The sequence below is a fragment of the Limanda limanda genome, chromosome 3 (genome assembly GCF_963576545.1).
Source record: "Limanda limanda chromosome 3, fLimLim1.1, whole genome shotgun sequence".
NCBI classification, from domain to species: domain Eukaryota; kingdom Metazoa; phylum Chordata; class Actinopteri; order Pleuronectiformes; family Pleuronectidae; genus Limanda; species Limanda limanda.
Window position 1 is genome coordinate 30,810,387 of NC_083638.1, and position 71,522 is coordinate 30,881,908.

At 40.9% G+C, this 71,522-nt stretch overlaps 3 protein-coding genes across 3 annotated transcripts; 1 reads left to right on the forward strand and 2 right to left on the reverse strand.

The window, feature by feature from the left end:
* Positions 1-1,313: 1,313 nt before the first annotated feature.
* Positions 1,314-11,496, forward strand: tollip (toll interacting protein). The gene is made up of 6 exons (XM_061067908.1): positions 1,314-1,443; positions 5,250-5,399; positions 7,648-7,830; positions 8,785-8,937; positions 9,350-9,434; positions 9,965-11,496. Exons 1-6 carry the CDS (start codon positions 1,411-1,413, stop codon positions 10,198-10,200), a joined length of 840 nt encoding a protein of 279 aa, XP_060923891.1. The 5' UTR covers positions 1,314-1,410; the 3' UTR covers positions 10,201-11,496.
* A 486-nt stretch (positions 11,497-11,982) lies between these two features.
* Positions 11,983-59,432, reverse strand: LOC132998173 (mucin-5B-like). Its single transcript, XM_061067671.1, has 48 exons — positions 59,357-59,432; positions 58,540-58,798; positions 57,425-57,539; positions 55,888-55,973; positions 55,414-55,519; positions 54,884-55,094; positions 54,673-54,798; positions 54,437-54,554; positions 53,597-53,735; positions 53,308-53,418; positions 52,270-52,339; positions 51,924-52,061; positions 51,161-51,325; positions 50,907-51,001; positions 50,690-50,816; positions 50,215-50,470; positions 49,584-49,630; positions 49,187-49,290; positions 48,930-49,081; positions 46,997-47,135; positions 46,552-46,662; positions 44,466-44,642; positions 43,675-43,914; positions 43,031-43,187; positions 42,731-42,859; positions 41,394-41,541; positions 39,926-39,969; positions 39,633-39,833; positions 38,819-39,061; positions 37,682-37,900; positions 30,833-31,093; positions 30,246-30,496; positions 21,775-21,946; positions 20,274-20,521; positions 19,931-20,114; positions 18,769-18,976; positions 17,971-18,143; positions 17,812-17,881; positions 17,442-17,563; positions 17,324-17,355; positions 17,073-17,238; positions 16,541-16,636; positions 14,510-15,742; positions 13,825-13,841; positions 13,544-13,672; positions 13,416-13,455; positions 13,182-13,302; positions 11,983-12,184 (listed from the first exon to the last, which is right to left on the reverse strand). The coding sequence occupies exons 1-48, from the start codon at positions 59,430-59,432 to the stop codon at positions 11,983-11,985; spliced, it is 8,034 nt and encodes a 2,677-aa protein (XP_060923654.1).
* Positions 59,433-66,019: 6,587 nt separating this feature from the next.
* On the reverse strand, positions 66,020-70,894 carry LOC132998174 (mucin-2-like). The gene is made up of 8 exons (XM_061067672.1): positions 70,649-70,894; positions 70,243-70,426; positions 69,845-70,028; positions 69,369-69,547; positions 69,177-69,246; positions 68,944-69,074; positions 66,985-67,108; positions 66,020-66,191 (listed from the first exon to the last, which is right to left on the reverse strand). The coding sequence occupies exons 1-8, from the start codon at positions 70,892-70,894 to the stop codon at positions 66,020-66,022; spliced, it is 1,290 nt and encodes a 429-aa protein (XP_060923655.1).
* Between the last annotated feature and the right edge of the window lie 628 nt (positions 70,895-71,522).

A 71,522-nucleotide genomic window follows, 5' to 3' on the forward strand; every position in this document is an offset into this window, starting at 1 on the left:
GCTAGACGGAAAGTTGATGTGATGAATTGAAGTCTTGACTGTGTTAAGGTGAATACAATAATGATGATGATGATGATGAACAACATGAACAGTGTTGTGAAGAAAATAAATGGGTCAAAGTTAATCAAAGATATACCACGTATTGGACATGGTTTATTATTGGAGCCCACAAGAACAGAGGCTTCCTCCGAGCAGGTTCTCCCATTAAACTCCTCAGTGCCTCAGATGTATTAACTTTAATTAGGAGACACTACAAGTCCATTGTTGAGGTTGGAATGAGAGACATTGCAGATTCATGATAACACACCTCTGTCTGTGTTTTTTTCCTTTAGGGTTGGTTCCTCAGTTGGTTTGTTTTCTATCCAAATAAAATGTTTCAGGAACCTTTTGTTTTCTCTGTTTTGTGCCTCCACATTTTAATTTGTAAAGTGCCTCTGAGAATTCATCTGTCAGACGGCAGAGGGCACTATGGTGCTAGTGCATTCATAATCCCCAGATAACCACAGTAAAGGTAAAAAATATGCTTTTCTGGATGAAAAGAGGCAAGATTTTATCCCCTAACTAAGAAATCCATCTCCTTATTACAAGACAGATTTAACTTCGATGTAAACAACTGTCATTTCGGTTAATCTGATATTTATTTGAGATAAAATTGTTATACGTATTAAGAATCAGGCATTGTAATGGCAGCCTCAACACAGTTTGAACCCCATTCTCAAATGTGTAAAAACTAGTTTGTATTCATGAAGGTAAGAACGGGAGATTTCACTGTTTCGTCACATTCAGATCACATTAGGTCGAGTTTAAAAATCCCTTACAGTTACAACAGTTAAATAAAAGGGAGTTAAAATGTTGATAGTTGAAGCTACACATGTATCTTCTGGTGAGAAAGTAAAGAATTTTAATAAAAATAAAAATAAATGTATGAACGGCAAACTTGACATAACTACAAATAAATAAATGGTGAAGCAATCAAATAAATGTCTAAATACAAACATGGTTAAATACATACGGAAATAAATTGATACATTAGGAATAAATAATCAAGGAAACTGTAGGTGTATTTTTCATTAATTAATGTATTTACTTATCTGTTTTATTTTATTTAAAATAACGTCATTTGATAATAACAATATAAAGTCAGCTCTACATAAATGTGACCATGAATTTGTTGAAATCAATTTTAAGATTAAACGCTTTCAAATTCCACAATATAACTTGCATTGAGGAAAATAAAGATCCCCCCCCCCCCCCCCAACAAAAAAAAAACACACAACGGTACACTTCCGGGTTGAGTCTGTCCTGAGCGGTGTGTGTGTGTGTGTGTGTGTGTTGTTGTTATTACATTTGCTGACTCTACACATCTGTCAGAGAAGAAGAGTTGAATTCTCCAGACACGGAAGAGACAACATGGCGACAACCATCAGCACCCAACGGGGACAGGTACACACTCTGCGCGCTGTGCTGACACACAGACACACACACACACAGCGACACACAGTGAGGCGGAACTAGCCAGTCTGTAGTTGAACAACATCTGTGATAGTTAGCTAACTTCAGTCATTGAACAGCACAGCGGCCTGTAGCACTGTAGTTAGCCTCCTCTGTCAGTGGCGATATGAAACGAGCTAATGGAGTTAGCTGCGGATTAAAGCTGTTGTAACGCTTTGTTGACGTTTAACACCCGAGCCTCATTCTTAAGAAAGGCTTCCTGACATGATCTCAGCCACTGTGTCTCACTTGTGTGAGGGTAGAAGTGGAGAACAAACACTGGAGTATATATGGTTCGCCAGGTCTCTAAAGATTCTGAAACCAAACTGCAATATTAATGTTCAATCTCTTATCAAGGCACAGGACGCCTGAACTGCAACACCTCCACTCGCTGCCATCACTGTGTGGAACTTCAGTGTCTAGCCTAGAGCTGGGCAATTATAACATATCAATAATTGGTGCCGTGTAGTTTTCATCAATAGCAATATAACGATAGTCCAATATTGATATAGTGCTTATGCATTGTACAAGTACAGCAAGGAGGTATAACGCATAATTGGTCTAAGTTAGATTCATAAAATGCCTTTTTTATCAGCTGTGTGTCATTCTCTGCTCATAAAGAAGATTTTAAAACTGCAACCTTTACTCGGGAGCTAAAATTAGACAATTATCCATATTGATTGATTCATTTTTAAAATCTGTGCAGGGAGGGGTTTTGGTGACGTTCACAGCTGAAGTTGTCTGTGTGCAGTGTTTCTTCGGCCTGTTGTTCAGGGTCCTTGAGGTTTCCCTGATGAAGTGTTCCTCACAGCGGTCACATGATGTCCTGTCTCGGAGATAAAGCACTGATCTTGTGTTAAATGTTTGAGGCAAACGTTGATTCCTTGCGACTTGAGGACCCGGCCATGTAACAGCTGAGATATACTTGTAAAGAACAACAAGCTTGTATGATATGTCGTGTGATAAATCAGTTGTCATTAGTATGGTTGCAAAGGGGTGGAAACTTTCCGGAAACTTTCCAAGGGAATATTAAGCACGGGAATTTTGGGAATTTTGAAAAAAAAAAAAACTATGCAAATTAAACGCTGAGCAATAAAAACATCATTCAAAACTCTATTTTAAAGATGAATGGAATGCAGCACAAGCTGCACGTTGAGTTTCAACCCTCCACTGTGCATTCTTCCATCACATATCACACGGTCAGTCCAAAGGTCCCTCAGATCCTCTAGCAAAGGTTTTCTGCACGTGCCACGATCACGGCTCAAGCAGAAAGGTGATAGGGCCTTTGCTGTCGCCGCCACGTCTGTGGAACCTGCTCCCTCAGGACATTAGATCCGCCCCCTCCATTTCTGCCCTCAAGTCTGGGCTAAAAACCCACTTTTACTCCCTGGCCTTCCTTTCCCCCTAACTGTTATTGAATGTTATTGCACTTTGTATTGGATTTTAGGACTTATGGTCAATTTGTATTGTTATATTGCATTATTTGCCTTTTATTGTCATTGTATAGCACCGTATTGTTATATTGTATTATTTGCCTTTTATTGTCATTGTACAGCACTTTGGTCAGTTTTATGCTGTATTTAAATGTGCTCTATAAATAAAACTTACTTACTAACTTACTTACTTACTTACATACACAGATAACTCCCAGCATGCTTCACTCTACAGCAGGGCTATTGAGGCCTGCTGTAGAGTGCAGGACTAGTCAGGTAAGTTTCAATGATATTACTGGGGAAAATATATTAGCATGCTGATTGAGGATTGTTCATCTAGCCTATTTCCATGATAATTTATCCATCAATTGTAAAATATTTTTACAGACTATTCCAATTGTTTGGCTAACTATTTATATCTCTGGCATTGCATGAGTATTTTTTTACAAACTTTTTTCTCATCTTATTCTAAAGAACAATGCCACGTGCACTATCTCATGTGTGGAGACATTTCACCCCATCCAATGTAGAAGGAAAGGCTGTGTACATTTGCAAATACTGTGCAAAGACCTATGTTAAGAATGACACAACGATGCCGAAGCATATAGTCAAGTGTCCAAAGTTTCCTCAGGGCTCAAATCAGCCTATGACACAACAAAATGTTTATATTTATGTCTGTATATGACAAGGTAAATACAGTTAGTATAAATTACCCACAACATTTCCAGTTTATTCCCATTAATTCCCGTTAATTCCCGTTAATTCCCTTATATTCCCGTATATTCCCGTTAATTCCCGTTAATTCCCATGGAAAGTTTCCAACTTTGAAAATTCCCGGAATTTTGCAACCCTAGTCATTAGTCTACTTTGCTTTCAGGGGGAACTGAACATTTGAAAACACTGTTTTGTTTGCTATCTTCATCATTATCATAATATTCTGCAATGAAGGAAGGAAAGACGGCTCTAGCGAGCCAGTTGATGTGTTAACATTTTGACATGGTTTAATCTGGTGCTATATTATTTTAAGTTCTAGATATATAACAGTTTTTTTTTGAACATTTGGTAATACTTTGAGTCCTCACCACTGATCTAATTCATCTGTCAGTTAAAGGTTCAGTGTGTACGTTTTAGTTGAAAGGGATCTTTTGGCAGAAATTGAATAAAACATTTTTCTAGTGATGTTTTCACTAGTGTGTTTAATCTAAATTGTATGAATTTACATCGGGAGCGGGTCCTCTCTACGGAGGCGGCCATGTTTTGTACTGGAGCCCAAACTGGACGAACTAAACACCTTTTGAACTAAAGGCAGCCACACATTCTCCTTCATGTTTAGAAAGGGAGGGTGAGGTGAGGGGTATTCAGCTGCAACATGCGATTTCATCACTAGATGTCACTAGATCCAACACACTGACCCATTCAAACTAATGCAGTCTACTACAACATCACTACCTTTTATAAGGGTTATAATATATATAATATTATATATATAGGGTTTTAAATCTGTTTTACAGGATGGAGATTGTTGTGCTGATGAAACTACATTGCATTATATAATCAAGGGTTTCTGTTATTTAGCTGAAACTCATAATGAACATGTATTACACAAACTGCTGTCTCACAACTGACCCTAAAGTAGAGTCGACAGTTTAAACACAACTTGAACGATGGAGTCATTAGGGTTGTTGTATCAGTGCAATAATGTAAGTTAAGAATTCACTGGCAACTGAGTGTCTGTTGGCATCCAACTAGATAATGAAGATGTATTAAGGGCCATACTATTCAGGAATGCAGTCCTTTTGAACACTGATGTGCTGCAGAGACACAGGTCACACACTCACACTCCTCCCTCTGTGCAGTACGTCACAGCAGCAGCCACAAAATGCTCACTGTATATTAAACCGTGTTAGTTGATCTATTCCAGACCAGTTTTTCATGAATAAATCCAGACATCTAAGAGCATCCAGTGATTCAGTCAACAAGCCTTGATGACATTCACATGACTTCAAGAGGGCGACTATTAGCCATGACATAAGATGAATATTAGATCCTCATGATGATCACAAGATTTTAATGATTTGTGTTATTTATGATTTCGACAGTCAGTTTCCTCAGGATTTTAGCTCTTTGTTACTTTTTAAGATTAAAACTACAATCACACATAGTAGTGAACATATCTGTCGATAAAATAGAAAAATAGGTTCACCAAATTCTAAAAAACAATAATTAATTTTATTGGAAATAATCTGTTGTTTTACTGTCCTTGTGCTCACATTCTCACTCTGAATGCCGGTATGTTAACAAGTGTGTATGGATGTATGTGTTCAGGTGTATATTGGGGAGCTTCCCCAGGATTTCCTGCGCATCACTCCTACCCAGCAGCAGCAGCAGGTCCAGCTGGACGCCCAGGCAGCCAGACAGTTGCAGTATGGAGGGTCAATAGGCACCGTGGGGAGACTCAGCATCACTGTGGTTCAGGTAAATACAGCTTGGCTCGACTGTTCGGAATTCAACTGGACATCATTTGAATATTTGTTTCAGTGTGGATAATATACAGTATTTAAATGATTTTACTGCATATTATGAATGACACTACTTTTTATTCTCATTCTGTCCAATCATCACACTTTTTGGCCGCACCATTTGAAAATCATTTGACTTTGCAAGCATCAAGGGTTAGTTTTTGGTTGCATATGATAACACCTGGTGGCTGGGGTGTGTTGAAGACACTCTGCCCAGCACTGGAGCATTCTCCTGGACCCTGATAGACTTGGGATGCACCAACTAATTATTTGAGGTTCATTACCACTGCAGTTATGTAAGTGTAGTTTTGCAATGCTTACGCAACAACTAACACATTCATCTTGTGTGTTATCATTGCCTCATGCTTTTTTTTAGCTTTTGAACATTTTTAATAATGTAGTCGCACTCCGTTATATAAACTAACCTCAACCAAGATTAGCAAAAAGATTTCCCAGCTGTGTTACGTCGATGAGAATAACTAGCATAATTTTAGCTGGCTGTCAACAAGTCAACCTGGAGAAATTAAGTAAGGGATGATGATACCCAAAAAAGTTGTACATTGTTCTTGATGTGGAAGACAATTAAGCTCTTTAAGAGGCTCTAAGTAGGCTACAGCCTCAGTGCATCTGCAAAGTCCTTAAAGTTGCATTGTGTAGAATTAGTTTTTTCCAGTCTGGGCGACTACAAGAAACATGGTGGCCTCCATAGAGAGGACCACCCTGATGTCATTATAAAGTTGTTAAATATAAGGGGCCCATTCTAGAGTAAAGAAAACAACAATTTGCATAATTTAGATCAAACACACTTGTGAAAATATCACTAGGATTATTCAATACCCCTTTCACTTAATTCTTACACACTGGACCTTTAAATATTAAAGCACATTATGACATTATGCATGTCTCTTGATGAAAAGCTGGTGGCCAAATAAATTCAGCTCCATGATCTTATGCCAAGGCCCAATCCCATTTCACCCCTTGGCCCTACCCCTACCTCTTTTCGAGGGTTATCTTGCCCCATGAAACGGTGTCACAAGGGTTATTGGTCGAAATCTTACCCTAAGAATTGGGACAGCCCTTCAAGAAGCCATTACATCATCAGTAGTCGTCGCGAAAACCCGACATGTCATCATCAGTTGTCATCAATGTAAACAGACGAGACAGTTTTACCGGGGATGTCATTGCAATAACATTGTTTAGATCTTAACTAAACCAATTTTATTGTCTGCAGTTACTAAAGTGACAAACCTATAATAGCCAAATAACTTCTATGCTAATGTAGGTGATCAATGACATTTGAAATTGAAAAGCTTGGATGCTCGGCATTATTTCACCTATAAATCAAAAGCTCACAGCTTCAGGCTACTAGCGGTGGTCTGTACTTGCAAACCTTTTTTTAAAGATTTTTTTGAAAAAATGATCATAATACATAGAAATTATATTATACTAAGATATTAAATTCATTATTTTAATTTTTAAATCCTTAGTAATGGAGAAATTGCTACATTTGCGGGTCTCGCTCCCAGCTTGCCGGTGATTCGCATTTCATTTTGGGTACCCCTTGGTTTGAAGTGTTGGTCTGAACAATCTTTGTCTGGGGGCTGTACGGCCCTAGCATTTTGCCCTAGCGTCCGTCCAAACAGTTATTGGGACAGCCTACCCTTACACGTGAATGTGCAAAATGGGGAAGGGCTAGGGCCAAGTGCTGAACTGGGAACTTGATGTTCCTGTCCTTACTTGCAGTCATCAGCATCTGCATTTATTTTATAATTGCAAACGAACATCTGTGTAACAAGTGTAAGGTCATGAAAGAAGTTTTGAATCAGTAGGTTACTGGACTGGTTGTAGTTTACTTCTTAGATAACCATGAACCATGTGTGAAAGACTGAGAACCTTCACAGACATCTTTCAAGTTATTAAGGGTTTATCTACACTTTTCAGCCAATTAGAATAAGGAGTTATCAGTAGCCATCATGTAAGCCATGTTAAGAAATATATATATATTTTTAGTTATTCTTTTTTTCTAAGTACAAGTAAATTAAGTAAATCAGAACTGAAACCATGTACAATTGCAAAGTAATGCACAAACTCTCCATTACAAATTTGTGCCACTATCTACTGAATCTGTGAGAAAACCCGGCTGAGCTGTGACTGTAGCCACCTTCATCACTAATTGAAGCCACAATGTTTGTTTTGCTGCACAGGCCAAACTTGCTAAGAACTATGGTATGACACGGATGGATCCGTACTGCCGGGTCCGACTGGGATATGCAGTCTATGAAACACCAACCGCTCACAACGGAGCCAAGAACCCACGCTGGAACAAGGTGATCCAGTGCACAGTGCCACCTGGGGTGGACTCCTTCTATCTGGAGATCTTCGATGAGGTGAGGAGATGGGGAGGATGATCTGAACTGCTAAACACAAAATACGACACCACTGAGTAGACCCATGTGCAATATCACAAAAATGTGAATTGATTCAAACAGTTGTATTACTTTGTGAAAGTGGGAAAATACAACCTTTGTGCAGCACCAGTGATCACTCATCTAACTTCAAATTAAAGCTAATTGCATGCATTACATAATTCTTTTATGGATACAATTTTATATATATATATAATATTTTTATATATAAAATAAAACCTCACCAAAGAAAACCACAGCATCCTCAGGTTTGGCCTGGATTGTGTACAATGCATTGTGCTAGGGAACAAGAAACCAGATTGTAAGGCTTCATAAAGATTGAAAAGATATAAAGCCCTGAACATGACATTAAACAAAGCTGCAGCAGTGGGCTGAACTACGGCTGCACGATTTATTGAATATTTATCGTCATCGTAGGGCTGGGCCATATGGGAAAAAATCGTATCACGATAAATTTCTTCATATCAGTCGATATATATATATATATATATATATATATATATATATATATATATATATATATATATATATATATATAGCGATATAAATCAAACAACCAGAAAAAACCTTTTTTGCACATTTGGGTTTATGTACAGTGTTTTTTTAATGCGCAAAAAACAGATTATGACCTTCTTGCACAATCATCCTGTGCCACTGCACTATACTTATAACATTTAATACAAAGCACTACAATGGAAAGGTGTTTTTGATTCTTAGCATTTTTCAAATTTCCCCGCTGTGTTTTATAAAATAAAGTTTGATCTTATCTGATCTTAAATCAGCACCATTGCTCTGAGGCCCATTACTCCACTGGTCAACAACAGATTCTGCTTCTCTGATTTCAGATTTTTTCTGTCAGTGATCTGATGTAGTTTCTAGTCTGTGGTAACGTGTTATTGCTGATGTTTTGTCCAGAGAGCATTCTCCATGGATGACAGGATAGCATGGACTCATGTCACCATCCCTGAAGGCCTAAGGGAGGGCAACGTGGTGGATGAGTGGTTCAGCCTCAGTGGCAGGCAGGGCGACGACAAGGAGGGCATGATCAACCTCGTGATGTCTTTTGCTGTGAGTGTTTTTACACACACCCCATGAAACAGTCTGAAAAGTGTTTGATATGATCTTGATTTTGGGGTTCTCTCTCTCTCTCTCTCTCTCTCTCTCTCTCTCTCTCTCTCTCTCTCTCTCTCTCTCTCTCTCTCTCTCTCTCTCTCTCTCTCTCTCTCTCTCTTCCCCCCCCATAAGGTAAACTGGTTCACAATAATGTTTCAAAGAATCTTCACTTTAGGTTAAACTGAACTAATAACATATATCTAATTGCAAAAATAATGTGAATTTCAGCTTGTTGCACACTAAGTCTATGTGAAGGAAAACCTGCTTTATGTCTATGATCTATTGACCATCATTCAGATGTATGAGATCTTAGAGGTTTTGATGGTGTTGGATATCATGTGGTAACACAATGTTATGTCTGTGCCAGTCGTTACCAGCAGGGATGATGACTCAGCCTGTTGTCCTGATGCCCTCTGTGTATCAGCAAGGAGTGGGATATGTGCCCATCGCAGGTCAGACACACACACATACACCGGGTCACATGCATTCCCCCGTTGTTGACACAGGTTTTGACGCACGCACACATACACACGCACACACACACACATGTTTGTGCTTCTATCTTATTGAGGAAACTCATTGTCATAATGCATTCCCTAGCCCCTTAGGCAAACTAAATGCCTTACCCTAACCCTTAACCTTGCCTTAACCTAATTTTAACCCTAAAACCAAGTCTTAACCCCCAAACAGTCCATTAAAGGGGGGGGGGGCACAAAGTGAGGACCAGAGCGCACACACACACCCACACCCACACATCCACACTGAAATGTCATCTGTGGAGGAGCTTTGTCTTGTTTGAGAAAACCCTAATGATGCCACAGTGATAGCATCAACATCAGGCCGAAAGACCATGTTACAATACTTCTTCTTAGTTCATTAATTACACTAACATAAAATAATAATATAATACAATTTATAAATGATTTCTAAACCTTTCATCTGTAACACTCTTAAACCTGCAGTGTGTGTCCTGTGTTGCTAGGAGTGCCTACAGTCTACAACCAGGGTATGGTGCCCATGGCAATGCCAGGGGCCATGCCAGGGGCCATGCCAGCCATTGGGGGCCAGGGGCCGGTTTGCAGTGAGGAGGACCTGAAGGCTCTGCAGGACATGTTTCCCAACCTGGATAAGGAGGTGGTTCGCACAGTGCTTGACGCACAGCAGGGCAACAAGGACGCTGCCATCAACTCCCTGCTGCAGATGGCTGAGGAACTCTAACAGTAGAACACAGGCTCAAGACGGACATCCCACACACACATACACGTATATATGCATGCAGCCCTCACACACAAGTAAACACACACAAACACACACACACAAACACACCACATAGGCTCACCCACAAACCGCAGCCATATCTGAATTCCCACCAGCTGATAGCCACAGAGATCTGTTTCTCCCTCCGTCGACTCCTTCTAGACCTGAGAGTACATGAAGCCTGGGCTGTCTCTGCTAACACACCGCTGAGTCACTGGATCCTCAAACCATCTGGACTGTTTTCACCTTTACTTTGAAGAAGTCTAATTTTAAAGTGATATAGCAGATTCAGTGTATTTGGGAAATTCTTTAGACAGGATTGTATTACAGCAGAGAGCTAAATATTGAACCGGCAGTAGTGTGAATTGATGGGTATTGAAAATCCCACCAACACAAATCATTTTGTATTTCTCATTTGTTTCAGTGTCACAATCTCTCACTGTATCCAGAGTAACCCAGTTGATTTGCACAGATTCCATCTTATGTTTATGTTGATTTTGTCGTTAATGCTGTGTGGAGAACATGCTTGTAGTAACCTTAGGTAAAATGCTTTTGTTTCATATTTACCTGTAAAATGTTTGGTGCATTTAAAATCTGATAAATTATTATGAAAGTATTTAATTATTTAGAATTCTCCATGGTGACGAGAGAATCGAAAATAAACAGATGACCTAAGAAATTTGAGGAACCGAAGAATATAACCACTGAACACCACATCAATCTGAGTCATCTTTTAAGGTTCCGTTGTAAAGTTTGGGTGTCACCCATTTTCTGTCAGTGAAGTGTGAAACACTTGATATTATAAACTAATATCCTGTAGAGTCACTTTTTTTAAGTCAGTGTAAAGATGCTGTGTGAGCATGAGAAGAATGACATCACTTAGAAGCTCAGCAGGATTCAGAGACCTGAAAGGATTCAAACCATTGTGGACTAAGATGATGTGACCAGACTTCCATGAATTGTGCCCCCATTTTTCATGTTCCACAGACCCTGACCCTTGATGTTTTTGATGACCCCCCTCCCACAACACCCTCATGTAAAAGCTTGCAAGACTAAAGAACAACAGCAGTTTGTAACGCCTCATGCTTCAAATGCTTAGTTTCATCACAGTATCTGTATGTGTTCTTAAAGCTTTCTATTCACACTTGTGGGTTTCAAGGTCTTGTTGATGTGTTGTCTGCCAAAGTTTTCATGCTTGTGACTTTTCACGTGGTTCCAAAACAATCACTGCTGAGATTCTTAAAGGTGTCATTGTTTTGTGTCTTGTCCTTCTGTTTATTTCCAAGACACATTTAAACTGCATATTTAAAACCACTTATTTAAGACATACAATAAGAGCATGTAGTGCAGGTGTTTAGTCTTTGCTTGACAGCCTGAGAACTGTGAAGCTGGATCATGTTGTCAGCTGTGGGAGTTGAAAGTCTTTCTACGATGTTTCCTTAGGTTGATGTTAGCTTGAGCCTGACTTTTACCCTCAATGTTTCTATTTGCTTTGAACATGCAGATGTTTTGTGTGCTCTTTGTTGTTTATCATTTGACAAGGGTAAATGAAAATGTCGAAACAAGTGGTCATATTGCAGGAATATAATTTTAATAACTCATCCAAGAAATCCTCAGATGAAGAAAGGGAACAGCAAAGTAGCCCCTTAGGCTATAAATACAAATAAGTGTGACAAAAAGATAGAGAAGATTTAAGGTTTAGATTTGTCAGTTGTCCAGTGTCCGGCAGGATCCAGTAAGTGATCAGCGCCTCCTGCGACGCTGTGGTTTGTTAGTCGTCCCAGACACACACTCTGCTGGTCTGCACTGACACGCTTCCACATGCACGTAGGTGTGCGGGACCTTAGAGCCGTTGTCGCAGTTCAGTTCCACCTGTTTCTGACTGGTTTTGAACTCCTGGCAACACTCACACTTGTGCATCATCGTGTTGGCTTCTGCAGAATACCTGCACAGACACACACACATCCAGTGATTACAGCTTATTCAACAGTCATTTGAATATAAAGGGTTCTTCATTTTACTCAAATCATGTGGCCTTGTTAATTTAAATCTTACATCCATGTTGGATGTCATATATATATTTTTTTTTTACTATTTTGTGTCTTTCAAAAATACATGACAGATTTGACCATTTGGTGTCTTTAGTATTAGTGTTGTACTACTAGACTGGTATTCTCAGTGATACACTAATTGGTTATAGTATGTTGCAGACTACAATTGCCAGTGAGGAAAAATAGTGAAGAAAAAACGTCTTAAACTACATTCAACAAAAATCTATCGGCCCAGTTCAGGCCAGGAGCCTCCATATTAGCCCAGTAAAATGGAAGAGAAATTGGCAGCTTTTCAAAGATGTCTTATCGTCTCCTTTGGAAATGAAAGCACAGAAATAAATGTTTAAAGTTTAAGTTATACTTTTTTCTACTAATGTACCTACATTATTGTTTAATGATGTCAGTTTAGCTTAGTCTGCTCTTTGTTGTAAGTAAAGATTGTTGCCCAGCTCTGATGCTGATGATGAAACCACAGGTGTTGTGCAGTAGTGCTGTGCTTCAGACACCTTGAAAGGCATATTGTGTGAGATTTGGGTGAAAGGGATCTATTGGTAGAAATTGAAAGTTAAATAATCATAGTGATGTTTTCGCTAGTGTGTAATTATTTTTGTTCTTTTCTCTAGAATGAGTCCTTTTTATTTAAATACATTATATCTACATCAGGAGAGGGTCCTCTCTACAGAGGCCGCCATGTTTTCTACAGTAGTCCCAACTTGACAAACTAAACACCCTTTGAGTTGTTATGACAACTGAAGGCTACCACAGGTTCTCTGTCATGTTTGGAAGGGGAAGTTGAGGTGAGGGGTAATCAGCTGCAACAAGCAATTGAACCACTAGATGTCACTAAATTCTACACACTGAACCTTTAATTTTGTACTTCAATAGACTCACGTTGACATGCTTCCACAGTGCCCGCCGCAGTACGTCATGTTAACAGGCTGTGGGCTCTCACATTTTCCCACCTTGATGACCACCTTATTACTCAGGACCTCACATACATTCTTGGGTTTGCCTGGAACATGTAGCAAACCGTTAGACTATCACAATAATACATGACACAGCGTTCTCCTCCAACGTCAACTTTTCATCCTTTATCTTTCAAATACTGGAACTCCGCTAACTTACAGGCTTTGCAACATCCATTGGCGTAAGTTGTCTCGGTGCCCTGGGAAGAGGAAGGTGTGTGTTAGACATGGACAGTATGTGGTGAGGCAGTTGGATGGATATCATCTGCAATGGTTTGACAAACTCACAGGTTCACAATCCAGGGGGTTAAAGTAAGGACAAGGTGTGATAATCTTGCTGGTAACAAGCTGTCCATTGATCTTCTCACAGGTGTAGTGCTTACACTTGTCTTCAGGTGACTGATAAGTCTGGTTGATCTGCACCAAAAGAGCAGAGATTAGTAAAAGTTCAACTAAGTCACAGATCATGTTTACAACTGTCATGTTCTGAAATAGAGTTACTCTTATTTTACAATCAATAAATATCAAACATTTTAATTGGTAAGAATAACTCTATTCTCACAACTTACATCCTCTTTCTTGTATACTTGGATAATGGGAATGTGAGTTAAGGCTCACACAGCTGCAGTACTGACCTCAATGTAAACCTTTGTGTTGTTAGCTGTGAGTAAAGTACACTTCGTCTGAACACAGTTCCCGCAGCACTTCCCAGGTATGTCCTGATATTCAGAATCCTGGAGACAGAGTGAGTAAGTGAGGGACAGGGAGACAGGGTGCCCATTGATGGATAGAGCATTTCTGGAACTTTATGAAAAGCTTGAACATAAAGGTGTCCTTGTAAGTTGTTATCATAGCAAACTCATTTTGTAGTGTTTTCATTTTGTTGACTAAAAGTCTGGGCTTTTCCTATTGTCTTAGTCAAAGAAAACCAAAGACATTTGAGTCATTTTTAGTTATCGGATTATCTCAGTTAATATAGTCTAGCAATTCACTTTATTAAGGACACTTGCACAAACTAATGCAGTTCATTACAACAGCTTTTTCATTCAGAAAGTGCAACTAAGTGAAGAAAATTAATGTTTATTATGTGGCCAGTTTGTAATTCATTTCATTTTACCAAAAGGTTTTTGTTTAGTCCTTTGCATTTACATATACGAGCCCATTATATGTTACTACATTATGTGTAAGCCTGCACAGGTTTACAAAATATGGTGTCATCCAAGATAGTTCAAGTGGGAGTAGGAATGAACTTACCTCGGAGCAGTTCTTTTTGCAGACAATAGGGTAACAGGTAATGGTGTTTAAACTTGTGGTGGAATTCATATTGGGCCCACAGTAACACTCCTGGCAATGCATTCCAGATGGTGATGCTGTTGTTCCAGAGGTTTCTGCTGATCCAGATGGTGATGCTGTTGTTGCTGATGTTTCTGCTGATCCAGATGGTGGCGCTGTTGTTCCAGAGGTTTTTGCTGATCCAGATGGTGGCGCTGTTGTTCCAGAGGTTTTTGCTGATCCAGATGGTGGCGCTGTTGTTCCAGAGGTTTTTGCTGATCCAGATGGTGGCGCTGTTGTTCCAGAGGTTTCTGCTGATCCAGATGGTGATGCTGTTGTTCCAGAGGTTTCTGCTGATCCAGATGGTGATGCTGTTGTTGCTGATGTTTTTGCTGATCCAGATGGTGATGCTGTTGTTGCTGATGTTTTTGCTGATCCAGATGGTGATGCTGTTGTTCCAGATGGTGGCGCTGTTGTTCCAGAGGTTTCTGCTGATCCAGATGGTGATGCTGTTGTTCCAGAGGGTTCTGCTGATCCAGATGGTGATGCTGTTGTTACAGAGGGTTCTGCTGATCCAGATGGAGATGCTGTTGTTCCGGAGGTTTCTGCTGATCCAGATGGTGATGCTGTTGTTGCTGATGTTTTTGCTGATCCAGATGGTGATGCTGTTGTTGCTGAGGTTGCTGCTGATCCAGATGGTGGCGCTGTTGTTCCAGAGGTTTTTACTGGTCCTGATGGTGATGCTGTTGTTGATGATGTTTTTGCTGATCCAGATGGTGGCGCTGTTGTTCCAGAGGTTTCTCCTGAAACAGATGGTGATGCTGTTCCTCCAGAGGTTTCTGCTGATCCAGATGGTGATGCTGTTGTTGCTGATGTTTCTGCTGATCCAGATGGTGATGCTGTTGTTCCAGAGGTTTCTGCTGATCCAGATGGTGGCGCTGTTGTTCCAGAGGTTTCTGCTGATCCAGATGGTGATGCTGTTGTTGCTGATGTTTTTGCTGATCCAGACGGTGGCGCTGTTGTTCCAGAGGTTTCTACTGGTCCTGATTGTGATGCTGTTGTTGCTGATGTTTTTGCTGATCCAGATGGTGGCGCTGTTGTTCCAGAGGTTTCTACTGGTCCTGTGGTTGTGGGTGTTGTTGTTGTTGTTGCTAAGGTTTTTTCTGTGAGTGGTCCTTCTATTGGTGGTTCTGTTTCTGGTGTTGGTGTTGGAACCTTATCACCAGGCTATAAAACACAAATTGATCAATGCTTTATTCTCAGACACACCTCTATTTCAGTTAATTTGCTCTGGACTAAGAAAAAAAACACATTGTTTCCTTCACATCTGTCAGGACTGTGATGTACAAAATCTGTCAAAAAAACCGATTCCTCCATAATTTTGCACCATGGTATAGTGGATATGGATGTTTTTTAACAAGAGTATAAACCATGAGTTGTGTATTAATCAGTGTGTTTTGGGATTATAAATGAAAGCACGTTTCAGCCTCCTCCTTATTTCCTGCCCTGCTGGAATTTTTTGCCTCTACTAACTGCACAGTCTGCGTGTTGACTTCAATTTTGGTAAAATAAATGCTCTGCTCTGCCTGTCTCTATCTGGAGTGTAGACAGTGTGCTTACCTTATACTCAGTCATGTTGTAGACACATACTCCTTTAGGAACTGTAGAGACAAGTCAGTATTAGATAAGTAAAGCAGATATATGGAAAATGGAATGTACTTCAGCTGCATTTAAAATCTTATCTTATCACACACACACACACGCACACACAAACTCAAGACTTAGGACTTGAAAAAATAATTGTTGAGATGAGATATATGATATTGCATGAATATTTATCATTGAAATAAAGTGTTACATGTTATATTTCCTTTATTGTGGACTATAGCTCTTCAATATCCTCATAGGCAAAATCTTGATGAGAAATATGAAGCTTTCGGTAGGATACTCAATTATGCAGGAAGGAAGAATATGGTGTCAATATTAAGGTGATGTTAAAAAAGAGTCACAAACCACACTTGTAGGATTCGCAGCAGTCGCCTTGGGTGACTTCGCGTTTGAAGCCCAGCGAGCATTGCATGGAATCAGGACACAGGCTCTTATCACATTCTGTTACAGACAAAAGCATGTTAACGTCGAGATTTGAACCATAACAGCAGTTATTCATTTTTAGGTGATTAACCACAAGTAAGCAGGAAGGTTTGCCCAGGCTTTCTTTGTCAGAAAGACCCTGCAAGCACTTACACAGATCCCCACATTCACACACGTCTGATTTCACTGGAGCAGGTAATGCCTTGCTCATGGGCTTTTCAGGGATGTTAATGAGAGAGGGGCTCTCACTCTTTAATCCTTTACGTCATTGCTGACTATTTTAAAAGCACACTGTTTTACGTGTCTGAGTCATGTTTTTGAAAACTGTTGCTTTCTAACATTGCCCTGCTGAGCTTTGAAACGTGAACATGACGTCTGCTTGAATTTCTGTTCAAAAACTGTGTTAAGGCTTTGAACTAAGTGACAGAATCACATCTAGCTCTGTGACACCTACCACATGACAGATTGTAGCAGCAGCCCTCGGTCTTGTTGACCAGCTTGTAAGGTGCAGTGCAGTCGGGGGTGGAAACTGATGTGCAATTAATAGGCTCACACACGGTGCTCATGGAATCCTGGTTGCACATACAGTTTTTGCAGTCGGATATCCATGTGTCATTGGGCTGAGTGAGAGAGAGGAGCCAGTTAACTCTCACAGTTCATGTTTTGCTCAAGCACATATATGTCTGTTTTAGGCAGAGTTCTCACCTTTTTGGGATTTCCATCAGGTCCAACACAATCTGAAATTCAAATGTTTGTGAATTTTTTATTAAACAGCTAATGATTTTGTGAAAAGCCCTTTACTCAGTCAGAGTTCTCCTCTTACCGCAGTAGGCAACACATTCGCCATTGACTGTGTTGAATAAGGTGGTGCCGTCAGTACAGAAACAACCCTCCTGAGAGCTGTTGGTGGATGCTGTCTTTTTTGCATCAAACCTCTTATTGTATCTGATGTCAGAAAGGGAAATACAAGTTATTACAGTGTCGTGAAATGTTTCAAAGGTTGACACACAACAAGGCTCTGGGAGTGGAAGGTTTCCATCAGTGAAGGGTTTCATTTCCATTTCACATTTCACTTATATATCAGAAACCAGTTGATCAAAAAAGTCAATGGTTTTTTTCGGCAGGCAGCCCACACATTTGAGCAAATTAATCTGGTGAGCGGTGTTTAAATATTAAGATACAGTAATTTTTACCTTTCATTACATGTTTGCTCCACTTTGGGGCCACAAGCTCTGTACACTTGTTTGCCTGGACACTTGTGCTCTGAAAGATGAGAACATGCTCACATACCCATTTTTAAAGAACTCCACACTGCAGCTGTGACACTCTTCACTGTTGATTATTTATCTCACCACACTGCCCGTTGGTGGCATTCCTCCAGTTGATACAGACTCCTGCATTAGAGCACTCTGCTGCGTAGGCCTCCAGGCTGGTGCAGGTGTTATTTCCATTGATACAAATGTCAGAAGTACAGGTTTTCAAGTATGATCCTGGCGGTATGACTGAGTGGCATGGTTCAAATACACTAGAGGGGACATACAAGACAGGATTGTGTTACAGGAGAGCTTTATCAAACAATTTTGCCTTTGCAACATGTGCAGAATAACATCAACTATAAGATGTAATGTTAAGAACCTGCTAGAAACCCAGATTTTTAAAAAACGTTTGAGTTTGTTATAGTTGTCTGATTCAGTTCTGTGGTGTGACTCCGATCAGATTTTTTAGCGTTTTGAATTGAACTGAATAACAATGTATCATAGTTACATTTCTGGTCACACAGCCTAAATAAAATGCATCAGTGTCTCCGTCAGATTTGTAACTGAAATCCCTCGGGCCAAGTCAGATGCACACATTTTAGTATGGCTTCCTACACCTCCTTAACACTGCTGCAATGTGTCAGTACTCTGTTGATGTTGTTGTTCCCACTCCATCTTTATGAAGTCTCACTATCTCACAACCAACTCAATGATTGAAGAAGCTGTTGTCTCAGTTTTTTTTTAACTTTATTCTTACACTTAGTCTTGATTGGAAATAATATGTCTTTTAATTGCAGTGATCACATATGCATTCACTGATTGCAGTGTTGTCTACCTCGATTTTGTTCATACATACGCTCAGATACCCTTCACTTCCACTTTTTGTCCCCTTACCTGGATTTTAGAAGATCACAGATGGCGGTATTGCAAGGAGGCTGTGTTGTTGTCTGTGGTAATCTTGTTGAGGACAGAGGGGGTAGAATAGTACTAAGGGGGTTACATGGTTTATTTGAGACAACCCACTGGTCTGCAGAGTCTGAGCAGCTTTCCACCTGACCGTTGGGAGTACGGCAGTCGTTTTTCTGGGAGTTGTCACAGGTCCCTGCAAGTAGAGAGCGAGCAGGATGAATTCCCAGCATTAGCAACAAGTAGTTGCACCAACATAAAGAGTTTGTCTCAATCACCATGTTTCCTACTGTATTTGACATAGTACTATCAAAATGATCATGATCATGTCGTATCAATTTACTTTGCTTAGATATTTTGACACAGCAACTAATACAGTTCAGTGTTGTTGAAGATCGTATAAACAGCCAGCTCAGGGTTCTAAGTATTATCCTCATACAGTGTAACATCTCTTCTCACAGGATTTGATATTCTCATATAGCCCAATGAGTGTCGTCATCATGACTGCCGCTCATAATGCTCATAGACAACTTTGCTTTACAAAGACAACTATACCATCAATGCTTGTTGAGAACTCTTCAATACAACTAAGTTTTCTTCAATCACAACCACCTTGTTTCTTAACATGTCTTCTGATTTGCATACAATCAAAATGTCCTTTTTACCATTTAGAAAATAAGACTTGGTTTCACATGGAACATATCAGATAACCTTATATTATCTGTCAATTATTCGAATCTTCAAATCTCCTGAATATACACATGAACTGGTGGCACTTATCAGGCTGAAATGAGCATTTTTACGCATTTAAGAAAGTTTGATGAATATGAGATGAAATTAGAACATGAAGAAGCTCTTATTTGATGTCTCAAGACCTCAATCCCTCATCATATAGGTAGTTTCAACTCTTGACTATCAAAACTTTCTGTACCTCACATTTTAAACATTTTCAGAAGGGTTACTTGGTGTCATATCTTAAATGCAGTCTTGCAGTGACAGTGCGGCGTCAGTTGGCACAACAGGGCCTCTCTCTCAGGTGCACTCTGGTTTTAAGTGACATTGAAAGTTCTTTCACCCCATGATTTCTCATACACAACACCTCTGTACATGTTAAGTTGAGGATCAGCGGTCACGTGTTGTTGTAACTCACCACACTGCCCCTCAGTGTTCCCCTCAAAGAGGGAAAAGGCAAGCTCAATGATGATTGAGGAGCCCCTGTAGACCACTTTTGTGCTGATGCCTGGTATCTCCAGTGTGACCTCCATATCTGTACTAGTGATGAGTAGGTCAGAGTTTTTGTAGGCCGGATAGATTCGTTTGTCATTCAAATACACCTGTGGGACAAAGAGACAAAACAGGACTATGAACCAAGCACAGCTTATTTTGACTCTCTCACCACTGACAGATTGAGGAACAGTCCCAGCTCTGACAATAATTGATAGGGTGATATACTGGCACTAAAATAACAAATGACAAGTTGGATTGTTGCTTACTGCATTAACTGTAGATTGTGAAGTCTTTATTTGCGTGAAGGCGACCTTGTGGGATTGGTACATAACAGTGAGATCCTGTGGGCAGAATGTATCCTCTGCAGGCTCACAGGCACCGTTGTTCACTGTTATCGTCAGGTTATGTGTATTGATTATCTCTTTGACCAGGTAGTAGGTGCAGTTCTTGTTGAAATCGTAGTTTTTTCCATCAAATGTCTTGTAGTGGGTTCCACTCCAGACACTGCACACACCTGAAGGGGGAAGAGCCATGTATAGAAGTTATATGTAAGAACAGTAACAGGCAGAAAAACGTAATCATCTACACCGGGAATGCTGTGTTTATTAGGAGTTTGTCTACTACAGAATCACTAATGTTTAGTTTCAATTACCCGATTTAATTTCTTTTAAATTTTTTTCATTTAATTTCTACTTGAATAAATCTTCTTGTAATTAACAGCAATTTGGCTTGAGAAGGGTTTTCAGGTACTTCTCTGTGATACAAACAAATTGTGGATGAAGAGAAGTTGAACTTGGCCGTCAATCAATTATAAAATCCAACTTGTTTACTTCTTTCTAATCTATAAGTAATTAGATGTTGGCTAAAGACTATAATAAAATTTCATGAATATTTGAGGGCTTGCCTGGAGGGCTGCATGGTTCTGTGTGAAGTTAATTTGGTCATCAGGTCCGTGTGCACTGATTGTACTACAGTACTATTTGTGCATTCGCTTGAAAAGTACACAGGAAAACGTCCCCACATGAGTTCACTCAGACCTAATTAATCCACTTTATAGATTCACATTACAGTGGACAAATAAAGTTGAGCACTTTGCATGGGCGGAGCAGCATTAACCACTGTAAAACTTGAGATGGCACTGTATTAATCGGCACCACCTAAACTACACAGCTAATGATGCTAGAGACTCACTGTTTTGTAACGAACCGGGTGAGTGCATCTGCCAGCATGTTTTACCAAGCAAAAGGCCTGTCAATTATCTGTGGTTTGATCTGAACTTAGTTCATTACTGAACAATTTGGGAGATCCAGAAACCCAAGATTAATAAGCAATTTGTCAATATTTCAATCATAGTAACTGCTGTGCCACCAAAGGTCAGATTGTGTTTTTAAAACAGTTCAAATTGCAATAGGTTGCACAGCATTGAGGCAAACTGTGAAACCTAAGAACATTTTGAATTGTGGGCCAGTTGCGCCAATTTTGATTCATGACAGTAGCCCCTATCAAAGGTTAGTATCCACTCCTTATAATACACCCACCACACTGACTCTTGCAGCCACACAGATGTGTAAACTATAAAGTGGCCTTTCGTAAATCAGCGGGTGAGTACATGCCGACTGTGGCTTCAAATCAAAACTTTCTTGATACATATATTTTACTGTTGTGTGCAGACAATATTTTCTGCAGCATGTTATATGAATGAAGATGAAATGTAATGTAATAGTTAAAAGAGACAACCTGTATTAAAAGGCTACCTTTTCAACTTACATTCACATTCGTAGTGGGAGCAGCAACCATCTTTGTTATCAATTTCAACAGGTTTGCGTCCATTAGTACAGATGGGTTTTTGTACATTGGAACAGGGAGTACGTTTCGTTTTCACTACACCATTAATGCATTCAGCTGTGGTGCAGTTGCCAGCATCCCAGGTATCTCCATTCTAGAAGGAGATTAAGAAGCAGTAAGTCACACACTCTAGTTCTGTGATCTCTAAATACATCATACATTGTAGGCAGAGTTGGGAAGTAACAAAGTACAAATACTTAATTACATTACGAGTAGATGTTTCTGTTATCTATACTTTACTTAAGTATACATTTTTCTCACAACTTGTTACTTTATCTCCCTATATTTTATCACAAATAGTTATGCTTTGGACTCACTTTCAAACAATTTCAAATCAGGCTTGCTACTTTTGTTTTAAAGGACCATTGTGTAAGATTTAGCTGAAAGTTTATATTTGCAGAAATTGAATATAAACTAATCCCCGTGATTTTTCCACCATGTGTTTCATGTAAATTGTTGTTTTCTTTAATCTAGAATGGGCCCTTTGTATTTAAATACATTATATTTACATCAGGAGCAGGTCCTCTCTAGGGAGGTTGCCATGTTTTTTACAGCAGTCAAAACTGGACAAACTCAACACCTTTAGTGTTTTATGACAACTGAAGGCTACCAAAGGTTATCTTTCATGTTTGGTAGGGGAGGGTGAGGTGAGGGGTATTCAGCTGCAGCATGCAATTTAACCACTAGATGTCACTAAATACTACACACTGAACCTCTGATGCATTTGAGGGGAATTATCAGTTATTTTTGTATTTTGTGTCATCAAGGGCCACCTTCCCAACATCAAGACAGATTTCAACCTAAAATGACAATAACATAGTAATATTTAGTGAAGACAAAAACTTCTATCGTAGGGCTATCTCCTTGCAGTCGAGGACATTTTTGCCCCCTCAGAGAAGTTGCAGAGTGAAAACTCTTCACTTTCATGCTTCTGTGTGGAGTAAAATCATTCCACTATGTAAAGTTCTGCTCAGCGATGTCTACAACGGTAAAAGCAGCTGCAGACCTAATCTCAGGGTCTGAGAGAGTAATGAGATTATAGTCTCTGTTGGCTTTTGTTTGCTCTAATATTGACAGAAACGTTGCACATTCGCCACAGTTTGAATGCATTAGCTCTGAAGGATACATCTTTTTTTTTTACTATTTAATGTGAATGTTGCTGTCACTAGGAACATCCCGCTGAACCCCATTCAAAAACAGTTGAACAAAACTTAAATTGCTTGCTCGATGTAGAAAAAGAGCAATTCTTTTAAAAATCGTATCGAATGGACACAGCTCTGAGGTAAGTACAGCCCTAATTATTTGATCTAAAAGTTTTCATGGATCTGTGTGAACTGTTTTCAATCTGTTCGGTTGCATTGAGGTTTCAGTTGCATATAAGCACAGGTTTCTTTGGTTTAACAGACATTCAGCATTCCCTCACCCTCTACCAAACCTCTCCTCCTTTTGGCCACTTGGTGAATCACCAAGTTATGAAATGGCACATTGAGGAAATAAGCTCAGGTTGCATCAGGACAAATGGCAGTTTATTTTGCTGCATTTATCTCTGTGTGCCAAAATAAAAATTGGAGCCTGTAGATCCTAATTTCGATAGAAAAGTCCTCACTGGTGTGTTGTGCACAAAATCAACAACAGGTTAAATGTCATTATAGAATGATGAACAGAATGCAGATTTTATAAATATCACACCTTTCTTTTTGGATTCTCATAAGTGCAGTCCAAAGTTGTTGTAGATGGGGTTGTTGATGGAGCGGTAGTAGAGGAAGGACTAGTTGAGGTTGAAAGTGGGGCCGTTGTAGGGGTGCTCAACCCAGGAGTTGTGGGCGGTAGTGTGGTTGTGGCACACGGCATGGAACGTATCTCAATTTTACAAGATGCGTTACAAAATGAAATATAACACCACTCACTGCCATCAGTGACATTATACAGCTGGTCCCCTGTAAAAAAGAGTTCAGAAAAACATTTAGTGAACAAAATGAAAAGAATACTATGCCATTAACAAATCTATTTATAAAGCGAGTATAATGTTCTACTTCATGTTGTAATGTAGTACTAACTAAGGATTATGCTCATTGGCTACTTTAGAGTTACTCAGGAAAGATCTACTAGGATTCTCAGATACATATATATTCATAATGAACAAATAATTAATTAATACAGTATCTATCTGTGAAGTGACTCATCATCATGTATTTAACCATGATCCCGCAACTTGGGAAACGGGTCAGAGGTTTAAAAATCTTCATCATTCAGGGGACGTTTTCTTAATTTGTTCTGTCCACTATAACAACAACAACCTTTCCAATACTCCCATTCCTGCTCTCATGAGTGTGGATTAGTGATTTTAGCCATTTTTACAAATTGTTATTATATATTAAATAGGGAGATGAGGGGACTGGTGTCTTTCAGTCAAATGTATACATTTTACTTATTTTTGCCAAAATATTTGTTTAGTTATTCTATACATTCTAATGATTATAACTGCATGATTTATATTACATTTACTGCTGCCAAATGTTATTTCTAAGTGGCCAATAACTTGAATAAACAGGTGTACTGATGTTATTAATAAAGTGCTCAAGGTGTATTGATGGTTTTAATTAAATTCAAGGTGCAGTGACAAACATGGCTTTAGCCATTTTGTAGCTCGTTCACTCAATCAGTATGTGTAAAGAATTGTAAGTTTGCTATTTTGTTGTATTAAAGACACTGTCTTGCGAGAATGTTACTTTTTCATATAGATGAAATATGACATTCGATGCTCCTTTCCATCCCTATAATTTGGTCCTCTATATATTCCTTACAATGTTAAACTGAACACACAAGAGTATTCTGTAATTTTGCAGATGGTCTGTGTGCTTGAATTTACCGCCTCTAACTTTTACGCATGGATATTTATGAACAAATATGTATCCAATTACTCATTAAAATAGAATGTCCTAGTAAGTTCCCTCTTAGTTCATTATCTATTACATTGTCCTACATTATACACTTGTTCAGGTAATACTCATTGGCTCGTTGCTTTTACTGCAATCACGATCTACATCTTTTGATGAAAATAGAATTAGTATGAAATGCAAATTAAACCTGCATGTTTAATTAATAAGAGTAGAGCTATGGATTATATGAACAAATTAGAAATGTTCTTTAAAAACTAAGCTTAAAGCATTTTGAGTTGAAAACTTTTCCAAACCCTGCATTTTGGAGGACTGAATCAAAAATACATTCACACTCTGTTTCTGTTCAAAACTGTAAAAATGATCGTAGACTGAAGGTAAGACCATTGAATGTTGAAGTATTGTGAAAAATAGTAAGACGGAGATAACATAAGGACTTCAATAAAGAGAAACCAAATGCAAAAAGGACCATTGTATCCTACTATATTGCATTCGGACCAAATACAAAATATGTATAATACATAACAACGAGATTCACTTACCAGGATTTAGTAAAGTTCCATTGACATTGCAGACACATGCTGTTGTAGTTGTGGTGAAGGGAGAAGTAGTGGTAACAACTGTAGTTGTTGGTCGGGCAGTGGTCGGAACAGTTGTGTAGACACTTGTGCTGGGTGGAAGTGTCTGTGTTATTGGGGAAATAGAGGTTGTAAATGTGCCTGTTGTTTCTGTAGTGCCAGTTGAAACTGTAGTGTTGACAACAACAGGTTTTGTAATTGCTGTTGTCGTTTCTCTCGGATGAGTGATCACTTCTTGAGTGGTGGATGTAGGTGCTTCTGTTGTCTCAACTGTTACTGTTGTTCCATTTGAAGCAGTGGTTTCTGCAGCTGTGGTTGTAGTTCCTTCCGCTGTTGTTGGAGTTGCTGTAGTGGTAGTGGTACTTACAGTTGGTTTTGATGTTACGACTGTTGTTTCTGGGCTTGCTGTTGTGACAACAGGCCCTGTGGTTGTAGTCTCAACAATACTTGTGGTAGAAACTGTCACTGGACCGGTGGTGGATTGAGGGGTTTTGGTCGTCCCAGCCGTGGTTGTAGTTCCTTCCGCTGTTGTTGGAGCCTCTGTAGTGGTAGTGGTACTTACAGTTGGTTTAGATGTTACGACTGTTGTTTCTGGGCTTGCTGTTGTGACAACAGGCCCTGTGGTTGTAGTCTCAACAATACTTGTGGTAGAAACTGTCACTGGACCAGTGGTGGATTGAGGGGTTTTGGTCGTCCCAGCTGTGGTTGTAGTTCCTTCCGCTGTTGTTGGAGCTGCTGTAGTGGTGGTACTTACAGTTGGTTTTGATGTAACGACTGTTGTTTCTGGGCTTGCTGTTGTGACAACAGGCCCTGTGGTTGTAGTCTCAACAACACTTGTGGTAGAAACTGTCACCAGACCGGTGGTGGATTTAGGGGTTTTGGTCGTCCCAGCTGAGGTTGTAGTTCCTTCCGCTGTTGTTGGAGTTCCTGTAGTGGTGGTACTTACAGTTGGTTTTGATGTTACGACTGTTGTTTCTGGGCTTGCTGTTGTGACAACAGGCCCTGTGGTTGTAGTCTCAACAATACTTGTGGTAGAAACTGTCACTGGACCGGTGGTGGATTTAGGGGTTTTGGTCGTCCCAGCTGTGGTTGTAGTTCCTTCCGCTGTTGTTGGAGTTGCTGTAGAGGTGGTACTTACAGTTGGTTTTGATGTTACGACTGTTGTTTCTGGGCTTGCTGTTGTAACAACAGGCCCTGTGGTTGTAGTCTCAACAATACTTGTGGTAGAAACTGTCACTGGACCGGTGGTGGATTGAGGGGTTTTGGTCGTCCCAGCCGTGGTTGTGGTTCCTTCCGCTGTTGTTGGAGCCTCTGTAGTGGTAGTGGTACTTACAGTTGGTTTTGATGTTACGACTGTTGTTTCTGGGCTTGCTGTTGTGACAACAGGCCCTGTGGTTGACGTCTCAACAATACTTGTGGTAGAAACTGTCACTGGACCAGTGGTGGATTGAGGGGTTTTGGTCGTCCCAGCCGTGGTTGTAGTTCCTTCCGCTGTTGTTGGAGCTGCTGTAGTGGTGGTACTTACAGTTGGTTTTGATGTAACGACTGTTGTTTCTGGGCTTGCTGTTGTGACAACAGGCCCTGTGGTTGTAGTCTCAACAACACTTGTGGTAGAAACTGTCACCGGACCGGTGGTGGATTTAGGGGTTTTGGTCGTCCCAGCTGAGGTTGTAGTTCCTTCCGCTGTTGTTGGAGTTCCTGTAGTGGTGGTACTTACAGTTGGTTTTGATGTTACGACTGTTGTTTCTGGGCTTGCTGTTGTGACAACAGGCCCTGTGGTTATAGTCTCAACAATACTTGTGGTAGAAACTGTCACTGGACCAGTGGTGGATTGAGGGGTTTTGGTCGTCCCAGCTGTGGTTGTAGTTCCTTCCGCTGTTGTTGGAGCTGCTGTAGTGGTGGTACTTACAGTTGGTTTTGATGTAACGACTGTTGTTTCTGGGCTTGCTGTTGTGACAACAGGCCCTGTGGTTGTAGTCTCAACAACACTTGTGGTAGAAACTGTCACCGGACCGGTGGTGGATTTAGGGGTTTTGGTCGTCCCAGCTGAGGTTGAAGTTCCTTCCGCTGTTGTTGGAGTTCCTGTAGTGGTGGTACTTACAGTTGGTTTTGATGTTACGACTGTTGTTTCTGGGCTTGCTGTTGTGACAACAGGCCCTGTGGTTGTAGTCTCAACAATACTTGTGGTAGAAACTGTCACTGGACCGGTGGTGGATTGAGGGGTTTTGGTCGTCCCAGCTGTGGTTGTAGTTCCTTCAGCTGTTGTTGGAGCTGCTGTAGTTGAAGTGGTACTTACAGTTGGTTTTGATGTTACGACTGTTGTTTCTGGGCTTGCTGTTGTGACAACAGGCCCTGTGGTTGTAGTCTCAACAATACTTGTGGTAGAAACTGTCACTGGACCGGTGGTGGATTGAGGGGTTTTGGTCGTACCAGCTGTGGTTGTAGTTCCTTCGGCTGTTGTTGGAGTTACTGTAGTGGTGGTACTTACAGTTGGTTTTGATGTTACGACTGTTGTTTCTGGGCTTGCTGTTGTGACAACAGGCCCTGTGGTTGTAGTCTCAACAATACTTGTGGTAGAAACTGTCACTGGACCGGTGGTGGATTGAGGGGTTTTGGTCATCCCAGCCGTGGTTGTAGTTCCTTCAGCTGTTGTTGGAGCTCCTGTAGTGGTAGTGGTACTTACAGTTGGTTTTGATGTAACAACTGTTGTTTCTGGGCTTGCTGTTGTGACAACAGGCCCTGTGGTTGTAGTCTCAACAATACTTGTGGTAGAAACTGTCACTGGACCGGTGGTGGATTGAGGGGTTTTGGTCGTCCCAGCCGTGGTTGTAGTTCCTTCAGCTGTTGTTGGAGCTCCTGTAGTGGTAGTGGTACTTACAGTTGGTTTTGATGTAACAACTGTTGTTTCTGGGCTTGCTGTTGTGACAAAAGGCCCTGTGGTTGTAGTCTCAACAATACTTGTGGTAGAAACTGTCACTGGACCGGTGGTGGATTTAGGGGTTTTGGTCGTCCCAGCTGTGGTTGTAGTTCCTTCCGCTGTTGTTGGAGCTGCTGTAGTTGAAGAGGTACTTACAGTTGGTTTTGATGTTACAACTGTTGTTTCTGGGCTTGCTGTCGTGACAACAGGCCCTGTGGTTGTAGTCTCAACAATACTTGTGGTAGAAACTGTCACTGGACCGGTGGTGGATTTAGGGGTTTTGGTCGTCCCAGCTGAGGTTGTAGTTCCTTCCGCTGTTGTTGGAGCTGCTGTAGTGGTGGTACTTACAGTTGGTTTTGATGTTACGACTGTTGTTTCTGGGCTTGCTGTCGTGACAACAGGCCCTGTGGTTGTAGTCTCAACAATACTTGTGGTAGAAACTGTCACTGGACCGGTGGTGGATTTAGGGGTTTTGGTCGTCCCAGCTGAGGTTGTAGTTCCTTCCGCTGTTGTTGGAGCTGCTGTAGTGGTGGTACTTACAGTTGGTTTTGATGTTACGACTGTTGTTTCTGGGCTTGCTGTTGTGACAACAGGCCCTGTGGTTGTAGTCTCAACAATACTTGTGGTAGAAACTGTCACTGGACCGGTGGTGGATTGAGGGGTTTTGGTCGTCCCAGCCGTGGTTGTAGTTCCTTCAGCTGTTGTTGGAGCTCCTGTAGTGGTAGTGGTACTTACAGTTGGTTTTGATGTAACAACTGTTGTTTCTGGGCTTGCTGTTGTGACAACAGGCCCTGTGGTTGTAGTCTCAACAATACTTGTGGTAGAAACTGTCACTGGACCGGTGGTGGATTGAGGGGTTTTGGTCGTCCCAGCCGTGGTTGTAGTTCCTTCAGCTGTTGTTGGAGCTCCTGTAGTGGTAGTGGTACTTACAGTTGGTTTTGATGTAACAACTGTTGTTTCTGGGCTTGCTGTTGTGACAAAAGGCCCTGTGGTTGTAGTCTCAACAATACTTGTGGTAGAAACTGTCACTGGACCGGTGGTGGATTTAGGGGTTTTGGTCGTCCCAGCTGTGGTTGTAGTTCCTTCCGCTGTTGTTGGAGCTGCTGTAGTTGAAGGGGTACTTGCAGTTGGTTTTGATGTTACGACTGTTGTTTCTGGGCTTGCTGTCGTGACAACAGGCCCTGTGGTTGTAGTCTCAACAATACTTGTGGTAGAAACTGTCACTGGACCGGTGGTGGATTTAGGGGTTTTGGTCGTCCCAGCTGAGGTTGTAGTTCCTTCCGCTGTTGTTGGAGCTGCTGTAGTGGTGGTACTTACAGTTGGTTTTGATGTTACGACTGTTGTTTCTGGGCTTGCTGTTGTGACAACAGGCCCTGTGGTTGTAGTCTCAACAATACTTGTAGTAGAAACTGTCACTGGACCGGTCGTGGATATAGGGGTTTTGGTCGTCCCAGCCGTGGTTGTAGTTCTTTCGACTGTTGTTGGAGCCTCTGTAGTGGTAGTGGTACTTACAGATGGTTTTGATGTAACAACTGTTGTTTCTGGGCTTGCTGTTGTGACAACAGGCCCTGTGGTTGTAGTCTCAACAATACTTGTGGTAGAAACTGTCACTAAACCGGTGGTGGATTGAGGGGTTTTGGTCGTCCCAGCCGTGGTTGTAGTTCCTTCAGCTGTTGATGGAGCTCCTGTAGTGGTAGTGGTACTTACAGTTGGTTTTGATGTAACGACTGTTGTTTCTGGGCTTGCTGTTGTGACAACAGGCCCTGTGGTTGTAGTCTCAACAATACTTGTGGTAGAAACTGTCACTGGACCGGTGGTGGATTTAGGGGTTTTGGTCGTACCAGCTTTGGTTGTAGTTCCTTCCACTGTTGTTGGAGCTGCTGTAGTTGAAGTGGTACTTACAGTTGGTTTTGATGTTATGACTGTTGTTTCTGGGCTTGCTGTTGTGACGACAGGCCCTGTGGTTGTAGTCTCAACAATACTTGTGGTAGAAACTGTCACTGGACCGGTGGTGGATTTAGGGGTTTTGGTCGTCCCAGCTGAGGTTGTAGTTCCTTCCGCTGTTGTTGGAGCTGCTGTAGTGGTGGTACTTACAGTTGGTTTTGATGTTACAACTGTTGTTTCTGGGCTTGCTGTTGTGACAACAGGCCCTGTGGTTGTAGTCTCAACAATACTTGTGGTAGAAACTGTCACTGGACCTGTGGTGGATTTAGGGGTTTTGGTCGTACCAGCTGTGGTTGTAGTTCCTTCCGCTGTTGTTGGAGCTGTTGTAGTTGAAGTGGTACTTACAGTTGGTTTTGATGTTACGACTGTTGTTTCTGGGCTTGCTGTTGTGACAACAGGCCCTGTGGTTGTAGTCTCAACAATACTTGTGGTAGAAACTGTCACTGGACCTGTGGTGGATTTAGGGGTTTTGGTCGTCCCAGCCGTGGTTGTAGTTCCTTCAGCTGTTGTTGGAGCTCCTGTAGTGGTAGTGGTACTTACAGTTGGTTTTGATGTAACAACTGTTGTTTCTGGGCTTGCTGTTGTGACAACAGGCCCTGTGGTTGTAGTCTCAACAATACTTGTGGTAGAAACTGTCACTGGACCGGTGGTGGATTTAGGGGTTTTGGTCGTCCCAGCTGAGGTTGTAGTTCCTTCCGCTGTTGTTGGAGCTGCTGTAGTGGTGGTACTTACAGTTGGTTTTGATGTTACGACTGTTGTTTCTGGGCTTGCTGTTGTGACAACAGGCCCTGTGGTTGTAGTCTCAACAATACTTGTGGTAGAAACTGTCACTGGACCGGTGGTGGATTGAGGGGTTTTGGTCGTCCCAGCCGTGGTTGTAGTTCCTTCAGCTGTTGTTGGAGCTCCTGTAGTGGTAGTGGTACTTACAGTTGGTTTTGATGTAACAACTGTTGTTTCTGGGCTTGCTGTTGTGACAACAGGCCCTGTGGTTGTAGTCTCAACAATACTTGTGGTAGAAACTGTCACTGGACCGGTGGTGGATTGAGGGGTTTTGGTCGTCCCAGCCGTGGTTGTAGTTCCTTCAGCTGTTGTTGGAGCTCCTGTAGTGGTAGTGGTACTTACAGTTGGTTTTGATGTAACAACTGTTGTTTCTGGGCTTGCTGTTGTGACAACAGGCCCTGTGGTTGTAGTCTCAACAATACTTGTGGTTGAAACTGTCACTGGACCGGTGGTGGATTTAGGGGTTTTGGTCGTCCCAGCAGTGGTTGTAGTTCTTTCAGCTGTTGTTGGAGCCTCTGTAGTGGTAGTGGTACTTACAGATGGTTTTGATGTAACAACTGTTGTTTCTGGGCTTGCTGTTGTGACAACAGGCCCTGTGGTTGTAGTCTCAACAATACTTGTGGTAGAAACTGTCACTGGACCGGTGGTGGATTGAGGTTTTTTGGTCGTCCCAGCCGTGGTTGTAGTTCCTTCCGCTGTTGTTGGAGCCTCTGTAGTGGTAGTGGTACTTACAGTTGGTTTTGATGTAACGACTGTTGTTTCTGGGCTTGCTGTTGTGACAACAGGCCCTGTGGTTGTAGTCTCAACAATACTTGTGGTAGAAACTGTCACTGGACCGGTGGTGGATTGAGGGGTTTTGGTCGTCCCAGCCGTGGTTGTAGTTCCTTCAGCTGTTGTTGGAGCTCCTGTAGTGGTAGTGGTACTTACAGTTGGTTTTGATGTAACGACTGTTGTTTCTGGGCTTGCTGTTGTGACAACAGGCCCTGTGGTAGTAGTCTCAACAATACTTGTGGTAGAAACTGTCACTGGACCGGTGGTGGATTGAGGGGTTTTGGTCGTCCCAGCTGTGGTTGTCGTTCCTTCAGCCGTTGTTGGAGCTGCTGTAGTTGAAGTGGTACTTACAGTTGGTTTTGATGTTACGACTGTTGTTTCTGGGCTTGCTGTTGTGACAACAGGCCCTGTGGTTGTAGTCTCAACAATACTTGTGGTAGAAACTGTCACTGGACCGGTGGTGGATTGAGGGGTTTTGGTCGTACCAGCTGTGGTTGTAGTTCCTTCCGCTGTTGTTGGAGCTGCTGTAGTTGAAGTGGTACTTACAGTTGGTTTTGATGTTACGACTGTTGTTTCTGGGCTTGCTGTTGTGACAACAGGCCCTGTGGTTGTAGTCTCAACAATACTTGTGGTAGAAACTGTCACTGGACCGGTGGTGGATTGAGGGGTTTTGGTCGTCCCAGCCGTGGTTGAAGTTCCTTCAGCTGTTGTTGGAGCTCCTGTAGTGGTAGTGGTACTTACAGTTGGTTTTGATGTTACGACTGTTGTTTCTGGGCTTGCTGTTGTGACAACAGGCCCTGTGGTTGTAGTCTCAACAATACTTGTGGTAGAAACTGTCACTGGACCGGTGGTGGATTGAGGGGTTTTGGTCGTCCCAGCCGTGGTTGTAGTTCCTTCAGCTGTTGTTGGAGCTCCTGTAGTGGTAGTGGTACTTACAGTTGGTTTTGATGTAACAACTGTTGTTTCTGGGCTTGCTGTTGTGACAACAGGCCCTGTGGTTGTAGTCTCAACAATACTTGTGGTAGAAACTGTCACTGGACCGGTGGTGGATTGAGGGGTTTTGGTCGTACCAGCTGTGGTTGTAGTTCCTTCCGCTGTTGTTGGAGCTGCTGTAGTTGAAGTGGTACTTACAGTTGGTTTTGATGTTACGACTGTTGTTTCTGGGCTTGCTGTTGTGACAACAGGCCCTGTGGTTGTAGTCTCAACAATACTTGTGGTAGAAACTGTCACTGGACCGGTGGTGGATTGAGGGGTTTTGGTCGTCCCAGCCGTGGTTGAAGTTCCTTCAGCTGTTGTTGGAGCTCCTGTAGTGGTAGTGGTACTTACAGTTGGTTTTGATGTTACGACTGTTGTTTCTGGGCTTGCTGTTGTGACAACAGGCCCTGTGGTTGTAGTCTCAACAATACTTGTGGTAGAAACTGTCACTGGACCGGTGGTGGATTGAGGGGTTTTGGTCGTCCCAGCCGTGGTTGTAGTTCCTTCAGCTGTTGTTGGAGCTCCTGTAGTGGTAGTGGTACTTACAGTTGGTTTTGATGTAACAACTGTTGTTTCTGGGCTTGCTGTTGTGACAACAGGCCCTGTGGTTGTAGTCTCAACAATACTTGTGGTAGAAACTGTCACTGGACCGGTGGTGGATTGAGGGGTTTTGGTCGTACCAGCTGTGGTTGTAGTTCCTTCCGCTGTTGTTGGAGCTGCTGTAGTTGAAGTGGTACTTACAGTTGGTTTTGATGTTACGACTGTTGTTTCTGGGCTTGCTGTTGTGACAACAGGCCCTGTGGTTGTAGTCTCAACAATACTTGTGGTAGAAACTGTCACTGGACCGGTGGTGGATTGAGGGGTTTTGGTCGTCCCAGCCGTGGTTGTAGTTCCTTCAGCTGTTGTTGGAGCTCCTGTAGTGGTAGTGGTACTTACAGTTGGTTTTGATGTTACGACTGTTGTTTCTGGGCTTGCTGTTGTGACAACAGGCCCTGTGGTTGTAGTCTCAACAATACTTGTGGTAGAAACTGTCACTGGACCGGTGGTGGATTGAGGGGTTTTGGTCGTACCAGCTGTGGTTGTAGTTCCTTCCGCTGTTGTTGGAGCTGCTGTAGTTGAAGTGGTACTTACAGTTGGTTTTGATGTTACGACTGTTGTTTCTGGGCTTGCTGTTGTGACAACAGGCCCTGTGGTTGTAGTCTCAACAATACTTGTGGTAGAAACTGTCACTGGACCGGTGGTGGATTGAGGGGTTTTGGTCGTCCCAGCCGTGGTTGAAGTTCCTTCAGCTGTTGTTGGAGCTCCTGTAGTGGTAGTGGTACTTACAGTTGGTTTTGATGTTACGACTGTTGTTTCTGGGCTTGCTGTTGTGACAACAGGCCCTGTGGTTGTAGTCTCAACAATACTTGTGGTAGAAACTGTCACTGGACCGGTGGTGGATTGAGGGGTTTTGGTCGTCCCAGCCGTGGTTGTAGTTCCTTCAGCTGTTGTTGGAGCTCCTGTAGTGGTAGTGGTACTTACAGTTGGTTTTGATGTAACAACTGTTGTTTCTGGGCTTGCTGTTGTGACAACAGGCCCTGTGGTTGTAGTCTCAACAATACTTGTGGTAGAAACTGTCACTGGACCGGTGGTGGATTGAGGGGTTTTGGTCGTCCCAGCCGTGGTTGTAGTTCCTTCAGCTGTTGTTGGAGCTCCTGTAGTGGTAGTGGTACTTACAGTTGGTTTTGATGTTACGACTGTTGTTTCTGGGCTTGCTGTTGTGACAACAGGCCCTGTGGTTGTAGTCTCAACAATACTTGTGGTAGAAACTGTCACTGGACCGGTGGTGGATTGAGGGGTTTTGGTCGTACCAGCTGTGGTTGTAGTTCCTTCCGCTGTTGTTGGAGCTGCTGTAGTTGAAGTGGTACTTACAGTTGGTTTTGATGTTACGACTGTTGTTTCTGGGCTTGCTGTTGTGACAACAGGCCCTGTGGTTGTAGTCTCAACAATACTTGTGGTAGAAACTGTCACTGGACCGGTGGTGGATTGAGGGGTTTTGGTCGTCCCAGCCGTGGTTGAAGTTCCTTCAGCTGTTGTTGGAGCTCCTGTAGTGGTAGTGGTACTTACAGTTGGTTTTGATGTTACGACTGTTGTTTCTGGGCTTGCTGTTGTGACAACAGGCCCTGTGGTTGTAGTCTCAACAATACTTGTGGTAGAAACTGTCACTGGACCGGTGGTGGATTGAGGGGTTTTGGTCGTCCCAGCCGTGGTTGTAGTTCCTTCAGCTGTTGTTGGAGCTCCTGTAGTGGTAGTGGTACTTACAGTTGGTTTTGATGTAACAACTGTTGTTTCTGGGCTTGCTGTTGTGACAACAGGCCCTGTGGTTGTAGTCTCAACAATACTTGTGGTAGAAACTGTCACTGGACCGGTGGTGGATTGAGGGGTTTTGGTCGTACCAGCTGTGGTTGTAGTTCCTTCCGCTGTTGTTGGAGCTGCTGTAGTTGAAGTGGTACTTACAGTTGGTTTTGATGTTACGACTGTTGTTTCTGGGCTTGCTGTTGTGACAACAGGCCCTGTGGTTGTAGTCTCAACAATACTTGTGGTAGAAACTGTCACTGGACCGGTGGTGGATTGAGAGGTTTTGGTCGTCCCAGCCGTGGTTGAAGTTCCTTCAGCTGTTGTTGGAGCTCCTGTAGTGGTAGTGGTACTTACAGTTGGTTTTGATGTTACGACTGTTGTTTCTGGGCTTGCTGTTGTGACAACAGGCCCTGTGGTTGTAGTCTCAACAATACTTGTGGTAGAAACTGTCACTGGACCGGTGGTGGATTGAGGGGTTTTGGTCGTCCCAGCCGTGGTTGTAGTTCCTTCAGCTGTTGTTGGAGCTCCTGTAGTGGTAGTGGTACTTACAGTTGGTTTTGATGTAACAACTGTTGTTTCTGGGCTTGCTGTTGTGACAACAGGCCCTGTGGTTGTAGTCTCAACAATACTTGTGGTAGAAACTGTCACTGGACCGGTGGTGGATTGAGGGGTTTTGGTCGTACCAGCTGTGGTTGTAGTTCCTTCCGCTGTTGTTGGAGCTGCTGTAGTTGAAGTGGTACTTACAGTTGGTTTTGATGTTACGACTGTTGTTTCTGGGCTTGCTGTTGTGACAACAGGCCCTGTGGTTGTAGTCTCAACAATACTTGTGGTAGAAACTGTCACTGGACCGGTGGTGGATTTAGGGGTTTTGGTCGTCCCAGCTGAGGTTGTAGTTCCTTCCGCTGTTGTTGGAGCTGCTGTAGTGGTGGTACTTACAGTCTGTTTTGATGTTACGACTGTTGTTTCTGGGCTTGCTGTTGTGACAACAGGCCCTGTGGTTGTAGTCTCAACAATACTTGTGGTAGAAACTGTCACTGGACCGGTGGTGGATTGAGGGGTTTTGGTCGTACCAGCTGTGGTTGTAGTTCCTTCCGCTGTTGTTGGAGCTGCTGTAGTTGAAGTGGTACTTACAGTTGGTTTTGATGTTACGACTGTTGTTTCTGGGCTTGCTGTTGTGACAACAGGCCCTGTGGTTGTAGTCTCAACAATACTTGTGGTAGAAACTGTCACTGGACCGGTGGTGGATTGAGGGGTTTTGGTCGTCCCAGCCGTGGTTGAAGTTCCTTCAGCTGTTGTTGGAGCTCCTGTAGTGGTAGTGGTACTTACAGTTGGTTTTGATGTTACGACTGTTGTTTCTGGGCTTGCTGTTGTGACAACAGGCCCTGTGGTTGTAGTCTCAACAATACTTGTGGTAGAAACTGTCACTGGACCGGTGGTGGATTGAGGGGTTTTGGTCGTACCAGCTGTGGTTGTAGTTCCTTCCGCTGTTGTTGGAGCTGCTGTAGTTGAAGTGGTACTTACAGTTGGTTTTGATGTTACGACTGTTGTTTCTGGGCTTGCTGTTGTGACAACAGGCCCTGTGGTTGTAGTCTCAACAATACTTGTGGTAGAAACTGTCACTGGACCGGTGGTGGATTGAGGGGTTTTGGTCGACCCAGCCGTGGTTGAAGTTCCTTCAGCTGTTGTTGGAGCTCCTGTAGTGGTAGTGGTACTTACAGTTGGTTTTGATGTTACGACTGTTGTTTCTGGGCTTGCTGTTGTGACAACAGGCCCTGTGGTTGTAGTCTCAACAATACTTGTGGTAGAAACTGTCACTGGACCGGTGGTGGATTGAGGGGTTTTGGTCGTCCCAGCCGTGGTTGTAGTTCCTTCAGCTGTTGTTGGAGCTCCTGTAGTGGTAGTGGTACTTACAGTTGGTTTTGATGTAACAACTGTTGTTTCTGGGCTTGCTGTTGTGACAACAGGCCCTGTGGTTGTAGTCTCAACAATACTTGTGGTAGAAACTGTCACTGGACCGGTGGTGGATTGAGGGGTTTTGGTCGTACCAGCTGTGGTTGTAGTTCCTTCCGCTGTTGTTGGAGCTGCTGTAGTTGAAGTGGTACTTACAGTTGGTTTTGATGTTACGACTGTTGTTTCTGGGCTTGCTGTTGTGACAACAGGCCCTGTGGTTGTAGTCTCAACAATACTTGTGGTAGAAACTGTCACTGGACCGGTGGTGGATTGAGGGGTTTTGGTCGTCCCAGCCGTGGTTGAAGTTCCTTCAGCTGTTGTTGGAGCTCCTGTAGTGGTAGTGGTACTTACAGTTGGTTTTGATGTTACGACTGTTGTTTCTGGGCTTGCTGTTGTGACAACAGGCCCTGTGGTTGTAGTCTCAACAATACTTGTGGTAGAAACTGTCACTGGACCGGTGGTGGATTGAGGGGTTTTGGTCGTCCCAGCCGTGGTTGTAGTTCCTTCAGCTGTTGTTGGAGCTCCTGTAGTGGTAGTGGTACTTACAGTTGGTTTTGATGTAACAACTGTTGTTTCTGGGCTTGCTGTTGTGACAACAGGCCCTGTGGTTGTAGTCTCAACAATACTTGTGGTAGAAACTGTCACTGGACCGGTGGTGGATTGAGGGGTTTTGGTCGTACCAGCTGTGGTTGTAGTTCCTTCCGCTGTTGTTGGAGCTGCTGTAGTTGAAGTGGTACTTACAGTTGGTTTTGATGTTACGACTGTTGTTTCTGGGCTTGCTGTTGTGACAACAGGCCCTGTGGTTGTAGTCTCAACAATACTTGTGGTAGAAACTGTCACTGGACCGGTGGTGGATTTAGGGGTTTTGGTCGTCCCAGCTGAGGTTGTAGTTCCTTCCGCTGTTGTTGGAGCTGCTGTAGTGGTGGTACTTACAGTCTGTTTTGATGTTACGACTGTTGTTTCTGGGCTTGCTGTTGTGACAACAGGCCCTGTGGTTGTAGTCTCAACAATACTTGTGGTAGAAACTGTCACTGGACCGGTGGTGGATTGAGGGGTTTTGGTCGTACCAGCTGTGGTTGTAGTTCCTTCCGCTGTTGTTGGAGCTGCTGTAGTTGAAGTGGTACTTACAGTTGGTTTTGATGTTACGACTGTTGTTTCTGGGCTTGCTGTTGTGACAACAGGCCCTGTGGTTGTAGTCTCAACAATACTTGTGGTAGAAACTGTCACTGGACCGGTGGTGGATTGAGGGGTTTTGGTCGTCCCAGCCGTGGTTGAAGTTCCTTCAGCTGTTGTTGGAGCTCCTGTAGTGGTAGTGGTACTTACAGTTGGTTTTGATGTTACGACTGTTGTTTCTGGGCTTGCTGTTGTGACAACAGGCCCTGTGGTTGTAGTCTCAACAATACTTGTGGTAGAAACTGTCACTGGACCGGTGGTGGATTGAGGGGTTTTGGTCGTCCCAGCCGTGGTTGTAGTTCCTTCAGCTGTTGTTGGAGCTCCTGTAGTGGTAGTGGTACTTACAGTTGGTTTTGATGTAACAACTGTTGTTTCTGGGCTTGCTGTTGTGACAACAGGCCCTGTGGTTGTAGTCTCAACAATACTTGTGGTAGAAACTGTCACTGGACCGGTGGTGGATTGAGGGGTTTTGGTCGTACCAGCTGTGGTTGTAGTTCCTTCCGCTGTTGTTGGAGCTGCTGTAGTTGAAGTGGTACTTACAGTTGGTTTTGATGTTACGACTGTTGTTTCTGGGCTTGCTGTTGTGACAACAGGCCCTGTGGTTGTAGTCTCAACAATACTTGTGGTAGAAACTGTCACTGGACCGGTGGTGGATTTAGGGGTTTTGGTCGTCCCAGCTGAGGTTGTAGTTCCCTCCGCTGTTGTTGGAGCTGCTGTAGTGGTGGTACTTACAGTTGGTTTTGATGTTACGACTGTTGTTTCTGGGCTTGCTGTTGTGACAACAGGCCCTGTGGTTGTAGTCTCAACAATACTTGTGGTAGAAACTGTCACTGGACCGGTGGTGGATTGAGGGGTTTTGGTCGTCCCAGCCGTGGTTGTAGTTCCTTCTGCTGTTGTTGGAGCCTCTGTAGTGGTAGTGGTACTTACAGTTGGTTTTGATGTTACAACTGTTGTTTCTGGGCTTGCTGTTGTGACAACAGGCCCTGTTGTTGTAGTCTCAACAATACGTGTGGTAGAAACTGTCACTGGACCGGTAGTGGATTGAGGGGTTTTGGTCGTCCCATTTGAGGTTGTAGTTCCTTCCGCTGTTGTTGGAGCTGCTGTAGTGGTGGTACTTACAGTTGGTTTTGATGTTACGACTGTTGTTTCTGGGCTTGTTGTTGTGACAACAGGCCCTGTGGTTGTTGTCTCAACAACACTTGTGGTAGAAACTGTCACTGGACGAGTGGTGGATATAGTTGATATTGTTGGTCCAACTGTGATAGAATAAAACATTTTTGATGTGGAAGTTAGTTTTTTTTACAACCAATGTTTATATGCACACTTATTGTATGACTTTTATAGAATATTTAATACCATATATATTTTTTTCTTTATGTTTATTTTTCTTGTACATACCGAAAGAAAATAGTTAAATAGCAGTTAAATGTATTCGCTGAGCTGCGTAGATAGTAATACCTGTCGTTGTTCCACCTGTGCTGAACGTAAAGGGCGTTGATGTAGGGCCAGGCGTGGTGGTCGTTAAGCAAGGGTAGACTGTCCTATTTACATTCCCGTTGGCCCCACACTCAGCTGTAATGCAGTGTCCTAGCCCATCTGTCGTGCTGTAGATGGTTTCACCATATCTGTAGTATTTTCCATTTACGAAGCATTTACAGGCTGCAAAACAAGAGTATCATCTTATTAAGGCAAATAGTAATGTGTCTCTGTGTATGTGCATGTGTCTGTGTGTCAAAAAAATGCGTACTTACAGCTCATGTTGTAGCTGCATGATATTCCGGAAACCTTACAGGAGCTTTGGAACACAGGGATACAGATGCCATTTCATTGCTTTTGACATATCATGCACAAACTGCAAACTTTCGGGTCCAAATTATAAATCATGCCATTTCATTAACAAGGTCTGCATATCTCAAAAAGTAAATATTTTTGCATAAATTGGTTGATGTTCAATTTGGAGGAAAGTTATCCAGATTATAAAATTCGAAAAAATTGTGACAGAACAAAACAACATGAAAACAATTGTAAATACTACTTAAAGTCGCAGATTACATGTCTGCTGTATTGCCATAGTTAACAGCTCTTCAGCTTTCTCACGTTCATCACAAATGTATCATTATTTCTCTCTTTTAAAAGCGAATTCAGTGGAGACACACAATTCAAGTTGTTTTACCATGGCTGATAAACAAGTTATCACAGCATGATATAATGACTGGAAAATGCAGTTGGTTTCCACAATTGCACATTTTTTTGAATCTGCGGGCCACTAAATACAATAAATACATACCTCATTTAAACAGTGATCATAAAGTCACCATTACAATTCAGTCATGTTCCAAGAAATTTCTTTACAACAGGTCTGAAATGCTTCGGGCATATTTGTCCACTTGGACAATTCTTGGTAATTTTCTATTCATATCCTCCCACATTTTTGTTAAACTGTGTAATGAAAGAAGATAGAAAGTATATTTATTTATCCTTGATAGCCACTCCAGGTTGTTTTTTCTATGTTTTCTTTCCATCAGTGAAATCTGACATGAATGATTTGAAGTGAGATAGTTGTGATGAATCTGTTGGTTTGTTTGTTGTTCTCTCTCTCTCTCTCTCTCTCCCCCTCCCCTTTCTGTTCTTCCTCTGCAGGTTGTGTGTGTGGCAGGGGGCGTGGCTGGCTCCCTCGCTGCAGTTGACGAGGCACATCCGCTCTCATTTCATCTAATCACCTCACAATCAAAGCCTGGTCTTCACCTCAATACGCTGCCAGATTATTCCATCTCGTTCGGTAGAGCACGCTCTCATGATCTCATGGTCCTCGTGTTCTTTACGTTAAAGAAGTACTAATCCGTGTACTTTTCCTCCATGTACCCAGTCTTCCCGTGTGTCTTGCCGCTATTCCTCATCTTCGTTTCCCCCGTGGATATCCGAGCCAGCCAGCACCCTGCCGCCACAGCCTGCCTTCGTTATTTGTTCAAATAAAACTCTCCTTTTGTTCAAACCTGACCGTCAGTGTCTGCTTTGGGGTCCAACAGAAAAACAAACCCTAACAATAGTGGCCTCCTGCACACCCATCATTGCCTTACTCAGGCATGATCTCCAGGTTAAATCTCGACAATTAGCTATGGAGTCTACCCAGAGTATCCCTTTCACACAGAGATTTGTTGGGCCATTTTGCGTTGAGGTGTCATCAACTGAGATTAATCATTCCAAGTGTATGAAACGTACCAAGTTTGACAGTTCTTTGATGGAACCTCATCTCCAACGCTGTAATGGGTACCTCTATCATCATAGCAGCCACACTGGTTCCATTCAACACACTTCATGGTGTCTTCATCAAAGTATGGCTGGTTTGGAGGACAATGTGGATAGCAACCTGCAAAGCAATTAAGGTAGATATAGGGATGACGGATACAGTGATCAACCATTTATATGGATCAAAAAGCTTGGGACAGAATCCTTCTAACGCAAATGCTGCTTAAATAATTTGGTTATAGTGATCAAGTAGTCTACCTACAGTTCATTTTGAATTCAAATTCTTCTGAGTGATCACCTTCTAGTGATTATTGTTCATCAACATACATGATCAGCAGAATATTAGGTTTGAATATCAGATTTTGTATATTACTATTTTGTCTTGATTGCAATAAAAAAGAATAAAACAAATCAACCACCATGTTTAATTTCTGATCAATTAGCATGGCAAGATGACAAACCAATATGGTTGGCTGCCCGAGCATACATGGTTCAGAATTCAATCATTGCAAATCTGTATTTTCATAAGAAGCTTCTGAGCTGAAGTAATAACGATGAAGTCACACTTGTAGTGTCACTTAATCTTGAAGCGTCGTCTATTGAGGGCCCCTGAGTTGAGACCTAGTTCTAGTGTTTTTTTTAAAGGGCACTTTCATGAAACAGCCAAGTATAGTAGGGCTGCACGATATTAGGCAAACATGTGATATGCGATAATATTGTTGAAGGACTTGCGATAAATAAACATAAACAGTCCCTGGCTCCTAATTTAGTGCTCCTCTCTGTATTTATAATTTGCGCTGCACACTGCCAACCGATTCCAGCCAAACCGAGCACCCGCACCATCAACATCTCTCAATTCATTGACTAATTCTGTTGATTTTATCCAGTCAGAGTTTACACATATGTCTGATGAGACTGTTTGTGTGTCTCTGTGTGTGTGTGTGTGTGTGTAAGTGTGTAAGACGAGTTGACTTAATGAACGAAAGTGTTAATTATTTGTTGATCAGTGTTGATATTATGGCGTCATTTCAAACAAATTGTTGTTTAAACTGTAGTGGGTCAGAGAAGTCAGGTGAGTTGACTTTTCCCTTTACCTGTTGGGAACAGCTGTAGGCCCAGTCTCTTGACTAAGGAGACCTTACCCTTATGATATACTGTTATTACTGTAGGGGCCGCGGATCACACCACCAACCCTCTGAGTATGAAACGTGCCTGTCCTCTTGAGCCACAGTTGCCCAATCAAAGAGTCAAACAAATCTAATCAAGAAGGGTCAAGTCAAGATTTAAGCCAAGAGATCTGTCTAATGCACCTTCCAGGGCAGTGATGAGGTTGGAACAGTTTCCTGATGGATTTCGGCATGTCTTCATGCAGGCAGCTCCACAAGGCCTGTAGTGCCACTCACAACCATCAGGATCATTATAGTAGTCACAGAAAATAGCTGAAAGACAAAATGAGCATTAGCTTAGCTTGTGACACTTAATATGATGTATATTTATCTATTTTTGGGATAAACACACAATTTAAGGTTTCTTTTTAGCACCAAAGAGATCCCCTAAATCCTTAAATCCTGTAGTTCAAAATGTTCTGGTGTAATGATGACCAAACTTACGGCACATTTTTGGAGATCTCCATTTAACACATGCTCCAGCTTCATTACAAGCTTTGGCATAGGCAGCCACAGCAGTGCAGAGACATTCACAGTCCCCACCGGAGTCACAAGCACAAGAGTCTCTCACACAAGAATCAAAGTATGGTCCAGGGTCAACCTTGAATACACAATACTTGAATGTTAAGCAAAAAAAGTGTAGGGTAACCAAAATGTTAAATGTTAAAATATGCTAACATTATTATTAGCAGCAGTGACACCAGTATCTTACCAGAAATACTGGGGTGATGGTGGTGTAGAAAGTCAGAAATCACCAAAATTGTATGGAATCATCAACTAGGGACAGTAAATGTCCAGTCCAAATACTTGACAGTCAAGCATATAGTTTCTAAGATACCTTGCTACGGACCAAATTATAATTTTTTCATATTGTAACTAGATTGGCAGACCACCTGTCTGACCAACACAATAAGCAAAGAGTATTTTGACCCAATACTGCAAAGGCACAATACAATTTGTAAAATGGTAAAGGTTCTGTTTTTTATTTAACTCTTTCTAGACTTGATGACCACTCAAACTGTCCCATAAATTATAATAGTTTTGTGCAAATCTATAATATAAAATATGTTTGTTATCACACTGGTTACCTGTGAATGGCAGTTCTGGAACGTGACACTGGTTATGATGCTACATTTTTTCTGTGACCATGTTGCCCGGTAGCCATTTGAGGAACAGGGATCACTGATTAGTTCGGCGCTGGGGCAGCTGGAGGAAACCCTCCAACTGTTACCAAATTCGAGAACATCGGCCACGGTCCCCTGAGAGCTTGTGGTGAAGTCATTCTTGCTGTTGCCATCATAGTTTCCACACAAACCGCAGACTTGACCCTGGGAGGGAGGAACCAATGACATTTACAATGACATTTATGATATATGATAGAATGTGATATGTTTGTTGTCACTGTGTGACATTTTCATTTGGCCCTTTTTCATTTGCCCCCATTCAATTGCGTCCTGTCTTTAAAGGAGGATATTTACACAAGATCATCTGTGTAAAAATGTTAAAAAATGTACATAGAGAATAAAAAAAAAAATCTAATTTAAAGTTGAAGTGGTTAATTTTCTCTTGAGGCTAGGTACACATTCAAAACTTACAACTTTAAACTTTAAATTTGTTTTTCTGAGCATTTTGTCGTCCAAATTTCATTTTCCTTTTAGCTCTTTTGTTTCAAACAAATACTCTGAAGATATTTCTGCGTTACTTACCATACTGTCCTGTTAAAATGCACTGTCAAAAATATTGCAAAAGTTGCTTTTTCAAATCACATGACCCGATAGGTCCAGGAAGATTTTCATGTATCCTGACAATAAGCCAGACTGAATAGAATTTGTTTAAGTAACTTTAACTTTTGCAATAACTAGTTGTAACATAGACTTACCTTGAAATCTGGGCTGACTTTAATGAAAAGACTGGTCTTCTGGTCCCACATGAGCACAAGTCCTGCCTTGATCGTTACCACTAGGTAAATACCCATCTTGCGTATCTGAGCAGGTAACACTTTGCTGCTGCCCTTTATCACCTGGAAGTTGTCATCTTTAAGTTGGAATTCATTGTCCTGTGGGTATCAAACATGCAGTTATTACTGCAACAGGAAGTTGACGTTCAAGATGTTATCATATATTAATCGATAATTTAAAAAAATGTCCCTATAACTCTGACTTATGTTCCTGAAACCCAGTGGTGGGAAATAACAAAGTAGAAATACTTTGTTACTGTACTTAAGTAGATTTTTCACATATCTGTACTTTACTTGAGTATTTATTTTCCTGACGACTTTTAACTTTTCTCGCTACATTTGAGCACAAATATCTGTACTTTCTACTTCTTACATTCGCAAAACTGGCTGGTTACTTGAGCAGCGGAGGTTGGCGCAACGTGCACCTTTACGCACGGCGCACCTCTCTCTCGCTCTCTTGCTCCTGCAGGAGCTCGGTTCAGTCTTTATTATTAGGGCAAGAGCACTGAGAGGCACTGACAGACGTGAGGCCCTATTGAAATTGTAAGGATTATTATTCAGGCAAATGAATTGGCTTTTTGAGGGCTTTTATTAGGTGACTTTACATAAGTTTTTGAAGGTATTCCTTTTTCGATTCACATTCATTTTCCCTTTCCTGCTTCGTGTCAACATCTGCACATAAATACATAGCTCGAAGCAGCAAGTGGTTAACTTTTCTTAAAGAAAATATTGGAAGTATTTGGTTTAAACAAAAACTGTTGGTAAATAGACTATCATTGGTTGGCCGTGTCTACTTAGTCTTACACGTCCAGGTAAACAAAACAAACAGATTTAAAACAAGTTGAGATTGAAAAACAAACAACACAACCAATTATATAAGCAAACGCAAAAACAACTTTCAGCCAACACAACCAAAAACAAACACTGTGTCGTGGACTTCTGCATATTCACGCACACAATTCAGGTTTTTTAATGGACCTCGCCAAATGGAACCCTGGGTAATCAGGCCCAGTTTTCCACTCACTATAATGCCAATATAATTTTTGCAAAGATATTATATATCTATATATTGCCAATTCCAATCCTTAGTCGCCCTTTGTGCTGACTCAACACAACTTAGAAGCTGTTGAGTCTTTATATATATATTGTACAAACTGGCTAATGTGTACAACTTCAAGCAGGGTTGTGTCTTCACTTTGTCGCCCCTACAGGCAAGATACCCTACAGGTGTATTGTCACCCTGCTGGAAACAAATGCAAACACAGGCCCATTCAGTGAAGATAGTCTAATGATAAATAAACAGGCTTACATGTAGATGCTTGGACAAGCTGGCGGGCAGGTATACAGGCAGGTAAACATCAAGGCAGTTACAAAATACAGCTAATAGACACAAAAGGTTCATTTGGTCTATTAGTGTTTTTAGGTAGAATCAAGAGGCACTTGTTTATTCTGTTGTGTTGATTCTTTGTTGTCTCTAGAAGTTCAGATGCACTTGTCCAATACTTTTTGAACCTCAGCATCTCGGGTTAAAAATTTGTAAAATTATACAATATATATATATATAGTGTTGCTATAATTTTTCAGTCAGCTGAAATAAATCTTGACCTGAACAATTTTGGGTTGTTTTGTGTCTGTATAGGCCTACTATAAAAAAGCACTTAGCATTTTTAATTTTGGTACTTGTACTTTTATTTTTGATACTTAAGTACATTTCAACACCAGATACTTTTGATACTTAAGTACATTTAATATGAGCAACTCTAAGACTTTTACTCAAGTCATTTTCTGACAGGTGACTTTTACTTTTACCGGAGTCCCTTTCAAGTAAGATATCTGTACTTTTACTCAAGTATGGCTTTCAAGTACTTTATACACCACTGCTGAAACCTGGGAAGCAACTGCCTGCTAGAATGTCATCCATAGTCCTAGCTTAACCCTAGTGGTTAAGGTTGTGATCTAGTGTTTGAGGCAGAACATGCACATGCACACGTGTGTTAAGGTTGTTTACCCCAAGGAAGATCTTGATGGTCTTGGAACAGGTAATTCCTGTGGATCCACATGGAACATTCTCAGTGATGATTCTGAAGCTTTCGTTGCCCTGACCAGTCCCACAGAAGTCCTGAGTAAAGCAAAGATGTGTAATAAAATTACTGGAAACCATTGTTTACGTTACAAAAGCTACTCAGTGTATATAGATTCACTACATATCTGTCAAAATAGTAGCTGTTATTGGTAGTGGCACATCCGTTTAAAGTATTGCAGGTACTGACGAGAAGGACTGAGCACCTCATATGTTGTATGTCTGAGAGAAAATAGTTGCCCACGAAAATGTTGCTGCTGTATTAAATTAGATTTTGCGCTACCGTGATTAGGTTTGCTGCTAAATTCCACAGAGCTAACATCTAAAGGATTTCAACTTTAACTTCTGCTTATCTACCCGTCTGCCACTTTACCTGGAGGAGTGTGTATCCACACTGTCCACTGAAGTCAAACCTCTTATCATCAAATGTGACGTAGTGGCCATCTCCATAGATCCCACATACAGAATCACACAGTTTTTCGGTACATTTGAACTTCCTATCCCTGCAATAGCTGTGGAGACAAACAAACACCAGAGATAAACGTTCAGTCCTGTAAACCTGCAGAGGAAAATGACAGAAACTGCATTTTTTACAGCAATGTAGGGCATGTTTTAGGTGAACTTATATTTTACAAGGAATCATCAGCAAGTATCTGTCATTATCATCGTTCATTTTTCTTGATTTAAGAATACAAAAATCTTGGTGCAGATTTGAGTACAATGGCAACAAATGCACTCTCACCACCTCTCGATCGCACCAAATCAAGCAACTATTTAGATATATGTGAACATTGGATTGTGAAAAATATGTATAGACCTATTGACTATTTATTATTTATACCAACATTGCTTGTTAACCGCTTATATGAACCACTGACGTCTGTCTGTTTGAGCACAGTTTTCAGCCTCAGAGGTACAGTAACCCTAACTTGACCCTTTGTTTAAATTGTGTGTTCTTTGTTTTAGGGCTTAACACAACTGACCATGCTGGCCTCAGAAGGCCATGAAGAAGACCTGCAAGTTTCTGTCACTCTTTCACTGACAGACTGACACACGCACACACTTACTGCATTAATGCTATTTAGGTAATTAAAACTTGTTTGTGTTATCTAAAGACCATGTGTGCTGTCCTTATTTTGTCACATACCTTTGAGCAAGGTTCTTCCTAACTGGTTGTAGGGGGAGTCAGTTAAAAAAAGATAGGGCTTACTTTCTAAGTAGATCTTCCTCACAGGACAACTAATGCTGGACAACAACACATTTCACTAAGATTTAGGTCTGCATGGCGCTAGACCAGAACTAGGTTATCAGCTCACCATCACAACACACCAGAGGGAACCTGTCACTCTATGTTGTACCATTCTTTACCTCACAAAATTGATGCATCACATGGTCCCCAGAGAAGAACAATGATCTGATAAATCAATTTGTTTTCAAGACAAAAAATGGTCTGAAAGAATTCAAATACTATTTTGTGGCTAATAAATTGAAAAAAATTAAGTCCTTTGAGGGTGTACAGTTTCAATATGGACAACCAGACTCACATGGGTTACATGTCTCCGCGTACAAACCATGAACTAATGTAATTAAAGGAATACATAACGTTCTAGAACTGGGTAAAAGAAAATATCCAAGATGAAAAGGATGGGAAGAAGATACAGTAATACATCTACAGTAAATTATCAGTAATTATTTAGTAAACAATAACACCATCAATATTATACAGGTGTGTTATTTTATCATTCCAAATTAAAAAGCTAAATGTTAAATATAAGTAACAACAAATGTTAAGAGAGGGTGTGATGAATTTCTTTTTTAATCATTTTTTTTACTATCTTAGATACACTGGGAAAAATGATTACGGTAATTGAAATTTTTGTCAAAAAACCTCCAATTTTTATAATGTTTATTGTTAAGTAAAATATCAAGTTCTGTATAAGAAGTATATATTTTGTTATATTATAGGCTATATTATTATACTAAGTAATAATAAAAGTTTGAACCAAGGAGAAAAGTCATGGTTTTATACGAAAAACCTAACATGACTCATGACTCTTACATAACACAGGAGATCTATGCATGTGTTAGATTACACACTTTTCTTTTGCAATATTATGTCGGTTGTTTTTTACAGACATATTTTCTATATGAATAATATATGTAATGTATTTTATATCTTGACTGGTGTAATTTCTTCAGAATCTCAAATCCCTGTAGTTCATAAGCTCTGGGAGATATATATTTAATGTGTGTATTCCCATACAGGTACATAGTATTATGGTATGTATGTAAAGCACTGTACAAACCAGGTGTTGCAGTCGACCGTCAGTGTGTCTCCAGGCTGGTAGATCTTTCCGTTGTGAACACATGAACATTTGGTCTCATTGATACAGCCACCTAATGCATCTGATACCTGGCCATCAGGGCACATGCAGCCTGACAGACAGCCTGTACTGATCTATATTTAGATGAGAGAGCAATAAGAGGGAGTCAGCAAACAGGATCCGCAAATCTCCATGTGTGCCTAAATGTGTGAGTGTGTATATGTGTTAACTGTACTTACACAAGCCATGTCCAGAGTGCTGCAGCTCTTTTGACACTCAATACCAGTTTTCCCGGGTTGAGCCCCGGAGCAGTTGAAATATACCATGGGGGAAGTACATACGGCTGTGTAGTAAAGAACAAATTCAGTTGAGCTTTATTTGCATTATAACAGACTTATGATCATGTCAAAATTTCCAGTTGTCTTGTGTGTAATTCCTTCACCAATTTCCGCTAATTCAGCATTAATAGCTTAATTATTGCATGGGGATTTCATGATCTTGAAAAGAATGCCTTTTTAGCTATCGGTCCTTATTTCATTCACAAATAGATTGTGGGAGTCAATCGCTGAATTCAATAAAGGCTAATATCTGTGATCTGAATTAAAGGAATTGAAGGGTCAACATGTGCAAACCTACATTGAGGTGGGCCTCCTTGGCAGCTGAGAATTCCTTGTTTGCAGAAGCTGTTATTACAGGTATGAGAGAAGGTAGAAAACAGAGTTAGTGTTTGAAATCCCTCACTCATCACTATACTGTATAATACATTTTGTATTGCTGTTCGAATGTGTATTTAAATTGTGTTTACCCTACATGGGCGACTTATTGTATTCCACAGCGCATCGTGAAAAATAGTTTCAAACTGAGCACATCGCAGCACAAACTTTCAGAGTTCCTTTTATTTGCCTCTGGGCGCATTTCTCCTGCGCCCAAAAGGCTCCTATCTCTTGTATTGAAAAGGAGCGAACTGCAATACGTCACCCATCCCTTACTTTAGACAATGTACAACCTTTTTAAAATGTTTTAATTGCACATTATAGATGTTACACACTAAATATATCGTTCACATTTCATAGATACACATATATTATTTTCAATCTTAGCCGTTATCAAATTTGGGTGTATGTGATTCTTCCTCATGATAAGAATGGTGGGGCAGCACCCTAACGCCCCCTATTGACCAGCTGCCTCTGGTAATTGTTACCTATAAAACACACTGTTGTTGGCTGCTTAAAACTCAACTGTTGGCACCGCTGCCCTCTGTACTTACCATGTGTGTTCGTCTTTGGTGAAAGACTGTTTAGCAGGAATAATGGAATCTCTATCATAACAGGGACAGCTTGACCTGGCCACACACGTCTTCTCCTCATTCGAGTAGGTTCCCTCATTACAGCCACAGCCGTCCACTGTGGGGAAGCCGACCTGGCAGGAGTAATCAGTCTGGCTCAGGGAGCGGCACGTACGCATGCAGCTGGTCATATTATAGGAATACGCTGTTCCTGCTGGACAAGATTCACTGAATTTGCCTGGTAGGAGAGAAAAAGAGGTCAGAGATTAATTATATTTTTCATGTAGTTTAAATTCACTGTTGCAAATAGGAAAAAGCGAAGGCTCATAGAGTATAAAGTGCAGCTTAGTCATCCAGGTCTCAGATGGTCCCTATCAACATTAAAATATCATCACAAAAGTTTATTACAAAAGTAATTGCCACAGTAAAACAAAGGAGCCCTCTTGGTATCGCTCACCACAGATGGTCGACCTCCAGCCAGTCAGGTGGATTCCTGCCGCCGAACAGGCATAGACGTACGAGGAGATTGCAGCACACATGCAGACCTCACTGCTGTCACAGTTACAGCTGTCATACATGCAGTTCTGCGAGGAGACATTGTGGGCACAGACACATGAACCAGGGTACGGTCGTTTAGTTTATTTGTCATTCCAGCTTTGTGTGTGCAGACTTACATCTTTGTACGAGGTGGGGCTAATGACAGAGTGGCAAGGAGCAAACACTCCCTTGGGATCCGTCAGTTTGGAGCAACTGTACTGGGCATAACTCTCTGAGACACAGAAACATCCAGAAATAAAGTTGTTAAATAACATCATATTCCTGAATTAACTCTAAAATATAGCATTGTATGGCATGGCATGCCTTAATAAAATATGATGTGATAACTAATATATGATGTGCCATGACAAAGCATGTAAAGAGAGTATACCCTTGTGGATGCCATTGCTACAGGGGTGTCCATAATTTGTTTGAATGTCTTTGCAGATGGCTCTGGTTTTCCACGTGTTGCCAAAGGCTGCAGCGGTGCCCTCCACCAGCCCGTTCAACGCCTTGAAGTCATCAGTCACCTTGTCATTGAAGTTTCCACACAATCCTAATGGATAAAATCACAGATTTACATAAACACAGACATTTACCCATATGAAAATATGGGTGAAGTATAACAAACAAATACACTTTTCCACTGTTTGTTTCTAAATTCAAGTGGTTGATTGACATTTGTAAATACTGGTAAAAAAGCAGATTAAGGGAGTTATACTTATTCTGGATACATTAAGGTGCTGCACGCAGCTCGCCAAAATAAGATTCACTCATTTTGAAAGAAACAAAATCAATACATGTTAATTTAGAAAGTGTGTTGGTGGGCAAGTGTAAAAATACGTTTGGTTGATTATAAAACCGTAGAAGGTCAGAGACATCAGCTGAGTAAGCGGGCCTTCAGTGTGGCTAACAACACATAAGTGTTTAATCAGAAAGAAGAATGTGGCCACCCCAGAAAGTGATGTGAGTGATGAGATGTCCTCTGTGCCCTCAGTGCATTAAACACCTTTCTGAATACTACAAACAAATGTAATGTGGACATCTGACATTGTAAGATAATATATATATATATATATATATATATATATGTATGACAAAAACAAAGAGAGGCATTATAAGTACCCATTAAACCTTAACGGAAAATGTCCTACCAGAGGTTGTTCCTTTGAGAGAAGGATCAGCTGTAATGAAGACCTGCATCAGAGGCACCAGCTGGACCATTATTTGTAAACCCACTTTAGTGCTTATAACCATGTAGAAGGATGATGGCTTGAAGACACCCAGATCCGCTGCAGTAGTTCAGAGACATTGAAAATATCAGTGTTACATCAACTTGTCCAGTCATTCAAAGATATTTGAACATAATTACTGTGTCTCCTAAATTCAAAAACTCTTAAAGCATGGTTAATCTTTTTTCCGCACTCAAGAAAGTAGATTAGAGCCCCCACAAATGACTCTTAAAAAATAAAAACTCTGGTATGATTTAAAGTAACTCACGTGTGTAAAGTGGAAGCTGAGAAGCGATGTTGTTTATAAAAAACTGCCCGGACTCGTGGATTTTTACAACCTGTTTGTGGAAAGACACATTTTAGTTTACATCAAACATTAGTCCAACGGTAATTTTGGTGTCTGTTTAAAGCTTTGCTAAGTTAAACTTGCTTGGTGTACCTTGTAGGTGAGGATTGGGATATATCAGTTAATCCATCAATTGCAAAACTGTGATCCCACCCCTTTTCAGACAGGGTATACATATTATTGAAGTACCTGCATTCGACCTGGATCTGTTCACCAGTGTGTTTCCAGTCTGCATAATTACTAGCCTGTGTGGAAGGGTGTGTACACAGTGGAGCGAGGCCTGTGAGCTAGTTCATGCAGCCAACTTGAGCTGCGCTGCTCCAATCATGTGACACACACCACGTGACATACCTCACACTCCACAACCATCTTTAATACACACCCACATTAGCCCCATCAGCCCCTCCACCACCTCATCATCCACCTAGGCTCCGATGAGGGGGGTTACAAGTATTTGCTCATCACTCCCATCATATCTGTGTAATCATATTCTTATTCTGGGGGAGTGAATAAGTTGGAGCATAGACGCCAAACACTAACCTGTTCTACTGTTGCAAAAAACATTTAAACATGAGTTGTCTGACTGAACTCTAAGTTAGGGTTAAGTAAGACTTGGGGTTATACATTTACTTGTGATTGTTAAGTTTAGGGTTTTGGGTAAGTGGGCAGTGTGTGTGCTTGCATGCTTGTGTTTTCCAGGTATTACTTATGTTGTGGGGACCTAAATCTGTTTACACAGTAACATTATGGGGACTTGTCTTTTCCTCTTTATGAAGAAGCAAGCCACATTATGAAAATCATTGAAGACATTTTTAAGGTTTTAAGGTTAGGTTTAAGTCAAGCTTAGGATAAGGTTGATGGAAACTATGGTTATGGTTGGAGAAAGTCTCCAGGAAATCAATGTAAGTCAATGAAATGTCAATGTGTGTATGTGTGCGTGTGCTTGTGCCTGGAGCTTACCACAGAATTGTTGTATAAGGACAGTGTCACAGCCTTGAGGCAGGTATGTTTTTCAGATTTACCACACTTGAGCAGGTCCACCAGCATAGTGAATAGGGAGCCATCAGCGTGCTGCAACACACATAAGAAACAAAGCTCATCACCAACAACAAACACCAATCTGGTTCAGGACACAATGAGATTTCTCTGTTGTTACTGTACAGAGTGGTGCATGCCATGTAGAGAGGGTTGTGTGAATAAGGTGTAACCCTGTTGTGTATGTGGCAGTGATCCTGATGACAGTGTCTACCTTAGCCAGAGTGTAGGAGCAGTCCCCATGGAAGGTGTAGACTTTTCCATCAAAGGTGTTGATGTGAGATCCTCCCGCCACTGAGCAGGTTCCTGGGCAGTTCTCTTCAGTGCAGTTCCACTTACCACCCTGACACTCACTGTCATTACACACACACACGCACACAGTATTATTTCAGTGGTGTTATCATGTCATGACAATTAAATTCCCTGAAGTAATCTCAACATGATTAAGCAACAGTTTTTTAAATATATTGAGAACTAATCTACAATGCTCCACTTTTTTTCAGTAATCAGAGTTAAGCCGGCTTCCTTACAGCCAAAACTAATTATGGAACGGTTAGAGAAACAAATCAAACTAATTAACATTTATCCACATCAACGGTGAATAGGGAGGAAATGTAGGGGCTTACTATATATTAAAGTAACAGTTGGTGTAAGTCGACAAAGGTGGGATATTAATGCTTTGAACAAACTCTAGATATCGGCAGAGTGCTATCATTTACTTTAGCTGTAAGTCAAATATTTCAAAACATTCTGAAATTAATTCCTCTTCTTCACACGTTCAGTGTCAAATAAGGTTCTGCCCCTCACATTTGACCAAATCATGTTGTACATCGCTTAATTTTTGTTTTACGAATGAAGGACCATTGAACGTCCAACAGGTTTTATGGTGCAACATACTTTTAATAAATGTTTGGTTCTTGCCTACTATATTAAAGAAAATAAACGAAAAGACCCTAATTATACTTTGGTCAATTGAGGAATCAGTATTTTTAAGTGAAAACGATTCAATGAAAATTGGTTTTCTCAATGAAGTTAAATGTAGTTCTCGTCTCACCAGGATCTGCAGCTGTGAGTGTACGACTCTCCTGACTGATACACTTTGTTGTTGTACCGACATGCACACTGAGACTGTACAATACAGCCAGAGTCACTGATGTCATCAAACACCTTTCCTGAGTGGGAGGAGGGACATGGCAATCTTCATTGTCAGGCTTATTTTGTGTGTGACATGTTAGATTGCATTTTCTTACATATGGTATTATCATGTATATATGAAATGTTTTTGGATACCGGCAGGGCAGCTGCAGCCATCATGGCAGTGGCTGTCACATGTCTGGCTGGCCTGAGGGGTGGAGCAGGTATCGGGACATGCACTGCCGCACTCCAAGAATGTCATTTCATTCGGACATTCCTTGTCTGTAGAGACAAACACGTAAATCTTGCTGTACCAGAGACAATCAAGCCGTTAGCAAGTTAGCAGATTAGAAATAAGCACCCTTACAGCAAAAACTTTCATTCCTCCATTGCTGGGGGTTGCCACCAGCGTGGACACACTCTCTGGAGTACTCTGAGATGGTTTGGCAGAGGATGGAGTCGCTGTCATTTGCAGAGTTGCACAAGTCGGCCATACAGACTTTGCTGAAGGATTCCACATCCAGACGGTCCTTGCAGTCGCTGAACGGAGCAGTGACGAAAATCTGGTCACAATAATCCTGAAATAAAAACAAAAAACAGTGGGTAAATAAAACTTCTTTGGTACCCTTCCTTAGATATTTGTGACTTGCTCTTGTACTGCTCATCATAGCTGAGAACACATAACAAGTTGAACAAGAGGCAATGCACTGATGGGAGGTGTAATAACTGATCTGGCTTGCAAGAAGGAGCAAGTTTGAATTATAAATAAGAAAATTTTATGGAAATGAAGAACCTGTCTCACTGGACAAGTTAAATATTAACGTGTTGTATTTTGTAAAGCATGCTCCATCCAGTCAAGGTTCTCATCTATCTCAACTCATCTATCCAGGATGATACCTTATCTCCACAGCTCTGCACGGCATTCAGCTCAGGCTCCTCACACGTCTCTGATGGATCATCCACCTTGAAGTCTTCAGTAAAGTCTTCCGCAGACTCATTAGACGCATCAGACTCACCAGACTCATCAGACCCACCAGACTCATCAGATCCTACAGCACAGTACAGTAGAGTCAGTCACTAATTGTATCTATCTCACTCAATTTGTTGCCATTTTTATGAGAATTGCCACTTAAATTACAGGAAGAGCAGTTTTCTATATGAAAAGCAAGTTGTTTTTCGACTGAATAGTGTCAATGTGAAATTTGTTTCTCTCTTCCTAGAGTTGGAAACATGAAGGCAAGCTACAGTGTATATTTATGGTTTGAATTAAAAGGGGGGTTCAGAGAAGCTAGGCTCCACTGAAAGCATAATTTACACACACAAACAGAATGGAAAATAGAGCTCCCCTCCATAAGCCTGCAAAGAATCTTACCGTCCTTCTTAGGACCATTGGTTGAGCCGTCAAAGTTTCCACAGAGTCCACAGACATGGCTCTTGTATTTGTTGTCAATCTCGATCTGTGAACAGAGCCCAAACATATAGTAGTGATTGCCAAGATCACAAGTTTAGATTTACACATTTATGATTCATGGATGTCTTTTAGGATCGCTACATAGTATGTTAGGTATGTTATGTTTATAGGGCGGCTGTGGCTGAGGGGTAGAGTGGTCGTCCTCCAACCTGAAGGTCGGCGGTTCGATCCCCAGTCTGAACCATCTGCATGCCGAAGTGTCCTTGGGCAAGATGCTGAACCCTCAATAGCCCCCCATAGAATAACAAAGTGCTGCAAGTAGATGCACTGTATGAATGTGTGTGTGAATGGGTGAATGTGAAACTGCACTGTAAAGTGCTTTGAGTGGTCTTCGTCAGACTAGAAAAGCGCTATATAAATACAAATCCATTTATGTAGAAAAGTTTGAATTGTGTGATTTTGTCTGTGTAATCCATTTTGGGAATTAAACAAACAGCTCATATACCAGAAAAAGAAGGGAAACTGGTATATATCACACAGCACCTTCCTGGTTAGCAGCGTGTGGTGTCATAGAGGAGAGACACATTTTGTTTGTAGCTAGTGCGTCATTTACTCTGCTAATAAAAGGAGTCAGCTGTAAATTTCACTAATTTCTAATCCCAACAATACCAAGAACAATTAAGCAGTGATAATTGTTGTTTGTTGATCTGCCGAGGACAATGTGTATTCCATAAATGCACCTAGTGACTCTCTAAGTGAGCCTGGATCAATATTTGTCAGACTTTCCACTGCTACCTCAGCTACCTGGGTTGTTGCTTTTTTCAGCCAACTTTGTCTGTGTTAAAACAGACCTTAGTGAACTCTGCCACAGGGGCGAGTGACTGATTACCTCAAACAAAACTGTCACGTGTAAAATGTTTCATATAAAACATTATTCTTCAAGACTCAGTCATGGCTCATGGCACATGTCTTTACATTCAGAAAACAGCACTACAGTGGTAAATACAGGTTCTAACCTATTGACATAAAGCAAACATTCGGACTCTTAGAAAGTGCAGGCTGCTGTGCACACCTAATCTAATTGTCTACTTTTATCAACTTGGTCTGTGAACAACTGCGGTAGCTCTCAATGGCTCAATGAGCTGAATGGTTCTTATATATGAAGCTTTTGGATAAGAGTAGAGTATCTGTTGCAAATATAAGCTTGATCAGACTGTGGTGGTCCAGATAACACTTGTTAGAGAGATAGATTAGTCATGAAAAGAAAACATCAGCTGTATCCCTCTAACAAGTAAATTGGTTTGAGACCAAATATGTTCTTTTCTATGCATACGTCTTGACTTATGCTCCAGGCTTATGCCGTTCAAAACTAAACACGAAAAAGAGCTAAGCTGTTTACAGCAGGGTCACAGTGAGTAACCTCCGTGTTTAAAATGTTATCAAAATACACGTGAGCGCAAAAGTTCATGTGTGCAAGTGCGAGGGTGTTCTCCCTACATCCAGGGAGTCATCAATGTTCCAGAAGGCCAAGATTCCCAGCCTGGCTTCGACAGTGATCCCAGATGTGGTTCCCTTCACAGTCACCCCGAACGTGACGAACGGCAGAGACACTCTAAAGCAAAACGCACAGAGTTAGTGAGACAATGAGCAGCAGCCGACACACAGAGGCAAACCTCTCTCGCTTAAACTGTCGACGAGAACAAATCCTTAAAATATTTTTTCATGAGGAAACTGTAGAGATAGCAGTTGCGGGAAGAGGCTGAACCCTACAGTGGTCTCCATCCTTCAGGTCAGAAACAAATGTTTGGAACCTACACAACTTTGTAGTTCTTACTTCTATTTGATGTTTCCTGCAGTGAACAGTCTTAAAGTATTAATGATTGCGGATATCAGTAAATGTAAAACGTTTAATTAAAACGTCATTAATGCCAATGCCCATTAAATTACTTTTATAATTTATTTCAATGTTACTACTAAAATAGTAATCAAATCAGGTTGAAATGATGATGAATGAAGAGTTACTGAGAAGTTGTTTGCACACTTTACTTTATTACAGTGTGGAAATCCGCCTGTATGTTGACATGAGTTTATGTAGGGACAGTGCCACAGTCTACTGCTGTTGCTTCTGTGCCACTGGGAGGCACTGAAATCCTGTCAATTGCATAAAACACTTGTGCATCCAAGTGACGTGTGGGTTGTAACTTGATGATCAATCATAATAAAAAAAAAAATGTTGGCAATAATTTTACTTTGAAGTGATCTATGATTATTATTCGCGTGATTGAGTTTAGTGGTTTCCAAACGCCCTCTCTTGACGTGCTTTTTCGCCCCTTTATAAACAAAATTGTTTATTTTGATACTAAACTATTTCAATAATATAAAAATCAATACAACATAATTTATTCAAGACATGCTGATTGTTGATATTTCAAATTGTCTTCTTCTAATCCTCTTCGGGCTATTCTGTTCAGTTTTACTTTGAGTGATGAATTTCACCAGAATTTTGGAACAACGCTACAATTGCAGCAGAAATTCAACACAAAGTATGACTGAACATATTGGATACCGAGTGTCCCGGATGGATGCATTTCATTTGTCTGGACTGAACTTACATCTTGTCATTGACAATCACTGCATTTTTAGAGAGCTCCACCACTGTGCCCTCCAGCTTCAGGATGATGTTGCTGATGGTGACTGATGTGCCGTTTATCTTGCGCCTCAACTGGATGTTGAAATTTTCAAAGTCACCCCCACACTCCGAGGCCAGGACATGGTTACAGGTGGAGGCGAGTTGGAAGAAACGTCCATCGAAGGTCTTGAAGTGATAGTGTCCCCATGTCGTACAGACTCGGTCGATGTGAGATGCATTAGCTAAAACAACATTAACATTAGAACATCATTTTGAAAAAATTCCAAATACATACATTTTTGGTATTTGCAAAGTTACCTGAATTCACGCTTATCGTGCTTGCAGGAGCTGTAGGGAACAGAAGAGATACTCATTTGGAATTTTACCAATGTTTTTATCTGATATTCTGAACCTGCTTGTTCTGACACTCCATTAAAGCTTATACTGAATATAAAAATCAACCCAGAGATTACATATTATTATTCAATAAACTGGTTCTATTGTTGATATCTTCCATTCATTAATATTCCATATCTAAAAGTTATTGTTGATATCTGAAATAAATTTGAAAAAAACATAATGTATTTTATATAAATATTTCTAAAGTTTCTCATACTATTTAATAGACAAATACAAAGTAAATGTAGAAGTTATCCAAACAAGGTTCAATTACAGCTACAGGTTTAAATGGGATAACTAAATTCTCTTTTTTCACCATTCAACAAAATAAACTTCAGTAGAATCAGTCGGTTGCTTTCTCAATGATTAGCTCCAATTGTCTTTTAAATTTCATCACTCACCAGTCTGAGTGAGGGAGCCGACAAGCAGCATTAGGTATATGAGCCATAATGAGCATTGGAGTCCTGTAGTCCCCATGTTGGTCCCAATGACTGACCCAGAATGATAGAACTCACCTGAAGGATAGATCCATTTATAGCCTGTCAGTCAAGGTGGAGCTAAACTGCTTCCGCTTCAGGAAAGAGAGAGAGAGAGAGAGAGAGAGAGAGAGAGAGAGAGAGAGAGAGAGAGAGAGAGAGAGAGAGAGAGAGAGAGAGAGAGAGAATCTACGACTCACCTCTTAAATAAATATAGAAATACGAAAATGGTTACTGTTTGTTTTTTCATCAAACATGTCATCAACTCCATCACTGCAACGAGCAGATTGTTCAGGTCTCTGATTAACTGCACAAAATGTTTGGCATGATATGTTGGTGATGGAGCTTTTCTCAATTCATTGTCTAATCTTCATATCTTTGTTCACGTTATTAACAATAATCAATGCTGACGTTTAAAAAGTTCTTCAGTAATTTTAATTGGATGGCAAATTATGTTTAATCCCAAAAATTGAGAATTTACACTGACATGGGATGCTTCAAATTTCAATTTGGAACAAATTCTTCAAACAAAATCTTAAGCCATATGAATGATTTGAAAGATCTTTGGCAACAGTGTGCATGGATCAAAAACTTACATTACATTTAATTTGTTATGTAACTTCATTGCTAGAGAAAGATGACACATCTGGAAAACATGCTTCCGGATCTTCCCAAACGCAAAATAATATCCTACCTTACTGTATTTCCCAATAAATGTGGAATGATTACTATGAAAGCACAATCAGCGAGCTTGGAGTAGATGGTATTCAGTATTGCTAAGCGTTGGGTGCAATAACAATAACTGTCTTTATATAGTAATGAGGAATTATCTACAATAGAGCAACAGGTCAAAACATTTTGTTAGATGTCAGGTCAAATTAGACTTAAGAAGAAACATTGTTAAGAATAGGGGTAGCCACTAAGGAGCTACTCGGACCCAGTATTAATATCTGTCCTGACAGATTCGATCCCAAGTGAGCATCTTTAAGTTGGGCTATTCACACCTGGTATTAGAATTTGTCCTGAATGTGTTGTGTCCTGTGTCCACTTGTGATCCGATCTCCTTTGACAATGTTTTTGCAAATAAACATATTTCAATTGTGTCTTCAATGATTCATTGGCGTGTTCACACTTGAACCTCAAGCAGTCCAATTCTGATTGGATCACTTCAAATGGATACAAATTAATGTTGCCATAGGTCACGGTATGTGATCCTGTGTGTGTTTTGTGTTATATTGAAAGCCCATAGGACACATGTACCTGGCTCGGCACTGTTGGAGTTCAGCTCTGTGATGGTCGACCTGCATGCCACACACACTTTGACACACACCACATCTAGCTTTTATCAGATAAGGACCCACCTTGTTTCCTGGACTATTTCACAGCTTGGAAGAAGCATTGCATTTAAAATTGCTTTTCATCTGTACAGACAACACAAAAGATAACGGAACTCCTATAACAGCACTTTACTTTGGCATCCACAAGCAGTGCGTCAACAGCGCAAGTCCACGCAGGCCCAGGCTACAAACTCAACATTCTAAACACTAGGGCAGCCTAATTAGAACTCGTACTTCGACACTTGTAGGAATACGTTTTTACACTGTCAAACATTTGCTTGTGTTTTCTCATTTGAGAGATTTGAGCAACTGCAAACAACACAAACTACAGGCAGTCCTGTCTGATGTCACACCAAAACACAACACAGCTGTTGTATTTTTAAAAATTATGTATTTTGGGAAATGTTTTCAGATGTTTTGTCATGCTGTCTTCCGAAATATGTGTTTTCAGAATTTTTGTGATTTGTGCAATGTTTTATTTTATGAAATGTCATGTTTAGACCCTCAGGGCAACCATAGTTTTCAGTTTTCATATGCTAGAGCTTCATTTATAGTGGATAATGATGTACATTGCTTTAACTCTTGCTTTACTACTAAGAAAAAAGAGTTTAAATTTAGAAACCTGAAAACCTGCTACAAAGTAACTTTGGCAGGGACTTGTTCATGTACAGACCAGACAAATCTGAACATCATTTGTAGCAGCTACATGTTTTGCATAATTCTCCTGTCCCCAAATTTGTCTTGGTTAATTTACCCAAATATAATAAGTTAAGTAAATTCAATTTCTTTAACAGATTGTATCTATGCCCATAAGTTAATAAACCCAACCTAGTTTTTTAAATGATAAATGCACAGTACAGACCCTCTGGTTGTCAGTAACCCAGTCTACCTCCTGAGCCACAGCCACCTGTTAAGCATGCTTGTGTTGTGTGTAATACAGCTATTCTTAAATGTATCGATGTTACAATGTCAGTAAATGAAAATGCAACAAATCAAACATTTTGATTGATATTAAATATCTATGGCTATATCTATATCGATGGCTTTTTGGCTGCTGATAATGACACCTTCATTATCAGCGGCCCACACCCACCACTCCATCAGCGATAGTATCGCACACAGTATTGTTCAAATGTTAACATGATGCTGTGTTTCTCTAAGGAGGAGAAGGTTTGCTAGGCTTCTGTTGATGAATGACTAAGCTCCCTAAGTCCAGGATATGCATCCTGTAGTGCATCTTTAATAAAACACTTCTCTGTTTACCAACTAGAGTGTTTGTGTTATGTTACTAAGGTTTCTTCCAAATGCCATTCACTCAATTGTGCCTATACATGACATGTTACGTAGTCTTGCAAGTTTTTACAAAACAATTCAAATGTATAGTTTGAATTCTTGCACATGCATTAGCCTTGGTCTGTTGAGAAAGAGCCCAGTCTGCGATCTTGCATGTTTTCATGGCTTGACTTAAACTAAAACACTGATAAGACACAACAATACATCTAGTTAGGGCGGCTGTGGCTGAGGGGTAGAGTGGTCGTCCTCCAACCTGAAGGCAGTTCTATCCCCAGTCTGACCCATCTGCATGCCGAAGTGTCCTTGGGAAAGATGCTGAACCCCCAATGGCTCCACATAGAATAGCAAAGTGCTGCTAATAGATGCACTGTATGAATGTGTGTGTGAATGGGTGAATGTAAAACTGAACTGTAAAGCGCTTTGAGTGGTCATTAAGACTAGAAAAGTGCTATATAAATACAAAACCATTTACCATTTAGTTACTGGCTTTAATGTTGTTACTAATTAGTACAGTGATCAGAAGGGCTGGTTTGTTCTGTCATCTTTCCATTTTGTAAGAATCTTGATGGGTCCTCTCCCAGCAACGGGTTGAGCAACGGTTGAGCTCCCATTAATGTTCAGTTGGACTAAGGACAGGACTAAGATCAGGCCCCTTCCAGTCTCAGCTGTTTTTGGCAAAAAAAATTGGGAAATCATTAACTGCCATATCTTCAAATCATGTCTCGTTTGTACTAAACACTACCATTGTAACATTTTTGAAGAAATCATGAACTCTGTCACCTTTTTAAATGAATCCTATCACATTAGTTCTAATCACCAAATCTGTAGCATTTTTTGCATCTGTTACACTTTTTGAACAAATTATTTTTTTGAGTTTAATGTTGTCATTTCAATGAAAACACATTATCTTTTTCTTTGTCTGTAGATGCCTGTTAGTGGTAAGTCTGGCATTGCATCCTGTTCACCAATGTACTGTAATCTTGTGTATAATTTGACACTGCAACTCTGAGTGAGTCTTGTAGACGTGCATCAGTAAGGCGTGTTCTGTGTTTGTTCTTGATGAAGTTCATTTGAGAAAGGGCTGATTCACAGAGATAGGTTGAACCTAAAAGACAGGCAACTTTCATAGCTGCTGTGCATACACCTTTGTACTTTGCTGTGTCCACAAGGCACCAAAAGTTAGGAGCAGACTGATGGGTTTTGAGGTGGAGGTCATTTTGCAACGTTACGATTTTAACCTCCACCTGTCCAGCATCCAAGTTGAACATATCACTTAATTGCTCAGCAATGCATGTCATGTTCACTCAGCATAGAGTGAGATGGCAGTTTGACTTTTTTTTAAATTTCAAATCTCATTTTTTAAAATGCGCCCTGCATAGATTATGCAGCAAATGTTTCACAGAATAGGCAGTGTATTTTCTTTGAAAACTTAATTTTTCTTCTCTGAAGACAGATCTGATATGACTTTACAAAAAAGCTCTCATTATGCTTGATCTGTCCAAAGGACGGTCTCCATGAAGTATTTTAGAAAACTATCGTCTGGGTTTTTTTCTATAGAGGCCACCTCAGTTCAGACAGCAATATATGGTCTTATTGTACACTGTTGTATCTTGATATTTGATGTCAGTTTGATTCTAGTTTCAAGTAATCTGAGCACCATTTCCTTCTTGTGGTTGGAGAAATCGAGGTTGGCTACAGGCCAAAGGAGTTTCAAAATCTAAATAATATTAGCAACTTGGTCACAGAAGCCTGAAGCTCCTTGAAGGCTCTTGTCTTTTGTTTGGCAACGATCTATATCAATAGTTTGATATTATTAAATAGTCGGGAGCAAAATAACAGCTCTGCTGCTAATAACACCCTCCTCCCGTTGGATTGTTGTCCCTGCTGATGGTGAGGGAGGCAGCAGTGAGCTTCCAAAATTTGTCAAGTGTATTGCAAAAATTTAGTTTATTGTCTGAATTTAGGGGAAATTTCTATCCTCAAATAAGTGAATACGTTTTAGTTACTGGAATGGAGGGGGGGGGGGTAGGTCTCATCCCATGTTTCAGTGTAACAAAGCCGATGTCTGCCAGTTTACTTTAAAACCAGATAGCCTCCTTGCTGTATTGCAAAAAAAATCTTTTTGTGGAAAGCATTGCACTTATTGTCAATATACAATAAAACATCGCCAGGATATGACAGATGATGATGTACATTCTGTGTGAATTTGATATCTTCTTTTAAAGTGATTTATATTTTCATTTTTAAAGTTTAAATCTATATATTCAAGGCTTTTTGATTTTTAAGTCAACTTAGTGTTATTGGTTACATGTTGAATATTTTGTCTGTGGGTCTAAAAGTTGAACAGGCACAGAACCTTGATTGTTTTCTTAAAGATGGTTTCCACCCCTGTCCATCGGTTTGTTGGTTTATCAGTAGAATCACTCAAAACTACTGAACAGATTACCAAGTAACTTGGTCGAAGGACAGGACTTGTGCTAAGACAGAACCTATTACATGTTTGCATGGATTCAGACAAAGGGACAGATACAGCAATTTTTTAAATAATTTTCTTAAACATTGCAAGATGGACTAAAAATTTGGACAATTTTCACCAGTGTCCCATGGGAATAGAGCATGAACTTTGGTGGAAAATCAGGCAATTTAAGGTATGATATCTATGATTGTGTGTATTTTGGTGTAGCTTGATTTCATTTCAGGAGACAATTGGGCCTTTGCAGAGGTACAAGCCTACAGAGTGTTATTCCAGTTAACTAACTTGTTATCGGACTCTTTTTCAGTCAGTGTGGGAATTGTTCAGATATGTCCTGATTGCGTCTTTCACAAGATACACTGTTGGCTCTACTCTCTAAGTGCTTAGTCTTTAAATCAGATTGTTGGTCAGTCACAAAAAACAGCTTTCATTGACGTATTGAGCTATGCAAATGTTAAATAAAGTAAACATCCTTGTTTACCAAGACTCCTATGAATACCTGTTTTCTCCACCCCTTGTTCTGTGCTCTGACTTGGGGATGTGTACTGTGTGGCACCGCCTTGCTCAAAGGCACTGTGTCACACTGATAGTATTTGTATGGGACTGTGTGCAGTTGTCTGCTCCCATGTGTTGTGTTTGGCTGCTCTGTCATCTCAGCTTTTCCATGATCTTTCTGTGAGACCTTTATCTTACATGTTGGGTTTGGGAGTAAACTGAGAGCAGGATGTGGCCACAGCTGAGTGTTAACAAAGATCAAGGTGGAGGCAGCTAAACACAAACACTCACTTTGACATTGACTTAGAAACTTAAGATCACTCGTACGCAGGTCGGCTAAGGCAATAGGCGTAATTTACTGTCACCTTCCAGGAAGAGAGGACATAATGTCTGCTTGATATCAAGAAGTTCCAAAACCACAGGAGTGGTTCTCTTCGACAGTGCTGGTGATTAGCCCGGCTTTGGCCAGCGCAGCTATGTATCCTACCAGGTGAATGAGATTGATGGCATTCTTAAAGGATAGAAAAATGCAACCAAGATGCCATTATAGTGTGTTTAATTAATTTTCATTTAGAACAGTAATGAAATTCCCAGTAAACAGAGATTAAATTGAATTTGTGGCAGCTAGCTAGTTGTTACACAGCCCGAGAGGAAACGCATTACCAATAGTTACCTTTGAATAGTTACATACTCACATGTACAGACTCACATACACTGTACATTCAGTAGGAAACCAGAGCAGAAACAGACTTGATTAGCCTGCAGCTACAGTATGATCTTTATTAATGAAAATTGTTTAAGTGTACAATTTTGTCAAACATAAGCTTAGTACGCTAATGCATAAAATATAAATAGAGGAATCAGGTATGCAGATAAAGCTGATTGTTCATTCACGCTCCTACATGTTCGTGAGCACTACAAGGGGCTGAGTCCTCATATTTGCCTCATCTGCGTCGACGGGACATGGTGCAGGAGGGAGTGTTCGCCATTTCACTGAAGCACAGAGCAGTCCGTCTGGAGGCACCCACAGGTGTCAATGTGGATGTAGGTGTAAGTGACCTCAGTGTTGTCACGGCAGAACAGCTGGACCTGCCTCTCAGACGTGGCCAACTCCTGGCAGCAGGAACACATGTGTTGCAAGGATCTCATTTTGGCGGAGTAGCTAAGAGAAGAGAGAAATTCAGGTGTGAGGAAAGTGGAAGGATGGGTGTAATGAAATCAATTTAAATTTAAATTTAAGAATTCAGAGCTGTTTAGACAGCTCATCTTATATTCAAAGGAATTTAGCAAATTCTTTCTCAATTCGTTATTTCCGTTTTCTGGCACTTTCACTCATTAAAAGCAGTTCATGGTTAGTACCACTGAGCCGGTGAAAGCAGTTGTTATCCGGAAGAGTGAGAAAATAATAAAGCGAGTGAAAATAACCCGGATAAGGTCTTGACCTTATTATGTTAAGATTTGGCCCTTAAAATTTGACTCAATGGAATACCTTTTATTATAATTTATTCTTCTTTTTGCCATGGTTGTTTTTGTGAATCACTTTGTAACCTTGTTTAGATAAGTGTTATATGAATAAAGTTATTAGGGCCCGAGCACTGACATCAAAGGTCAGGTGAGACCCTTATGAAATTGTAAGGATTATTATTATTATTATTATTCAGGCAAATGAATTGGCTTTTTGAGGGCTTTACCATGCTCAATTTCTTACCAAAATTTGCAGAAAGTTAGAAAGTGGTGAAAATTTACTTATTATTATTTTTATTAATCAGAAATGTGATATTTGACATTGCCCTTATTTTAAAAAGTGCAGTTACCTTTCTCTCAGGTTCTGGGACGATCACACAGAAGCTTCACAATTTGGTTGCAATAATCTACCTCTTATAGGAGCAGTTTCCATTGTATTAAGGGTTCTGCATGACACTGAAAACAAGAAAATGTATGCAAAAGGGACTCACAAGCTGGAGGTACCACACGCTCCACTGCAGGATGTGACATTCACCAGGTGTTTGGACTGACAGCCCTTGCTCTCCAGCCGCACAGCAGTGGTGGACACGTTGCATGGACGAATGTTCTTCACACCTGAGGCAGCCAGAAGACATATATTGTAAGGGAATAACATCTCAATTATCCTGTTCTACTCATGTTTTATCTTTACATGTGTGAACAGTGAAGATTATGGTAGAGCACTATGATAACTTGATAACTTCTTTGGCTTTTGTTTTCTTATCTGCTCTGGACTTATTTTGGCGTATTTGATTTGCAGTAAAACAAATAATGCTACAATTTAATGGAACTAAGCAGTAAGGACCTCTCTGAGTTGTGTGTTAGGGACACAGATAGATGAGTTCAGAAAGGACTGTTCACACCAGCAAATAACAATCCAGGAGATCTGACACTAAATAACAAGTGCTTATAAAATTCATACAGGTATGAAAACAGGACGATGTGGTCATTTTTCATTTGCTGCACTTTTGTGGTCCATTACGATTACAGTATGTATGACATCAGTCATCTTCATACTATCACTTTATACTATCTACTACTTTCTCACAATATCACAATCAACAGCAGGAAAGAGTATACTGGTGAAACATTCATTTACAACAGCTGCATCAGAGGTCTTTCCCACTGTAGTACAAGTTAGTGGACATCTGATAAATACAAAATCAATCCAGAATAAAATGCTGCTCAGGCTGTTTCTCTCAAAATAATCTGAGAGAGGCTAAACACAAATACAAATGTATATGTTAAATAAGTAGAATCACTGTGTTTTGAGCAGGAAAGCTGTGACTACAGTGTTAAGAGATGCTTCCTTCTTGGTTCTCACTTACCACATTTCTCCTTCTGACAGCAGCCGGTAGTTTCAGTGACCTTGACCTGACCTTCTTGGTCACAGGTGAGTGGTGGCTGCGTTGCACAGGACACATTTCGGCAGGTGACCTGCATGGTGTCCTCTTCACATATACACTCCTCACAGCCTTCTATCCATGTTGCATTGGCCTGAGAACACAGTGTTTATTTAACTATTCTGGCAGGGACCATGGCACATCACAGGACGGTCAAAAGATTATGTTATAAGTGACTGTAGAAAAAATTCGATTTACCTTCACCCATTTTTTGTTTGGCAACCGACAAATTTCTGTTTGGAGGAAAATAAGTAGGTATACAGTTATTTCCATCATAGATCTCAAGGGCTCAGGTTAATACGTAAATAGTGAATAGATCCTCTCTGGAATCAAGTTTGATTGTTTGAATTAATTTATTGTGATTTTTAAAATAATATTACCTTCTATACTATCTCTTCATATTGTAAAACATTTGGTTAGCATTAAGCTCATGTTTTAAAGTACATGTAGCATGTCCAAATTCTTTATTTGTTATTTCAATAGTGGAAAGAAACTGAGGAGGGGTATACTTGCCTGGAGCCCGAGACAAGTTTCCCTATGGGGCAATAGAATATCTCTTACCTTACCTGGGTCATTCGCCTAACTTCACATAGGTGTACCCTAAGTCTATTTTTCAGTTTTCTATTGTACTAGGAATTTAACTTTCCCTTTGTTCTTCAGGTTTAGTTTGAACTTTGGGCAGTTTGCTCTGTATTTGGGATTTCTACCTGCTCCACTTTGGATTTGTTTGTCTGTTTGGACTGCTCTCATTGGTCTTATCCCTGTCTCACCACTGTAAGCCATGACCCTTTTGTTTTATTTATGTAAGCTCAGCCTGGACATCTGAATGGATACCTTTTCAATTTTTTCTACTTGGACACAACAGGCAAATGGCTGTATCTACAAACCAGTGATTTTGATGAAAAAAGAACGAGGTTTTGACTTAGTCACAAAGAGCCATCAAGCAGATCACAACATTCATATGTGCAACACAGCTTTTCGCTGTACAGCAGTGCCATCTCTTCTTACCGCAGTCTGGCACACATTCATTAGAGTTGGACGAGAGGAGTATGCTGCCACTTGAGCAGTAACAACCCTCCAGCTTCACGTCTGTCATGGCACTGAACTCATCAACCATATCTATGAATTTCTGGTTGTACCTGGTAGACACAATAGTATACAGTGTGAGGAAGAACATTCATGATTCAATAGAAAGTGATTACTGCAATGAGCAAAAATAAATTGGAAGTAAACTGATATACCAGGAATCACAGGTAGGCTCCATCAGAGGGCCACATGCCTTATACACTTTGGGACTTGGACATTTATATTCTATGAAGAGAAGGCAAGACAAGAGTTTTTTAGGAAGAAGTCATTGCTGTGATGTCATTGGTGATTTTTTTTGTGTGTGTGTAGTTGTGCTTGACATAAATATTGCATATTGATTTGCATACCACAGAGTCCTTTCGTGGCACTCCTCCAGTCAATACATAGTCCAACATCAGCACAGGCTTGAGCGTAGGATTTTAAGCTACTGCAGCCAATGTGGTGAATGTGCATGTGGCAAACATCAAATTCACAGCCCTCCACAAATGGCCTGTAGTCGAGGATCTTGTGGCAAGCTTCAAACACACTAGAGATTTATAGAAAGAGGACACAAACTGAATGCATCACCTCTTGGCATTACACAGGCATGCCAAGATGTAAAAGTTTGGACTGTCATTTAATTTCTATTTGCTTGTAAGGCTTTACACAGGACATTTATATTTCCATCCAGAGGTGTGTGTAATTACTCGTATAATACACCTATACAAAAACATGTCAATTAAAGAATATGTCAATTCCTCAATTTACATCAGAGAATAAACATTTATGATTTAAACAGACGACTGGTACATTTCTGACACTTCTTGTTTCCATTTCTTCCTACCTGCTCTTGATTATCTCACAGATGGTGGTATTACAGGTACTTGGTGTTGGTGTTGGTAGGGGCTGAACTGGAGGGTCACAGTGACTATTGTTACTGTGCCACTTGTGCGCCATATGAGGACACGAAGGATCGATTTTCCCACTGGGCAACATGCAGTCATCTGTCCGGTTGTTGTCACATGTGCCTAGAGAAATCCTCATCATTAATAATTGGTCAAACATTGATAAAACTCAAACTCAAGTGTTGTCTTCCTGCTGAATCACAAGGATTATGTAATAATAATTTAAATGAGCTCTTTTTTCCCCCCAAGAATTAATCATACTGAAGATGTGTCAAATATGTAGAATCGGTTTGTTGAAATTATCACAAAACTATCATCTAGTTTAATTTAGACTTACCACATTGTCCCTGAGTGTTGCCGCCAAATTCACTGTAGGGCAGGGAGATGCTGAATATGAGGCCTGAGAAGGTGACCTTGGCATGAATTTTTGGGATGATGAGCACTGTATCAATACCGGTGGTGACGGTGCGGAAGTCATCATTCTGATATGCAGGACTTACAGGCTTGTCATTCACAGAAATCTAAAACAAATGCATAAAAAGTAAATGTCACAATTAACCCTTCTATAACCCAACCATTTTTTCAATGCATTTACTCTATATTGTATGAAAGCCCCTCTTTGGACGCTTTTAAAAATTGCGATCAGGTCAGTTATGCCAACTTAGCAAGTCCAAACCTGTGGTTGCATTTACCCTGAAGGTTTGAATAATACATTCTTTATGATAATGGTGTAATTTGATTACCTGGTTTGTGAAAATGCCCTTAATATCCTTCTGTGTAATAAAGATCTTGAAGCTTTTGTAGAAGACAGTAATGGATTGAGGACAGGACAAGCCATCAAGTGAATCGCAGTAGACGTTATCGATCATAACACTGAAGTTGTATTTAGGCAGGATCTCTTTCACAAGCCAGTAGGAGCAGTTGCCTTGAAAAGCATAGTATGTTCCATCGAAGGTGACATAATGGGGGTCTCCCCAACCATAGCACATACCTGAATAGGATGAAGATATTACATTTTAAAAATAAGATTTCAAGTCATCTGATATAATCTGATACACAACATCCATTGTTAAAAATAAGATTATAAGATAGTATTAGTGAAATCAAATAACTATGTCACTTCAAACCATATGTTGAACTTGAAAATGATGCAAGTGGGAACAAAGTTAAGTAGGATAGACTTACATTGGCATTCGTAGTGGGGGCAACATTCATCATCATCCTTCACTTTGATAGCAGGGAAGGTATTTGCACATACTAGAGGCTCTGGAGTTGGACATTGTATGTGTTTATAGGTCACAGAGCCATTATTACATATTCCTACACTACAGTTCTTTCCCTTCCAAGTTTCGCCATTCTGTGAGGAGAATCATAGGTTGGAATTAAAACAAAAAGGAGGGGGTGGTATTCCCATAGAATACAAAATAATGTATTGATGCTTATAGCAGTTCAACAAATGCATTAAAAAAAGTATGCATGAACAAAATGGAAATAAAGAATCACCTGTCTTGGCGGAGTTTCGTCATTGCAATTCGGTGATTGATCACACTTGTATTGTTTCTGCACTACATGACAGTTCTCATCGCAGTACCCCAGGTAACAGTGGCCATCATTGTC

What these genes read in the sequence shown, in the direction of transcription:
- tollip (XM_061067908.1), top strand. Translation starts at nt 1,411, where the DNA reads ATGGCGACAACCATCAGCACCCAACGGGGACAG. An exon ending in ATCTGGAGATCTTCGATGAG is followed by an intron (nt 7,831 to 8,784) that starts GTGAGGAGATGG and finishes TGTTTTGTCCAG; the next exon opens with AGAGCATTCTCCATGGATGA. An exon ending in ACCTCGTGATGTCTTTTGCT is followed by an intron (nt 8,938 to 9,349) that starts GTGAGTGTTTTT and finishes TGTCTGTGCCAG; the next exon opens with TCGTTACCAGCAGGGATGAT.
- LOC132998173 (XM_061067671.1), bottom strand. Translation starts at nt 59,432, where the DNA reads ATGGGGACTACAGGACTCCAATGCTCATTATGGCTCATATACCTAATG. An exon ending in TCCAGAACTGCCATTCACAG is followed by an intron (nt 43,188 to 43,674) that starts GTAACCAGTGTG and finishes TGTGTATTCAAG; the next exon opens with GTTGACCCTGGACCATACTT. An exon ending in CTCCCACTACGAATGTGAAT is followed by an intron (nt 20,522 to 21,774) that starts GTAAGTTGAAAA and finishes TTCCCCCTTCAG; the next exon opens with GTGTGTGCAGTGTCTGGAGT.
- LOC132998174 (XM_061067672.1), bottom strand. Translation starts at nt 70,894, where the DNA reads ATGTGCTATGGTTGGGGAGACCCCCATTATGTCACCTTCGATGGAACA. An exon ending in AGGGCATTTTCACAAACCAG is followed by an intron (nt 70,427 to 70,648) that starts GTAATCAAATTA and finishes CATTTGTTTTAG; the next exon opens with ATTTCTGTGAATGACAAGCC. An exon ending in TGAATGTGTGCCAGACTGCG is followed by an intron (nt 67,109 to 68,943) that starts GTAAGAAGAGAT and finishes TGGCTGCCTCAG; the next exon opens with GTGTGAAGAACATTCGTCCA.